At 32.7% G+C, this 71,416-nt stretch overlaps 6 protein-coding genes and 1 long non-coding RNA gene across 25 annotated transcripts; all 7 read left to right on the forward strand.

The window, feature by feature from the left end:
* Window positions 1-7,259: 7,259 nt before the first annotated feature.
* LOC112802419 (probable cyclic nucleotide-gated ion channel 20, chloroplastic) lies at window positions 7,260-14,929 on the forward strand. 6 transcript variants are annotated; one of them, XR_003818746.2, is made up of 13 exons: window positions 7,260-7,558; window positions 8,537-9,084; window positions 9,749-9,940; window positions 10,057-10,155; window positions 10,750-10,887; window positions 11,199-11,441; window positions 12,041-12,307; window positions 12,611-12,756; window positions 12,869-12,946; window positions 13,437-13,566; window positions 13,736-13,953; window positions 14,419-14,581; window positions 14,673-14,929. XR_003818746.2 is itself a non-coding variant. In XM_029298532.2 (13 exons), exons 2-13 carry the CDS (start codon window positions 9,108-9,110, stop codon window positions 14,770-14,772), a joined length of 1,806 nt encoding a protein of 601 aa, XP_029154365.1. In that variant the 5' UTR covers window positions 7,260-7,558; window positions 8,537-9,107; the 3' UTR covers window positions 14,773-14,929. The 6 variants fall into 6 exon arrangements, 4 of the variants coding, with proteins under 4 accessions (XP_029154365.1, XP_025701419.1, XP_029154363.1 ...); XM_029298532.2 differs by having other exon boundaries at window positions 8,537-9,110; window positions 13,736-13,982; XM_025845634.3 differs by having other exon boundaries at window positions 13,736-13,982.
* LOC140184754 (uncharacterized) lies at window positions 14,821-17,756 on the forward strand. Of its 4 annotated transcripts, XM_072237696.1 has the most exons (5): window positions 14,821-14,968; window positions 15,054-15,198; window positions 15,642-15,790; window positions 16,103-16,904; window positions 16,985-17,756. In XM_072237696.1, the coding sequence occupies exons 4-5, from the start codon at window positions 16,667-16,669 to the stop codon at window positions 17,272-17,274; spliced, it is 528 nt and encodes a 175-aa protein (XP_072093797.1). In that variant the 5' UTR covers window positions 14,821-14,968; window positions 15,054-15,198; window positions 15,642-15,790; window positions 16,103-16,666; the 3' UTR covers window positions 17,275-17,756. The 4 variants fall into 4 exon arrangements, with proteins under 4 accessions (XP_072093797.1, XP_072093794.1, XP_072093796.1 ...); XM_072237693.1 differs by lacking the exon at window positions 14,821-14,968 and having other exon boundaries at window positions 15,057-15,198; window positions 15,647-15,790; window positions 16,112-16,904; XM_072237692.1 differs by lacking the exon at window positions 14,821-14,968 and having other exon boundaries at window positions 15,058-15,198; window positions 16,112-16,904.
* A 3,663-nt stretch (window positions 17,757-21,419) lies between these two features.
* On the forward strand, window positions 21,420-27,034 carry LOC112802423 (uncharacterized). Its single transcript, XR_003202395.3, has 6 exons — window positions 21,420-21,779; window positions 22,533-22,578; window positions 22,741-22,837; window positions 23,912-24,162; window positions 26,509-26,658; window positions 26,750-27,034. It is a non-coding gene; the product is annotated as an uncharacterized lncRNA (long non-coding RNA).
* A 5,344-nt stretch (window positions 27,035-32,378) lies between these two features.
* LOC112803925 (uncharacterized) lies at window positions 32,379-34,405 on the forward strand. The gene is made up of 3 exons (XM_029298749.2): window positions 32,379-32,559; window positions 32,638-33,630; window positions 33,705-34,405. Exons 1-3 carry the CDS (start codon window positions 32,379-32,381, stop codon window positions 34,403-34,405), a joined length of 1,875 nt encoding a protein of 624 aa, XP_029154582.2.
* A 24-nt stretch (window positions 34,406-34,429) lies between these two features.
* LOC112802422 (uncharacterized) lies at window positions 34,430-37,625 on the forward strand. Of its 8 annotated transcripts, none has more exons than XM_072237687.1 (5): window positions 34,432-35,079; window positions 35,757-35,826; window positions 36,131-36,305; window positions 36,387-36,571; window positions 37,087-37,625. In XM_072237687.1, exons 3-5 carry the CDS (start codon window positions 36,192-36,194, stop codon window positions 37,088-37,090), a joined length of 303 nt encoding a protein of 100 aa, XP_072093788.1. In that variant the 5' UTR covers window positions 34,432-35,079; window positions 35,757-35,826; window positions 36,131-36,191; the 3' UTR covers window positions 37,091-37,625. The 8 variants fall into 8 exon arrangements, with proteins under 8 accessions (XP_025701425.1, XP_072093788.1, XP_072093790.1 ...); XM_072237689.1 differs by having other exon boundaries at window positions 34,640-35,079; window positions 35,174-35,826; XM_072237690.1 differs by having other exon boundaries at window positions 34,640-35,079; window positions 35,174-35,826; window positions 36,160-36,305.
* A 5,718-nt stretch (window positions 37,626-43,343) lies between these two features.
* LOC140184615 (uncharacterized) lies at window positions 43,344-45,103 on the forward strand. The gene is made up of 3 exons (XM_072236554.1): window positions 43,344-43,670; window positions 44,433-44,671; window positions 44,753-45,103. Exons 2-3 carry the CDS (start codon window positions 44,480-44,482, stop codon window positions 44,996-44,998), a joined length of 438 nt encoding a protein of 145 aa, XP_072092655.1. The 5' UTR covers window positions 43,344-43,670; window positions 44,433-44,479; the 3' UTR covers window positions 44,999-45,103.
* Window positions 45,104-51,937: 6,834 nt separating this feature from the next.
* On the forward strand, window positions 51,938-60,701 carry LOC112802421 (probable cyclic nucleotide-gated ion channel 20, chloroplastic). Of its 4 annotated transcripts, none has more exons than XM_025845638.3 (13): window positions 51,938-52,251; window positions 52,883-53,387; window positions 54,539-54,730; window positions 54,936-55,034; window positions 55,376-55,513; window positions 56,279-56,527; window positions 56,882-57,124; window positions 57,563-57,708; window positions 58,725-58,802; window positions 59,178-59,307; window positions 59,615-59,861; window positions 59,983-60,145; window positions 60,328-60,701. In XM_025845638.3, exons 2-13 carry the CDS (start codon window positions 52,896-52,898, stop codon window positions 60,428-60,430), a joined length of 2,280 nt encoding a protein of 759 aa, XP_025701423.1. In that variant the 5' UTR covers window positions 51,938-52,251; window positions 52,883-52,895; the 3' UTR covers window positions 60,431-60,701. The 4 variants fall into 4 exon arrangements, with proteins under 4 accessions (XP_025701423.1, XP_025701422.1, XP_072093798.1 ...); XM_025845637.3 differs by having other exon boundaries at window positions 51,940-52,251; window positions 52,876-53,387; XM_072237697.1 differs by having other exon boundaries at window positions 51,980-52,251; window positions 52,876-53,387; window positions 54,618-54,730.
* The last annotated feature ends 10,715 nt before the right edge of the window (window positions 60,702-71,416 follow it).

Consider the following 71,416-nt stretch of genomic DNA (forward strand, 5'->3'; position numbering starts at 1 on the left):
ATATCATCCATTTTTGGAACAGTAATATTATGTTTGTCACAAAATAATGAGACTTCGTCAAGTAAAAGAGACCAACCTTCATCTCTCATAGTTTGCAACCGTTACTTAGACACTTTAACCAATGTATAACATTTATAATGTCTTGATCATTCCTTTGTAACACTTGAGATAATTCATTAGTAACTCCCAAAATATTTTTTATTAAGTGCAAGTTAGAGTTAATACTCAAAATGGTCCCTGAAATTTGACTCGCGACTCAATTTAGTTATCAAGGTTTCAATTGACTCTAATTGTACCCTAAAATTTTGACACGTGCCTCAATTTAGCCCTTCTGTCGTTTTCCATCACCGGAAAGCTGACCTGATAATTTTAATTGACACTTAGGCACTGTAACGGTTAGATGACGTGGCCAAATTTTTGAAGGTATCAATTTAACCCCTAATAATTTGAAATAAAACCTAGCAGCCCCAATTTTTCTAAATCACAGTAGTCTCTCCAAGAATTGAGAAGGATTTGGGGTATTAGCAGCCAAGGCTCAGGTAGTTCTAGTAGAGCTCGTTCGCATGGTGACGGGATAAAGAATGCACACCGTGACAGAGATGGAAAGGTTTCGTACTGGTGCGGTTGTGGGTTGCGTCTTATTCTTCGATGGTCTAGGACAGATTCCAATCCATAGAGATCATTTTATGAATGCCCTAACTATAATGTGAGTTGGTCAAATTGTTACAACTTGATTGTGTGTCTCATTTCTCAAATTCTTCTTGGTTTTGTAGTTGCTCTTCCTCTCAAATTTTTTGGATTTTTTATATTGTAAATTGCCGGTAAGAGATGGTGAGACTTTTTTAAATAGGCAGATGTTGAAGAAGAAGAAGCCATAATTGGGAGAAATAAAACTCCAGTTAGTGAAGATCATGGAAATTTTTTTTGGGATGAAAAATTAGTGCAGTTGAAGCTGAAATTAGAATCTTAAAAATGTGGAATATTATGTTGTCTGTGTTTATCATTATTTTTTGATTTGTGATTGTAGCTTATGGATTAAATGGAATGAAATATATGTAAATGTGATATCAATTATGTGAATGAAATATTGTTATGTATTCACTATTTGATTGTTTTTTTTTCATGGACCTAGAAGTTGATGACAAACTAGAAATGAAAATATATGTTCTTTTGGGTAATGATGTATCCTGTGAAAGTTGTATAAAACTGAGATTATATGAAAGAGGTATAAAATTTTACAAAATAAGTTATAAAAAAACAAAAGATAGTGATTCATTTAATAATTCATAGCGATTAATCATTGTCCTCAGTGATAAGCAGCAATAGCAATAGCAGTATTTGTAACACACCACAATACCCTACATAACACAGTTTTAGAGTATCCTAAGCCAAAACAGATTACCCTACATAACAGAGTCTCAAAATATCAAAAGAGTATAGTTTGATCAAATTCTCTCTACAAAATATGTTCTACACAACTTCTAGTCAACATTGAAATCGCATTCTATTTTGTTGTTGGTTGTTTGTAGCGCGGGGTGGGGACGAATTTCATAAACTCTGCCAAGCGTGCAGCTATCCCAGAACTTGGTCCTTGCATTGAGTCCATCTTAAAAGTTATTTTTCTCTTAGATTGTAGCTTCTCAGGCCTTGTCACTTGTTGTGGAGGTAGAGGTGGAGGTGGGTCTGATGGAGAGACCTAGTATGATTTTTAACAGAATTAAAAACTAATACAATCCAATTAAAAGATATCAATATATAATCAAAGAATTCCGCTAGGAAAACAATGGAATATCTTTACAATGGCTACAATGGGCTTTAGAATTGGCCCAATAGAATAAAAACACCCCCTTCTCCCACCAAACCTTAATTTTAACTATTCATGTTTTAACCATCCTTCCCCCACCCACCCACACCCCCCCAAATTTGAAAATACAGTAGCACACATCCTAACCGTCGGTGCTGCAACAGAATCTCCCACGATAGTCCACTGCAAACTGCACATCCGACGCCACCCACACACTCCTCCCGCAAGAATCAAGGTCGGCCATTCACGGTGGTCGCGCACTGCTCCCCTCTTCCCGCGCGCCTTCCTCACACCACTGTCGAAAGTTGATGTCGCCGAGAAGCTCCTGGTAGCCATCGCCGCGCCGCCAACCGTACGCATCCGGGGTCGCACTCCATTGCACCTGACCCAGCGTTGACCCCGGAGCTTCTTTGCGCCCCCGTTATTTTTGCGTGAATGCCCCCGACGCCGGCGTTTCTCCCTCCTGCTCGCTGCTGTCAAAGGTTAGTTGCTTGTTGGTTGTTTATTTCATGAATGGTTGTTCATGCAAAGGATTTAGTTGATGGTTGATTGAAATGGATGTGTTGCATCTGCCTAAAGGTGTATATATTTGATTTATTGCACTAATTTGGAAGAAAACTTACTGTGGTTGGTGCTGATTTATTGGTTTTTAACCACTGTCATTTATATACTTTTTTATTTGGGTTATGTTTGTCCAGGCAGAGAAGCTCCTGGTTGCTATCGCCGTGTCGCCAAACTTTTGCACCCGGCGTCACACTCTCTTCCACCGGACCCGACGGTGACCGCCTCCCTCATCGCTGCTTCAATAGGTTAGTTGATGGCTATGGATTTATTTGATAAATAGATGTTTATTCAACGGCTTTTGTTAAGTTACTGAATTTTTCTTCTTCTGTACACCATTTTATTATTTGAATAATTTGTTAGATATTTATCATCAACTATAATGGATGTTCAATATACTATGTATGCGGACGTTTATTTTATTCTGTATTGGATTTGAGTTTCATTCTATTTTATTGATTAAAGTGAAAGCAATCATTTAGTTATGCTTTGATGAATTTAAGATTTTCTTCTCATCCCTATTGACTTTTCACTAGGTTGAAAAGTAAAAGGTTTTTGGTATTAAAACCTGAAAATTTTGATACTTGAATGGACCATTTTTATGGGTTTAATGTTTCCAAATAAGAAACCAAACATGTCTATTATTTTGTAGTTTCTAGGCTTAGTGGAGCATCATGGCTTGCGCATAACTGTTGCTGATGCACGGTTTTGCAAGCCATTGGATTGTTTCCTCATTCGCAGCTAGTTATATACATCTTTAAAGATATTATAAATCGCGGATAACTCATGCATTTTTTTGCATAAAAACTGCGCAGTGGAGGCCAATGATTCTTCCATATTGTTATATTGACCACGGATCGCCTACTGATCAGTTGTCTGAAGCTGGCCTTGTTCCAACTCAGATAGCAACAACTGTGTTGAATATACTTGGAAAGACAAGGGAGGCACTAGAGGTTATGTCATAAAAAGAGAAATATTAATAGGAGTTAAATTTTCACTCCTTACAATATACACATATTAACGATATAAATCACCTCGTGTAACACAAACAAGGTACTATTAGAATGTGAATTATGTAAATGTTAGTAACAATGTAGTTATATCAAATAGTAGTATCAGCTGGTTGCAACTTGCAAGGAAGAAATAATATCAATTTTTCGATGCTATTTGCTGAGGAAGTTGGTTCATGAAATGACCAAATTTAAAATAGTTTTTTTAGATCGTTTATTACAAACTCAATCCAAAATTGGCAGAATCTACAAAATGGCATTTTACATGGCATTTTTGCTTGATCTCTCTCTCATTCTTATCTTTCCTGTTTTGTAAATTTGAGACTTCTCTATCTATCACTTACCTGATCATGTTAAAAATTTTTACCTTGTATTTAACTATACTTTTCAAATTGCATACTTTTTAATCAAATAAACATCCACTTAAGAATAAAAATAACCATCTACATACCTAGTGAATTGAACATCCAACATATTTTAATTTTATGTACTTAAATTCAATCCAATCAACTAAACATCCACTTAAAAATGAAAATAGTCATCCGCATACCTAGTAAATGAATAATCGACATATTTTAATTTAAAAATATGATTTGAAATTGACCATTTCACTAGTGATCAATGATCATGTATTTCAGTTAGCCAGCAATAGCAAAGTAACTATTTTGTGACGAAACTAACTTATTCTTTTTGTTTAATGCATTTTATTATTTTTTTTGTTTAATTCATTTTATTATTCTATTAATTACTTAACCCTTCATTTTCTCATTGTTGTTACCTTTCATGCATTGATGACACAAATATATTATACTTTGAAAAGGATTAGAACCATCTGAATGATGCAAATACGTGAACTACATACATAGATGTAGGTTAATTTAGAAAAACATTAAAATCAAAGGTGAGTTCACTCTTATTTAATCTTTGTCACAATTTAATTTACACCACTATCTATAAAATTTATATATATTGAGAACGATAAAGTTTTCTAGTTACTCTTTCTAACGAGTAAAAGATTAATTTAATTTTAATACATTGTCAATATAAATTAGTTTTATGCATGTATCTGACTATTGTTATTACCATTTTACTTTAACTGCGTGAATAATTATCTAAAAAATAGATGTAATCGGTCGATTACGTAAAATATTTTATACAATCAGTGCATCAAAATTAAATTACTTAACGATATAAAAAAATTTTGCTTTTTATATATTCACATAAGGTACACAATAATTAATTAATACAAAAAATTATACATCCACCTGAAAATGAAAATAACCATTCGAATACCTATTAAACTAAATATCCAGTATAATTTAATTGTATCTAGTTGAATCTAATACTAACAACCAAACATCCACTCAACACTAAATATAACCATCCGTATACCTAGTAATATGAACATCCTTCATAATTTAATTATATTACTTGAATTCAATCCAACCAACTAAATACTTAATAATTATATTCCAAATTTCTGACATTCTTCATAATTTGCTGAGAAAGAATTACAGAAGAAGTTGATATATGAGATAGAAGAAAAAGATAGCATCTCTAATAATAGAGAAAAAATAATCCAATACAAATTAGCTTATGTGAAAAAGTTGATTTGGTTAGTGTAACTACCACCATGCCTATTGAGTATAGAAACTATTTTAACTCTGAAGGTGCATACAAATTATGAAATTAAGTCTTATGGCCATCATTAACAATAATGTAATTAATTTTAAAGAACATTGTGTTTGAGATTTTACATCTTTTATAGTTGAAGAACAGAAAAAATAATGACTAAGTCTAAACAAAATGCACAACACTAGCTAACACTTTATGTTATTATTATGTTAATATAATTAACACATGCACAAAAAATGGCTCTAATAAACTGACCAATTGGAACAAGACACTGAGAACATGACAGAATAAGACATCAAAGGAAAAAAACATAAATTTTTGTGATCTTATATTCTGTTTGGTGATAAACTAAAATAAATTATAAAAATTTAATTTATTCTCATTTTTTTTCATTTAAAAAATTTGAAATGAAAAATATAATAATAACAAATATAATTATGAAAAATTAATAAGAATAATAAAATAAAAAATAAAAAATAAGTTGTATCTCTTGTTAATATCTCCGTGTCCTTCCTGTCAGGATGGACACAAAACGTATTGTCTCTGTCCACGTCTTCTCTGCCAAATACGATCCTATAAACAAATATAGCCATTGTGTCGGAAGTATCACCACCATCATAGAAAGTGGCATGTCCACCCTGCCAACCACCACCATAGTCAGTAATGGCACCTTCAAGATTGATAACAATAAATAAAACAATGAAAACAACTAGAAGTGCAGTTTGTGTATAACCTTGTGGATGGTGGTCTGCATGGCGTTTGGTGTTAGAATTTTTGTTGTTTTTCTGAATTTGGGTGCTGAGAATTATGTTTTTTTCGAAAGCGTTAGGTGCCAAGTTTAGGCGCTGGGGCCAAGACTCTGAGAATTAGAAAATTTTTGGACATTAGACGCTAGTATTGGGCACTAGGTGCCCATTCTCTTCTTCATTGCAGGCGCCACAAAGAGGACGCTGGGCATTCCTTGGGTGCTTCCATGGGCGCCGAGGGCCATGTTATGGTTACTAAGCACTCAATCTTGTTGCTTTTTGGGTATTTTTTCTAATTGCTCATCTTTATCTAAATTCTTCAAAAATAACTCGAGCACATAATTTTTAAAAAGTGAATGAACTAAGGAGAAGAGAGTGGAATATAGTTTTTGTACAGATTTATAGAGAAGGAAATAAAAGTGCTGATTACCTAGCTAGATTGAGTATGAACTCAGAAACACTGACTATGTTTTTTGGAACTTACCTCCTCCTGAGGTTTTAAGTATTCTCAGAGATAATAAAAAAGGGGCTACTTTACCCCGTTTAGTTTGTATGTAGACTTCTCTTTTCTTGGGCGTCAGCCCCGTATAATACCAAAAAAAAAAACTCGAGCACATAATTTTTAAAAAACTCCAAATGACATAGATTAGTGGTGAAATTTTTAATAAAACATAAAAAAAACTTTTAAAAAGACGGAAAAAACTACTAAAAATACCAAGACTTTAAAGATCTAATTACCTTATAAATTATAATGAAATTTATTAAAAACTTATTTATTTTATACGTATGTTAAATACTTTATTGTTAATAGTAGAAAAAGCAGGCAGTGTGATAAAAATGATACTTAAATTTTTTAAAATAATAAAAATTTATTAGAATTAAAATATCTAATTTGAGATTCGTTCAGAATCAATTTAGATATATTCTAATTATTGTTATTTGTATTATAAAGTAAATGAAGAAAAAAATAAAAAATATTGAGGGTAAACCATCAAAATATAGTAAAAAATTTATTATGATTACAAAAATAATACAAAAAATATGAACGATAAATAAATCTGTAATAATTTAAAAATATGAAAAATATAAAAAATATCAATTTTTTTATAGATGACAAAAAAATTGTATTTGGTAAATCTTATGCATTTGATTCAACTTTTTTTTAAATATTTGCATAATTATTTAAAAAATACATGCCAAAAGTTAAAACATATTTAATTTTATATTATCTTAATACGAAATTATCAAATTTTAAAAATAAAAAATCAAAAACTTTAAATAATAATTACAAACATAATATTAAAATCTAATTTTTAAATTTTAAAATATATATTTAATATTTAGTTATTTTTATCATATTTTTATGATTATTTTTGTTCAACTATATAAATTTTAGGATACAATTTTCATAACATGACGTAACCAGTGGCAAACTGGCAATTCATACTCCGACAGTCTTCTGCTACTTTAATTATTTATTTATTTATCTTTTTTGTCTTAATCGATCATCACATATATTCACATGTCATAAACTTTCATAAGACTGACTTTTCAAATATTACTTGTTATATTTATATATTTCTCAATATTCTTTGAAGTCTTTTGTAAGCTTTACAGCTCTAATTTTTGATGGTATTCTTTGAAGTCATAAATGTGTTCAGTTCAGACTTCAATTCCTCTTTGTCTTCCAAGCAACTCTCTCAGAGGAGAACCTCTTCTACAGTTATCAACAAGCTCTTAAAAATGAACTTTTTCATCACTTAATTTCGTGCTGCCTGATTCAAAAATCCTCTTCCTAACAGGTCTTAGTACTACTCTTTCTAGGTTTACATTGTCTTTTTGGTTGGTATTATTATTATTATTATTATTATTATTATTATTATTTGGTTGCTGTTACCCATTTAGGATATAAGCCTCCTTCCATGTAGACGGGTTGTGTTTGTTTCAGAAACTAGAAATTGGATTATGTATGTATTCATTGCAATTAGATATATGATTAGGGTTTGTTTTTGCTTTGTTTCTTTCAAAGCTCATAGGATTTGTTATGAGGGAGTCCATTACTTCTTTCTTAATACGTGATCCATTTTAATGATGAAGAGGGGAATCCAAACCTACAAGGATGCATTCAAATATTCAAACCTTAGATTTACTCTTTTTAATTTCAAAACAAGCACTCCTTGGAATAACTTCTTATTCTCAATGTTTCTGTTTTATAGTTATAAAAATGTGATAGTTCTTCATCTTTGAAAAGAAAATTTGCAGCCAATTTGAGTTTTGGTAAAGATTAATAATGAGTATATGACTAATACATGCAACTATGGAGAAAATCGTATCTTTAGGTAGTAATTATAAGCTATGCGAAATTGGGGACAGACAGATTTTCTTGTAATATTTTATAGGATTCAGCTGCTATGGCCACATGTTAAGGTTATGTAGAATTTAAATTTTTAATGTATTTGTTATTTATTTATTAAAGCAAAATGTTAAGAAACTTCTATTAATAGTAATTTTGAACACATGTTAACTACATCCTATTTGGGTTTATATTATGTGTAAGGATTTAAAAAAAAAAAAACTAATTTTTAAACGGTCTCATCTCCAAATTTGAAATTACTACCAAACACACTTTTATCTCCGTTTTTGTCTCCGCTATTTTCTGTGTTTGGACTAATAAAGCCTTATGACACAGTCACTAGTTTCTTATAGTTTTATTATTCATATTCTCCTTCTTCAGGTTTCCAAAATTAAGATAACTTATATGATACAGGTTATGTATTCAGTGGCAGGTTAATTTGGGAAGAAATTACAGAACTGGAAAGGAACCATGGCTAGTCTTAAAAATGATGAGCTGCCAATGCTGTTGAGAAAGGAATCAAAGGATGAAGAACAATATGATGAGACCCTGAATTCCAAATTGCAGAGATTCTTATCCAGGACACAAAGTTCAATTGCAATTCCTATGAGCACCCTGGAGTCATATGATAGCGAAACTAGTCTTGTTGGACATACTGGTCCACTGAAGAGTGAGAGAAAAACCCCCTTTCCACAAATGAGCGGTCCACTATATGCTACCGGAACTGTCAGTCATTTACAGCAGAGGATGGTTGGTACAGGAAGAAAAGAAGATGAAAGAAAGACAGAAAAATTTGATGCTTTCCGTGGCACCGGTTCGAATAACTGGCATAATAACCATGATAAGGAAAATGAACACTTAATGAGGTCTGGACAACTTGGAATGTGTGATGATCCTTATTGCACTTCTTGCCCAACATACTTCAAGCCTTCTCAACATAAAGTTTCAAAATCTTCGACAATATTTGATCCCAAGGTAGCATCATAGTCGAAAATTTAATGGTACATAGCTTTTCATGGTATAGATCTTGATTCTAGATGCAAGTATAGCCTTCTAGATGTTTGATGAATTGACTTATGTGATTCTCAAGTAGCCTATATAATTTTCATAATTATTCATATCTTTTTTTACCTTTTACATTGTTTCTATTGTCAGTTGCTTCAATAGATATACTTTAGTATCTATCTTGTAATCTGTATCATCGTAATATAATTTAGTATTTATTTTGTGTTATACATCAAGATGATGACTGGTATTTCCGTGAAAAGCACTTTCGATTGGTATTTACCTAGATATGCATTCATAATAACAGGAAAACGGTATTAACCAAAAGGAACCAAATGTATCTTGACCAAAACCCTTTTAGTTACTCAAGCTGCACCAATGCATCTTGTTCTCTTGACTGCTGAAATTAGTTTTGTTGTTGCTATCACTGTTCACTTTGAGTTATTGTCACATGGGTACTTCAAGCTGTCTCATTGTTTATCAATAGTCAATAGAATTTTTTCTAAGACTGTTCGAAGCTGAACCGTATCATTATTCTTAACCTTCATTTTATTGTAGATATTTATCATGTATTATCGGTCTATAACTTTTGCATAATGTAAGCTACTTTTGTTCATATTCTGAATGCCTGCAGTTCCACAATGCTCTCTATGGGGACGCCAAGGGATTTGCAACAAAGTTTTATTCCCTTTGTTGTTCGTACATTCCTGGAGTTATAAATCCTCACACTAAAGTCATACAACAATGGAACAAGATTTTGGCCATTTTTTGCTTGGTTGCTATTTTTGTGGATCCATTATTTTTCTTTGTATTTTATGCACGAGAGGTATGATTGTTTCTGATAATACTTAATTGCAACATCTTGCAACATGCAGTCTCTTATTTTTCCTTGATACTATGCCTAAGGTTACTCTGCACCTTTTTTCTTTTCACTGGTTGTAGGATCATAATTGTATTGTTGTCGACTGGTCAATGACAACAACACTTGTTATTGTTCGAAGCTTGAATGATTTGGTATATTTCTTTAACATTCTTCTCCAGGTATGTTCTCTATAACTACCATTTTAAAAAGGTTCCTTTGCACTCCTTCTAATTTATACAAATCAATATATACTTGTGGAACATTACTGCATTGATAATACAAGTGGAGGATTTTCTGATATCTTGTTGAGTCACTCAACACAATCTTAGCCTCAATTCATCTGAAATTGTTCCATATATCTTTGAATCATAGATGTTTTTTCTGTTTCAATCCACAAACCTTAGACTTCAGAGTATTGATGTTTTTATCTTTTTTCCCCGTTGTTAAAGGATATTTGTTATTTACTGAAGTTAATATGACATACAGTGTCAACTACCTTTTATAGATTACACGGGAAGAAATTACAAATGAAATGGTTAACCAAAACAGATGATAATAATCTGGACTATAACCTTGTTACTTCTAAGTAGAGCTGCATTCTGTGCCAATTTCTTTGCTTTGCTATTTTTGAGGTTAAAGTCAAGGGGAATAGAGAAGAAAAATAACTATGCATTATGTTATGAATTCTAAGCATGGATGTTAAGTTTTCTCGTCTAGTGTCCAACTTTCTGTTATTAAAGGCTTACATATGCAACCAAATTGCCACTTTGCAGTTCAAATTGGCTTATGTTTCTCCTGAGTCAAGGGTGGTTGGTACTGGAGATTTAGAGGACCATCCGAAGAAAATCGCACTTCATTACCTTCGGGGTTATTTTTTTCTTGACTTATTTGTTGTATTTCCTCTTCCTCAGGTAGATGTCTTCTCATCTCCCTTTCACCATGAATACTTTCAGACTCTATTTTTTATTTTTTATGAAGGCAATGAGATCCAAAAATGTATATTTTTCTAATATATAATGTATGTTCTTGCACAGTTAGGATTTTAGTTGCCATACATCTTTGATAAAAAAAGGAAAACACAAAGTTCGTTGGTGCTTCCATTATATTGAGATTGTCATTGATTAGTTTGACTTTATTGGAATTTTGTATTTCAACTTATTTGAAATTTAGTCATTTTGTAACCATACTCCTTTCCATGACATATATAGTGAAATATGTGCAGATAATGATATTGTTTGTCCTGCCAAAATCCCTTGGGGGAGCAAATTATGCTAAGAATCTTCTGCGTGCAGCGATCCTTGTGCAGTACATCCCCAGATTGTTTAGATTTCTGCCTATGCTAATTGGCCAGTCTCCATCAGGATTTATATTTGAGTCAGCCTGGGCAAATTTTATAATAAACCTTCTAATTTTTATGCTATCTGGACATGTTGTTGGCTCTTGCTGGTACCTCTTTGGTCTACAGGTGAGTGAAAACAGCATTCGAAGCTTGTTTTTCTTTAAATATATAAAAAAATATGATACACTGTGATTTGTCGCCCTCTGTTCAAGAGGTGGCAAGCTCTTGTTATTATAGGTTTCAGTATTAGAAGCTACCAACTGAATGCCTAACCTCAAACTATGATAAGAGTGAAAGAGGAAAAAAAAAGGCATAAAAGTAATGTATGATCAACTTGAAGACACACTTTAGTGTCACAATGCCAGTTATATTATCATATGGAATGAGATTTAGGCTCAAGAACTAGAATTTTCACCTGAATTTGCTTATCCCAATAATGCTTTATACTTGTTGATTCTTGATGCCTTGATGGATAAGTCCTTCACATCATATCCTATTGAACAATTGTATTAAATAATTCTGATTATTTGTTTTGGGTTATGTAAGTATCATGTCCTCATAAATCTGATCCTTCTAATTAGCACTGCACTACTGGTAGTGAAATTCAGACTATCACAGTTATTATGTTTCCTTCAATAATTTAATAGATGGCTAAACTAGAATTGAAGTATAATTGATGTTTTATTTGCTAACTTTTTCCTTTTCTACCGTTTTCTTTCTTCAAGAGGGTTAACCAATGTTTGCGAGATGCCTGCCACAATTCTAAGATCCCCGGATGCATGACATTCATTGATTGTGGGCATGGTCATGATGGAGTCTTTCAGCCTGACCAAACATCAAATCAGTGGAACAACAATACTGATGCTGTTGCTTGCTTGAATCCCCCATCTGATGGTGGTTTTGCTTATGGGATATATCAAAATGTTGTACCTCTTACTACAGAAACTAATGTGATCAACAAATACATCTATTCTTTGTTTTGGGGATTCCAGGTGAGCTGTTACCTTTTTCTTTTTCCTCCCTCCCCCCCCCCCCCCCCTCTCTCTCTCTCACACGCACACATTCAGTAGCTAGTTGTGAAAATGATTTTAGTTAATTTCACAAAAGGAATGTATAATCCATTGACTGCCTGAACAATATAAATTGAAGTATAGATGTATAATATATCAAAACTAAACTCTAATTAATATTATGTTAATCTAACATAACTTTTAGACTACTTGCCAAGGGAAGATACATAAATGATTTTGATATATGTAAGAGTAACAATTATACCCTTGATGATATTTGTGCAGCAAATCAGTACTTTGGCTGGTAATCTAGTCCCTAGCACTTTTGTGTGGGAAGTCCTTTTCACTATGGCCATTATAGGATCTGGACTCTTGCTTTTTGCTATTCTCATTGGTAACATACAGAATTTTCTTCAAGCTCTTGGGCGGAGGTAGAACTTACTTAATGCTGAAAGTTGGTTGTAATTAAACTTTGACAGCCTTATTCTAATATATTATCTTTTGCAATATGGTTGAAATCTTTTTCTTCCATCAATTTTTTAGGAGGCTAGAAATGCAACTCAGGGGACGTGATGTGGAGCAATGGATGAGCCATCGACGCTTACCAGAAAATCTAAGAAGGTATAAATTCCTCATTTTCTGTAGTTTACATGCACATTTAATGACAAGTGACATGATGACTTATTTAAGATTTTAAAGGGATGCAAATTATAACTTGAAGTTTCTCCTTGCATCTACTTCTAGCTGCCTGCAAATATGTTTATGTTCCTGTATGTGCAACTAGTAAATCTGATTTATAGTCACCAAAAGAAATAAGTATGAATATGTTTTATCACTATGTACCTTAAAAGTGCACATAATCCTGCAATGGATGTGAAATAATTTTTGAGATCGTGTTATTTGGCATCGTTTTGAATTAAGTTATTAGCGCTAAAAATGGTTGATATAGAAATATACACATAAGAGAAGTTAGTGATAGACCTGAACTTACTCAATAAGTCAATATTAAGAAAATAGAATGTCCTCTATTTGTCATTTTTGTTTAGGTTTGGTGTTGCATGAAACTTTTTACTCACATAATGTATAACTCAGATAATACATTACATTGTAGGAGAGTACGACAGGCTGAACGTTATTCTTGGGCTGCAACAAGGGGAGTGAACGAAGAAATGCTTATGGAAAATTTACCAGAAGATCTACAGAGAGACATAAGGCGTCATCTCTTCAAATTTATTAAGAAAGTATGCACTGGTATCATGCTTATAACAAGTTATCATGATAGAATTGAATACAAGTTTAAACACGAGTTGTATGTATAAACAGCCAAATTATTGTCAAAGCATACTAAAAGTGGCCTTTGATGAAGACTTTGCTTTCATTCTTAATGGAATTTGTGCCCAACATTTGCAGGTTCGAATTTTTGCTTTGATGGATGAACCTATCCTAGATGCCATTTGTGAGAGATTAAGACAAAGGACATACATAAAAGGAAGTATTATATTGAGTATGGGTTGTCTGGTAGATAAGATGGTATTCGTGGTGCGAGGAAAGCTCGAGAGTGTCGGAGAAGATGGAATAAGACTTCCGTTATCCGAAGGGGATGCCTGTGGCGAAGAACTTCTAACATGGTATTTAGAACATTCTTCTGTCAGTACAGGTATATTAAAGAGTAGATTTCATTAGGAATTGCAATAATCAACAACTTTTCTAGTAAATTCATGGATTAATGTATATGAATACAAAGGGTTTGTTTCTAAGATAAGAATTTTTTTTAATTGATAATTTAAAATTATCTTTTGAAAAAGTAAGAGTAAATATATCATGAAAAAATATTTTTTTTTTAATCTATGAATTATGTTTGAATACAATAATATAAAAATATTATTTTTTTAGTAAAAGAATCTTTTTAAATTTGATGTAAATTGTAGTTTTCAAATTTTTTATTTTTTAAATATTTTTATTTTTAGTAGTAAAAATTGATCAAATCTACTAAAAATTCATTAACATTCTTTTTAACAGCCATCCAAAGAAGCTCAAATTTCATCTAGGCACTTTGACTTATGAATGTCGTATCAATATGATTTTCCATGCAGATGGTAGAAAAGTAAGGCTTCCTGGACAAAGGTTGCTTAGCAACAGAACAGTGAGGTGCTTAACAAATGTAGAGTCATTTTCGCTCCGCGCCGCAGATCTTGAAGAAGTCACAATCCTTTTCACAAGATTCTTGCGGAGTCCGCGTGTTCAAGGAGCCTTAAGGTCACATCTCTTTTCTCCATTAAATTTGTATCAAGCTTCAATCTACGAATTCAAATCCATGATTCATTCGGTAACTGTGTTGCTATTGTAGGTATGAATCACCTTATTGGAGATCCTTAGCTGCAATTCGTATTCAAGTTGCATGGAGATACAGGAAGAAACGTCTAAGTCGTGCTGATTCTGCTGTTTAAAATTTAAAATTGAAATATAGTGCGAGTATCGTTATTCGTTACCATATACAAACGCGTAATTGTGTAAATAATAAAGGACAAGATTGTAGTCTGAAAATTTTCAATAAGACAATTATTGTAACTAGTAAATGCCCAAAAAATGAATCAGATTGGTGAATGGCTGACGCGGACGTTATCATTTTCGCAACAGTTGCAGGTACGGTCGCTTTAGGTTTCTCGCAGTTTGTGTTTTGCAGGTGCGGGGGCTTTTAGGGTTTTGATAGAAATTTTATATATTATAGAATGCACTAGCTGGGAGGAGAACTTCTTCATAGTTCATAGATCTAGATCTGTAATTGTGAGAGAGAGAGAGAGCGAAGAGAGAAAGAAGCAGCGGCGAATACGATGAGGAATTTCTTCGGTGACGGCTGAGTATATATCATCACGGTTGGTTCAAACAGCACTGTCTTCTTTATTTATTTATTTTGCCATATTTATTTTGTTTCTTTTCGGTCTTTATTTATTTAAATATTTTTGGTCAGGCTTATTTTGTTTGAATCTTCTGTATTCTTTCTTTTTTGGTGAACAATGTATTATTTATTTTTGAGTTGAGTTATCCATAAAAGCATGAAAAAAAAATAAAAACAATGGATGCTCGAACGAAAAATAGAAAGTAGGGTTAGATCACGAAGAGTACTACAATTGTGAGATTGTACAAAATACATAGTCTGAGATTTGATTGTGAGATTTTGTCAAGGTATAGTATCTCATTCTTAGGAGGGCCACTGGTAGAAAATTTTTTTGAAATAAAATAAAAAACTATTTATTCTGAAACAAATTAATCCAACTTTGTTTAATATATAACTTTGTTTAATACCCACCGATTTTAGAGCAGAATCGGGATAACTGGCACGGATCTGTATGCAAATCGGGAAAAATCACTTGATCCGGGAGAAAACACAGATAGAAGAGTGGAACTGGGTGGCAGAGGCATTGCACCAATGGTCAATATGTTGGCATCATGGAAGCCACATTCCAGGTTCGAATTCCAACTATGGCTGGGTAGTAACGAAACCTTTAGTGTGTGTGAGTGTATGACCAAAAGAAAAAAAAAGTGGAATTGGATTTTCTTTATTTTAAATTTGCCTGTCACTTGTTCTATCTTCTTCTTGGGTTGAGTTGAGATGACAACTCTGTGGCCATTTTTTTTAAATTTTTATTTTAAATTGATATAATTTTTAATTTCTTTTAATACAAAACAATTTTTTAGGGGTTAATTTTTTTCTATATGAAAAAAATGTTGGTATTTTTGCTAGAAATAGAATTATTTAACATAATTTCAAGTGGATAGATGTTGCAGGTAGAGCAGGATGAACACATAGGGGACGTGTTTGGTTAGCACGCGAGACACGTGTTAGTCACGTGGCAACATCTACGGCAACACGCGGGGGCATGTTGGGTGCTCTGTCTATATAAGGCGACGCTCATTTCCATTTTACTTAATTGCGAAGAAGAAAGTTGTTTGTGTGTTGGTGGTGTGATGGAGGGTACTGCAAAAATGGTAGTGTATCACAACGGTAAAATTATACGAAATACTCAAGAGGGGGTGAGTTTTGAGTGTGAAAATTCGTTTTCGCTTGTGGTTCCATGCAACATGACGTTTGTAGAGTTACAGTACAGCCTCTGTCAAAACATAGAGAGTGATATCTTAAAAAGAGTGAGCAATATTCTATATCGGAATCCCGTTATCATATTTGGTAGCCTAATACAGTTTGATATCATGCCGATCATTGATGATGCAAATATGCAGCGTATGTTCCATATTCATCGACAGACTCAGGTGCAACAGACAAAGATTGAGTTGTATATTGAGTTTGAAAATATAGATGCAGATGAGATTTAAAATGATTCAGATATGAAAGATGATAGAGGCGAAGTATATGAAGGAATGAAGAGTGATAGCGAAGAGGATTTTGAAGCTACCTACGAAGCTGATGAGAAGGATGAGAATGGTGATGTGGGAAGTGAGGCAATAATAAAAAATGTAGTGGTTTCACCTGCAGTTAGTCAACCGATGGACGTTTCACCTTTTATGCGTAATTTGGATCTTGACACCATATATGTACCGAAATTTCCTGAATATACAAACATAGGTATGTGATGAATGAGTAATACATTTTCCTTAATTTATATTTTGGATAGATCAATGAGTGACAATTTATTTTTTCTATAGGTGTTGTTGATCTCGAGGAAGGAGAATTTAGGATCGGAATGGAGTACAGTTCTAGAAAGTCGATCGTCGAGGCAATTAGAAGCTACACTATTTCTAGAGGAGTCGATTACACTGTTTATAAGTCTGAGCCACAAACATTTTATGCAAAATGCAAGATGTATAGCCATGGGTGCGATTGGCTTATCCGAACCAGCTTGATACGGAAGAAAGGTTGTTGGGAGATACGGAGATATAACGGGAGGCACACGTGCACCATAGGAACGGTTTCACAAGATTATTCCAAGTATTAGTTGTTGATCTTGCGGGACGGATGTGTGACTGTGGGCATTTTCAGGTGGAACGACTACCTTGTTGCCACGTTATTGCTTGTTGTGTTAACCAGCGACTCAATTGGCAGATGTATGTTAATGATGTATACAAGATGTCAGAGATTCGCAAGGTCTACGGAGTAGAGTTTGTCCCAGTAGGCGATCCTGAGACATGGCCTGCTTACTCGGGACCGACATTGGTCGCTAATCCTACCTTGAGGCGAACGTCGAAAGGTCATCCCAAAGGTCCTCGAATATGCCATCTCTGTGGTAGACAGGGTCATAGCCGTAGTCGATGTCTTCAGCATGTTGGACCGAGTGGGGGTTGGTAGCAATGGTGGTTCATAGGTCTTTGTTGGTCATTGTATTTGTATTTTAAAGTTAATTTTATAAATTAATGTATTTGAATTTATCTATTAACTTTTTGAATTAGTATAATTAGTATAGTTGAAAGTTTCTGTTTATTTTACAACTGAATACAACTAAATATGACAAAACACAACTTTTAATGAGCAAAGTACTTTTATTATTAATAAAAAAATCTAATACAATAAACTTATACAAAAAAAATTAAAATATGATACAATAAACTTACAAAAGTTAACTTAAAAATACAAATAAACTTACACAAAAATCTGATATAATAAACTTACACAACTTTTTTATGAACACCCGCTTACTTTTTTTCCGAGGATCCACTTCATCCCCTTGCTCATTAACCCCTTATCAAACCCCAATGGAGTAAACTTATGGATTTCTCTCCATCCGTAGGTTATACAGATGACCCCGACCTGAAACACTAACATTAGTCATACTCAAACCACCTGCCCCTCTCTTGGGCATACCCGACCTAACTGCCTCTCCCAAAGTAAATGCACCAGGGTTGTACTCATGACAACCTCTTGTTGTACCACATTCAAGTCAAGATTGTTCGGCCTAGTTAGTAGTAGATCAACACAAGCTGTATTGAATAAAATATGAGAAGCGATGCTACCACTCCTTCGGGAATCAACCGACATATAACTTGAAGTGTGGTCAGAAGTAGTCTCCCTCGACGAGAGGCCACATCGACAGACACCTGATGTAGTTGAGACAACCCCTATTGTGGCTCAAATATAGTCCAATCCGAAAAACTACCCACACTGGTGTTAACCCATTGCTGGATATGATCATCCCCAACAAAAGGCATTTGCGATGGGATTAGGGAGAACTCTAAGTATAGAGGACTGTAGTTTGTGCTCTTGTTTAATGTTGGTGGTGGTGGCTGTGGTAGCTGTGATAGTTGTGGTGGGTGTACTGTAGTTGTTGTGGTGGCTGTGGACGGTAATAAGGAAATGGTTGAGATACTACATACTAAGGAAATTGTTGTTGCTAAGGCGGTGGCTGAGGTGGTTGTTGAGAAACTCCCTTTGACAATCTCAGTCATACTTCGAATAAACCCAAGTATCAATCATGGTAATTAGCAGTTGGTCTAAAATCTCAAATTGGAAGGGGATGCTGTTCTCGCAATCGAGTGTTGCAACGGTTGCCCCAATCCTCTATCCATCCCGCATGTATCACCCTTCACTCGTGAAGTTGTGCTTCGCAAAAAGTAATGCAATGGTCTTCCACTCTAATGATTTTTGAAGGCTCAAGGGCAGGTTGTGCATACCTAAACTGGCGCATCACTCAATTCGTAGGGTGTTATTCGACACACTCGAATGACAACAATGATGCCACTATGTCACACACTTTAAGGTGTCCATATAATTCGTCGAGTATGATTGATCCTTCGTATGGCTGCCATACAAACTGTAACATATTAGAAAATAAAAAAATTATGATCGTGTTAAATATTAACATACACCAAGCACAAACACTAATCTCTGCCATGTTATTATAGGTTTTAGTATCAGAAGCTACCAACTGAATGCCTAACCTCAAACTATGATAAGAGTGAAAGAAGGAAAAAAAAAAGCATGAAAGTAATGTATGATCAACTCGAAGACAACTGTAATGTCATAGTGCCAGTTATGTTGTCATATGTAATGAGATTTAGGCTCGAACTAGAATTTTCACCTGAATATGCTTCTCCCAATAATGCTTTATATTTTTTTATTCTCGATGGATAAGTCCTTCATATCATATCTTATTGAACAATTGTATTAAATAATTCTGATTATTGTTTTAGACTATGTAAATATCATGTCCTCATAAATCTAATCCTTCAAATTAGGACTACAATATTAGTAGTGAAATTCAAACCGTTACAGTTATTACGTTTTCCTTCAATAATTTAATAAGTGGCTAAACTAGAATTGGAGTATAATTAATGTTCGATTCGTTAACTTTCTCTTTCTCTACTTTTTTTTCTTTCTTTGAGGGAGCTTTCTTTGTGCATGGTGCTTTAAGGACCATATTATACTTTCCCCATCAAAGACATTCCCTTCTTTGAGAGGGTTATTCAATGTTTGCGAAATGCTTGCCACAAATCGAAGATCCCTGAATACATGTTATTCATTTATTGTGGACATAGTCATGATGGAATCTTTCAACCTGACCAGACATCAAATCAATGGAACAATAATACTGATGCTGTTGCGTGCTTAAATCCCCCATCTCAGGATAGTTTTGCTTATGGGATATATCAAAATTAAAGTATAGATGTATAGTATACCAAAATTAAACTCTAATATTATGTTAATCTAACATAGCTTTTAGAGATTCTATGAAAAAAATTTATATATGCTTGAAATATCAGTTGGTTGAGTTTTCTGTATTTATTTAAAAACTATTCTATATGTATCCAAAATCTTGGATGCAATTGATTTGATATCTATAAGAGTAACAATTATATCCTATGATATTTGTGCAGCAAATTAGTACTTTAGCTGGTAATCTGGTCCCTAGCACTTATGTGGGAAGTCCTTTTCAGCATGGCCATTATAGGATTTGGACTCTTGCTTTTTGCTATTCTCATTGGTCACATACAGAATTTTCTTCAAGCTCTTGGACGGAGGTAGAACTTATCAATTGCTGAAAGTTGGTTGTAATTAAACTTTGACAGCCTTATTCCAATATGTTATTTTTGCAACATAGTTGAAATCCTTTTCTTCCATCCACTTTTAAGGAGGCTAGAAATACAAACTCAGTGGCTGTGACATGGAGCAATGGATGAGCCATTGAGGCTTACCAGAAAATATAAGGAGGTATAAATTTTCTCTTTTTCTGTGGTTTACATGCACATTTAATGACAAGTGAGATGAAGACTTATTTCAGATTTTAAAGAGATGCAAATTATAATTTTAAAGTTTCTTTTTGCATCTATTTTCTCTCTACAAATGTGTTTAGATTTCTGTATGTGTAATTATTGATTAGTAAATATGATTCATAATAACTAAAAAATCGGTCATTGGCCTACCAAGATGGTGTGAGAAATTAAAAAAAAAAAATTGTTGCTTCAATGGATGAACCTATCCTAGATGCCGTTTGTGAGAGATTAAGACAAAATAAATACATAAAAAGAAGTAGAATATTGAGTATGGGTGGTTCTAGTAGATAAGATGATATTTGCAGTGCGAAAAAAGCTCGAGAGCATAGGAAAAGATGGAACAAAACTTTCGTTATCTGAAGGGATGTTTGTGGTAAAGAAATTTTTACATGGTATCTAGAACATGGTATAATAACAAACCTGAAAAGAACATTTTTATTGAAGAGTAGATTTCATTAGAAATTGCAATAATTAACAACATTTCTAGTAAACCCATAGATTGATGTACATGAATACAAAGATTTTGTTTCTAAGATAAGATTTTTTTTAGTTGATATCTTTAGTTGATATTTTTTTTCATTTATTAATTGTATTTGGATAGTATTGTAACCGGACCGATTTGGACGGTCAGAGGCATGGTTCTGAAAATCGGACCGGACCGGCCGGTTCAACCGGAATAACCGGAAACCGGTGGCCTAGCCGGTCCGGGTGACGTAGAAAACCGTCTGGCAAAAAATCGGTAAAAAACCGGTCAAACCGGCGGTTAACCGGCGAACCGGAAGAACCATCCGGTTTTTTGGCGGTTTAGTGGTTTGCAGCTTCAATGTCAAAACGACGTCGTTTTGGCTTAAAAAAAAAAAGAAAAGGCAAACGCGTAGCGCCGAAACAAACCTAACCCACTACCACTAACCCTAATCTCAATCTGAGCTCAGCTCCCCTTTCCCCTAACCTAATCTGCGCCAGCCTCCATTCACCCAGCAAGGCCACCATTCGCCACTGACAACCATCGACAGCAGCTGCGCGACCACCACCGGCCGAGCCCGCCTCCTCGTCGCCGAACGTCACTTAGGCCGCCCCTCATTCGCCACCCACAACCATCGACAGCAGCCGCGACCACCACCGGCCGAGCCCGCCTCCTCGTCGCCGAACGTCACCTAGCCCGACCCTCATTCGCCATCCACAACCATCCACAGCAGCCGCGATCACCACCGGCCGAGCCCGCGTCCTTCTGAATTCGGTAAGACTCTGTTCTTTGCTCTTTCTTGATTTTGGATTTTGATTTTCTGAGGTTCTGTGAGCTCGCCTGTTCTATGCTGCCTTCTTGATTTATGATTTTGATTTTCATCATTGCTGTTGTTGATTTTGAATAATGAATATGTTTGTTGCCTTCTCGATGCATGGCACTTGTTTTAGATTTCTGGGTTCTCAAACCTGCTTTACCTTCATTTGGTATTTGGCCTTGTTGCCCAGCTTGCCTCTTAAAAGCTACAAGAGATAAGAATAGGGGCTTTCCTTACAGTCCTCTATTCACATCACATTGCTTTTGTCATTGCAATTTGCAAAGGATGCTATAGTATGTCATATCACTTCCCTGTAATCGAAGGGATTCATTTTCTCTAAATTTTTTTTGGTGGGTGGGGGAAGGGGGGTGGGATTTAAGTTTGATCAAATTCGATATGATTGTTGCAGAACATTTTGGCAGTGATTTTCATTGTATAACTTCTATTGGTCTTTATCCATAGCACTGTCTCAATTTATTGACTTCCCAATTTATCGTGCATAAACTGAGATTTGAAAAACATGTGTTGGATTTTGCCTTTTGACCCACTTTTGTGTTTACTTATTCCACTCACTATATGAAATGTGTGATTTTTTTTTGTGGCTATTCCTGATGAATGAAGAAATCCACCATTAATGAGCTGCCGATTACTTCCATTATTTTCCCTGTCTATTGTTTTTGAAATATATTGCAATTTGTTTAATTTTGCAGATCTATTATATGCTTATGAATGGCGTGGCTGGAGCTTGGAAAGAAGGTAAGTTATCTTTTAATTTTATAGTATATTATTTTCATTAAAAAAAGAAAAGGTTACACAGCTTGCAGGAGATCAGGCTGTTCCCATAAATAATGCTATGCCATATAATTTAAAGACATAATTTTATTTACTGACAATGTACTGTTTAATACCTGAGTGCAGAGAATTTATATGAATATTTCTAGAGCTTTGAATACATCTTCATTTAGGCGTGTGGCAGGGTCAAGCAGTGGACCTATTTGGAAATTTTTTCGTTTAGGTTGGTTTATGTTTCTAACATTCTTTGGTATGTTTCCACATGTAATTCATGGTTAAACCTAATGCTTAGTTGCAAAACCTCATTATTTATGCTAAATTGTGGTATGAGGGATGAGGTGGAATGTTGAATGTGTTCCATTATTAACAATCTATTATAACGAGTCACCTTCATTGTACTCTTAGTTGGAACACTTAATGATAATTATGATTTTTGATGAGTTGCACCTTTGATTAGTTGAAAACTTGCTAGTAATTGTTTCTTTTGAATGTAGAACATTATGGATTTGTCATTATGTGCGTTTTTTTTTGTTTAGTTATAAATTTTGATGTTTGAAGTTGTTTGTGTACCTCTAATATTAAGTAATGGATAATTTATTATGTGAAATTTTAAATTTTATTAAGTTAGAAATTATTGAATTTATATATTTAAAATTATTTTTAGATTTTTTAATAATTTTATTTAATATTTACTTAAACCGGTTGAAACCCGGTTGAATCCCGGTCGAACCAATGAACTATTGAACCAGTAACTTCACCGGTTTTTTGACCGGTCCGATTCTCGCAACCTTGGTCAGAGGTCACCGGTCCCAGGACCAGATAACGTGCATAATCGGTGCGAACTGGTTTGAGCTGGGAGGTTTTCACCAAAACCGGGGAACTGACAGTTTTCAAAAACCCGAACCGGTTCGCTTCTTCAAATTGGTCCCAGGACCAGATAACGTGCATAATCGGTGCGAACTGGTTTGAGCGGGGAGGTTTTCACCAAAACCGGGAAACCGGGGAACTGACAGTTTTCAAAAATCCGGACCGGTTCGCTTCTTCAAATCGGTCCCAGGACCAGATAACGTGCATAATCGGTGCGAACTGGTTTGAGCTCGGAGGTTTTCACCAAAACCGGGAAACTGACAGTTTTCAAAAACCTGGACCGGTTCGCTTTTATCTTTTAAACCCCCCCCCCTCCCCGGGCCCCGGGGGTACGACATCGTTTCATATTAAGAAAAAGTAAAACCCTAATTTCTAATTTGGACGGCACCCCTTCTCTTCCCCAACCTCATGCTCTCACACTTTCGGCCAGTCACAGAGCTCTCAACCTCTCACTCTGACCGGTCTATGCTCGCCTCTCTCTCGCCGGTGCTCGCCTCTCACTCTCGACGGTCTGTACTCGCCTCTAGCCGGCTCATCTTCTCGTCTCCGTGTGTGCTGCTCTGCTCACCTCCGTCTGTCGCCTTCATTGCCCCGCCTCGTGACTCGTCTGTCCCTGCAGTGTTCTTTGACGTGCCTCCACCTTCTCTGCTGTGACTTGGGTTCTGCTTCTGCAGTGTAGAGGTGAGCTTTTGATTTTTTTTTTAGTTATTTTATATTAATTTTTAATAGTTGATTGTTTTTGTTTTAATGTAGGTTTAGAATAGAAAATTTGAAAATGTTTATAATGTTTTAATGCTTCTGTTTTAATTTCTGTTCATTTATTGAAAATGCTGCTCTTTGATGCTGTGAAAATGCTGGAATGCTGTTTTAATTTCCTCATAGTTGCATATGAGAAATGCTGTGATGTTGCAGTGCTGTTTAAATTTTCTCATAGCTGAATATGGCCAGGGAAAATTCCAACTTCTAGATTTTTAATGCATCTGTTTTAATTTTCTAGATGTTTTAATGCTTCTGCTGCTGCTGTTTTTACACTTTTTTTTTATACACATTTATAGGAGGGAGAATTAGAACATGATATGATGATGATGAATAAGCAATTACTAAATCTCTGGGTAGCTAGCTACGATATCCATGACTGACCATGAGTATCCATATAGTAAACCTAACAATTCTTATAAAACACATTATACAACAATAATTTTTCTGTAAAATTCATGACAAGATACTGCTATAAAATTTTTGCTATTGTTATATCTCAAATTCTCAAATGAATTCTATTTTGTGATATATCATTATCAAATTTCAGCTCCTTCAAATTCTCAAATGAACTGATTCATTCAACTAATATATACTAAATGAGTGAAATATAGATAATCAGTGATCAGTTCAATTTTGTTCAAAAGACAGTGACATTTCTTTAGATAAAACAAAAGTGTTACTACCAATAAGTATATTATATAATCATCCATCAAGTTCAAATTCACAAACATAAAGGCTAACCATTGCCACACGCTGAATGAACATTCAAAGTAGCAGTAATAGGCAATCATCAAATTACATAAGTGCCAGAGCACATGATAACTCCAAAACCTGTGGCATCATTAAATCAAAATTAATTTTTGGCTGCCTCTAATACAAACATCCAAACATGAATAATTATCTTCCAAATATAACCCTACTTTTAGCTCAATCTGACACATTCTGTTCTATTCCATAGCATCACAAAATACTCACACCAAGTTAAATACATCACAATCAAACAAAATAGAGAACCTAACAAGCTACCTTCAAATTATATTGGGTATACATAAAAAAATTGTCTCTGGTACAAGAAAATTAAGGCTCTAGAATGTTAAGTAGTTCATTCTTTCATAAAGTAACAAGGTTTAATCATACACAAGCAAATTAGTCAAATTAAGGCTCTGTTTGGGCAGAACATATCAAAGAGATTAAAAGGAAGAAGACAAAGATGACGAACGCCGGCTGACCTCGAGGAAGAAGCTGTGATCAGTGAGAGTGAACAGGGGTTGGAGCTTTGGAGCATGCCGACAGGACGAAGAGGAAAGCTCCTGAGTGCGATGGATGGCTGCAGTGTCCCACTCCTTGCGGTGGCAGTGGTGGAGCCTAGATGGCTAGGTTTTTTTTTGGTTGAGGGTAGTGCAAGGTTCTAAATTGTGAAGGAAAGAAAAGGAGAGAGGGGCTGGGTCACTGGAACAAGGAAGGAATCAGATTGCTTTTCTTTTTTTTTTTTAAACCAAGCATAAAACGACATTTCATGTAAACCGGCTGGTTCAACGATTTTTATATGGTTTTTGAAATGGTAGTTTCTCCTGATGGACTGAACCGCAAAGGCTTCCGGTTCTAATTGGTTTGGTTCGACAGGCCAGTCCGGTTTTTAGAACCATGGTTGGAATGCTTCTGTTTTAATTCCAATTCTACTAATAGGTTATGCGATAGTGTGATTAGATAATAGACTTTGTGAATTGATTGAATTTTTTTGTTTTCTTACAGGATTTTAAGGTGGTGTCATGACTTTCATCATGTACACCATTTTAAGATTTTTTTTATTGTGTGATTATATTTTCATTTAAGTGGGATTGAGTCAATTAGTTCAACTTGTGATCCCCTAGTTGAACTAGTAACCTAGTGATCTAATAACTTAACCAATTGAATTACTGTTTTGATTTTGATAACTATATATTTGGGTATAAAAATATAAAAATATTATTTATTTATTATTTTAAAATAATTTTTAATAAAAAGATCTATGTAAAAATAATGTAAATTGTAATTTAAAAAATATTAATATTTTTATTTTTACAATTAAAAAATTTATTAAGCACATTAAAAAAGAGAAATTTTTTTATTTAAAATTTTTAAACAACTCAATTGCAGCATCCAAAGAAGCTCAAATTTCATCTAGGTACTTTGATTTATGAGTGTATGAAGAAAATTAAGACGACTTAACAAATAACAATATATTAATGGGAATAATTAGCAGCATGTTTTATCAATATGATTTTCCAGTAAGGCTTCCAGGACAAAGGCTGCTTAGCAACAGAACAGTGAGGTGCTTAACAAATGTCGAGTCATTTTAGCCATGGCCTCCGGCCTTGAAGAAGTCACAGTCCTTTTCACAAGATTCTTGCGGAGTCCGCGTGTTCAAGGAGCCTTAAGGTCACATCTCTTTTCTCCATTAAATTTGTATCTAGCTTCAATTTATGAATTCAAATCCATGATTCATTCGGTAACTGTGTTGCTATTGTAGGTATGAATCACCTCATTGGAGATCCTTAGCTGCAATTCGTATTCAAGTTGCATGGAGATACAGGAAGAAACGTCTAAGTCGTGCTGATTCTGCAGTTTAAAATTTAAAATTAAAATAGAATGCGAGTATATTACCACATACAAACGTGTAATTGTGTAAATAATAAAGGGACAAAATTGTAGTCTGAAAATTTTCAATATGGAAGACAACTGTTGTAACTTGTAAATGAATAGCTGACGTGGACGTTATGCATTTTCGTAAAACGCAGGTTGCGTTTTGCAGGTACGGTCGCTTTTTGGGTTTCTCGCAGGTTGCGTTTTGGAGGTGCGGTGGCTTTTAGGGTTTTGATAGAAATTTTATATTATATAATGCACTAGCTGGGAGGAGAAGTACTTCATAGATCTAGATCTGTAATTGAGAGAGATAGACAGAAAGAACGAAAGAAGCAGCGGCGAAGACGATGAGGAATTTCTTCGGTGACCACTGAGTATATATCATCACGGTTGGTTCAAACACCACTATCTTCTTAATTTATTTACTATTATTTATTTTGTTGTTTTTGTTTTGGGTCTGTTTTTTTTTTATCGGTCTTTATTTATTTAATTTTTTGGTCAGACTTATTTTGTTCGAATCTTCTATGTTCTTTATTTTTGAGTTGAGTTATCCATAAAAGCATTAAAAAAAAACAGTGGGTGCTCCGAAGGAAAAATGGAAAGTAGGGTTAGATTACAAAGTGTACTATAATTGTGAGATTGTCAATCTGAGATTTGATTGCGAGACTTTGTCAAGGTATAGTAGTAGCTCATTCTGACGAGGGTTAGTGGTAGAAATTTTTTTTGAAATAAAATAAATAATTTTATTTATTCCTGAAATAAATTAATACAACTTTGTCTATAAATATACAATTTTTTATTATTGTGTCATCGTAGATCTGGGTATTACCCACCGATTTTAGAGCAAAATCGCGATAATCGACACCGATTTGTATGCAAATCGGAAAAATATCACTGGATCCGGTAGAAAACACAGATCCGAAGAGTGGAACTGAATTTTCCCCTCAGCGAGCTCATTGCTGACCCCATCTTTTGCCGAGTTTAGATGACAACTCCATGGTCATTTTTTTTTTCTAATTTGTATCTTTATTTAAAATTAATACAAATTTTAGTTTTTTTTAATTTTTAAATACAGAAAGATTTTTTTTATGACTCCATTATTGTGATTACTCACTAACATATAAGTTTAAATTTTAATGACGTCAATAACATTTAATATTAAATTTTAGTGAAGTCACAACATTTTGAATTTTATTATTTCAATTTGTTAATTTATTTTTTGAATGAATAGAAATTGATCTTTTTATTTTTAACTACAAAAGATTATTTGTTGACTCATATTACTCATTAACATATCATTTTAAATTTTAATAAAATCAATAACAATTAATTTTTAGTTTAATTCTAACATATAATTTTATTTTTTATTTAATTTTTTTCCGAATCAAGTAAATACTTTCTTGATTTGCATGCAGATCGGTGTCAGCTATCCCCATTTTGCTCTAAACTTGGTGGGAGGCCCCGATCTATTGCATAATTCCAAAAAAAAAAAATTATATTTGTAAATAAAATTTGTTTAATTTGACTTGGGAATAAACAAATTATTTATTTTATTTCAAAAAATTTTGTCGCTGATATTTTATATAAGTGTTTAATCGGTGGATTAATACAATTTCAAATAATTCGATATCTGATGAACTCAATATGTATAAAGTATCTTTGTGAATGTAATTTAGTTCAAATATTAATTTAGAGCTGTATGTTTATTTTGAACAGTTGACTAGTAACAAAAAAAAAAGAGTAATACCCCAAATAGGTTCTTAAGAAATTTACCATCCGACAGTTTTGTCCCCCACAAAATTTAACTAAGATTTTGACCCTGAGGTTCTCAGATACCCCCCAAATACGTTCCCAAAACCGTTTGATCCGGTTAAAGTGGTGACGTGTCAGGTCAATTGTGACATGTCACCTTTAGGACATTTTGGTCCCCATCCACGGTGGACAAAACGACGTCGTATTGGAACCAGTGGCAAAACGACGTCGTTTCGGGGAGGACAAATTCGTCCCCACTTAGACAGAGAATGCAAACGGCGTCGTTTTCATGTTGGGGACCTATTTGTCATATAATAGTATCTTAGGAGACCTATTTGACCTATAATTTGTGATGTTAAAAGAAGCTATATTTACTTCAACGCAAACTTTAAAAACACATTGACATTGGTCTGTTCATTTATCAAAATGGTAACATAAACCTGAGAACTCAAACATGTTAACCACACAAATATTTGGCTTCAATAGCAACACAAACCAAATCAAGTCAAAGAAGGTTTATTTTCTTTAACACAAACTAAACGAAACCATTTTAAATAACATAACGTCTTCTTCCTCCAACATAACAAAAGGTGGTAACATAACTAAGACAACAACTTTCACACTAATTCTTAGAAGTATCATTTCTTGAAAGACTGGTTCAACCCTCGTGTGCAACAGGTGGCACAGTATCTAAGTTGTTCAAATTCATTCCAATACGAGGGTTGAACCAATCTTTCAAGAAATGATGCTTGTAACAGCCCAGACCACCCGCTAGCACGATATTGTCTGCTTTGGCACACAAGGTCTCACGATTTTACCTTTGACGATAGGGATGCTAGTCGAAACCCCCCATACTCACTCGTCAAAACGCGTCATGCTAGGGAGAGGTATCCGCATCCTTATAAGGCATGCTTCATTCCCCTCCCCAACCGATGTGGGACCTTACAATCCACCCCCCTAAGGGAGCCCAGTGCCCTCGCTGGCACATCGATTCGGGCTCTGGCTCTGATACCATCTGTAACAGCCCAAACCACTCGCTAGCACGATATTGTCCGCTTTGGCACACAAGGCCTCACGGTTTTGCCTTTGACGATAGGGATGCTAACCGAAGGCCCCCACACTCACTCGTCAAAACGCGTCATGCTAGGGAGAGGTATCCACACCCTTATAAGGCATGCTTCGTTCCCCTCCCCAACCGATATGGGACCTTACAATGCTTCTAAGAATTAGTGTGAAAGTTGTTGTCTTAGTTATGTTACTACCTTTTGTTATGTTGGAGGAAAAAGACGTTATGTTATTTAAAATGGTTTCGTTTAGTTTGTGTTGAAGAAAATAAACCTTCTTTTAACTTGATTTGGTTTGTGTTGCTATTGAAGCCAAATATTTGTGTGGTTAACATGTTTGAGTTCTCAGGTTTATGTTACTATTTTGATAAATGAACAGACCAATGTCAATGTGTTTTTAAGGGGTTTGCGTTGAAGTAAATATAACTTTTTTTAACATCACGAATTATAGGTCAAATAGGTCCCCTAAGATACTATTATAAGACAAATAGGTCCCCAACATGAAAACGACGCCGTTTGCATTCTCTGTCTAAGTGGGGACGAATTTGTCCTCCCCGAAACGACGTCGTTTTGCCACTGGTTCCAATACGACGTCGTTTTGTCCAGCGTGGATGGGGACCAAAATGTCCTAAAGGTGACATGTCACAATTAACCTGACACGTCACCACTTTAACCGGATCAAACGGTTTTGGGGACGTATTTGGGAGATATCTGAGAACCTCAGGGTCAAAATCTTAGTTAAATTTCGTGGGGGACAAAACTGTCGGATGGTAAATTTCTTGAGGACCTATTTGGGGTATTACTAAAAAAAAAAGGATGATCCATATATAAATGAGGAAAGAGACATGGAATGAGAAGAAAACAATAGTAAAAATGGAGACTTATTTGAAGCAAATTATAAAATTGTTGATGCAAATGAGGATGAAAATGAGGAAGAAGATGAAGTTGACAACATTGACGACATTGGTGTGCCTACTACAGGTATGACTACTACAACATATAATCAATTTGAGATACTTAACTACTAGGTTGTTTAGGTATTAATATATTTTTTCTTGACCGTTTAGTTATTTTTATTTTATCATCATGTACCTTATTTTTTCCATCCAACATTTAAGTTAGTATCTACTTTTTATCAAAGAAAAGACATCCAAACAAAAAGTTTTGAAATATTTAGGGATAACATTAATAATTATGTTATATAATATTATAATTAAGTTGTAAATAAAAATAACAGCCTACAAACTTATAAATATCTAATTATCTGCTGTTGTGTATGTCGTTATACGGCCACTAAAATCTTCCTTCAATATAAATTTAAGAAACTAATGGCCATTCACCACAACCAATTTATAGCTTGGATATTTATGGGGTAATATATATATATATATATATATATATATATATATATATATATATATATATATATATTTTAAATTTGTTAAAAATTTTAAAAATATTTTCAATATTTAATTCGATTTAATTTTATTTTTAATATTAAAAATAAATTTTAAATTTATCTTTTTGTTAAAATTTCTATAGTAAAAATTTAATTAAAATATTATTCTTTTTCAAAAATCCTCTACACTCTTTATTATCATCCTCTCACTTTATCTCTAATTACCTACATTTCCTGAATCAAAATTAACATCATAATCCAACCCTCACCCATACCCATTTTACCATCGCCTTCACTTCCTCATCTTCAACCTCTATGGTGATCCTTTTCAGCCTCTACAGACGAGTCAATAGTTAGTGAAAGTTATTTGACCACAATATTTGTTTGCATGCGAGACATAAGTGGATCTCCAACATATATTATAAGTACTTTTTTTTTCTGTCAGATTATATAATTAATTTTATGGTATCTTATTTTAACTTGGTAACTTATTTCCTATATATTAACAATTTTTCCTGTTTATTATAACTATAATACTTTAAACCAAATAATAGGGCTTAATTTTCTTTCATATAGTATTTGTTGATACATGTCCAAATGAGTCTGCATGGGATAATTGCTTGCATATGGTGTTAGGGAAATTACATGTTGCGTTTTCCATGTTTTTTAATTTTTTTTTTCCTGTAATTCACAAGTTACGTTTTCATATTCTATTTTTATTACAAAATGCAGGTTGTTTTTTTAGCAACTTTTTATTTTTTTTTAACTTTTTTGACAAAATGCAGGTGTCATTTTGATCAACTTTTTCTTCTAATCGGTTGGTTTATGCAAAACGTAAGGTGCGTTTTGATTATTATACATGTTTAAATTGGGAGGTTTGACGATAAGAACTGTTCTCCATTCTTTCTCGAGCATGAGTTTTTGGTAAGTATTGGTGGTGTAAAATTTAGGAGAGTGAGTTTAAAGAAAAGAAAAAGTTGAGACTTTCGGAAGCAATGGAAGGTACTGCAAATTTGCGAGTGTATTATAATAGTGAAATTATACCACATACACACGAGAGTGAGATTATACCACATCCGTTTTCCCTTATTATTCCATGCACCATGACGTTTGCAGAGTTACAAAACAATCTTTGTAGAAGCATACAAAGTCATATTTCAAAGAGAGTGAACAATATTTTATACAGGAATCCGGTCATCTTATTTGGCAAGCTAATGCAATTTCATATAATGTCCATCACTGATGACAAAAATATGCAGCATATGTTTCATATTTATCAACAGAGTCGATTTCAAGTGCCAATGATAGAATTGTATGTTGAGTTTGAACATCTTGGTATAAATGCGATTGACCACGAGTCAGACATGGATGAAGTTAGGGATAAAGTTTGGGAAGAAGATAACAGTGATAGTGAAGATGAATTCGAAGCCAACTATGAAGTCAATGACGAAGACGAAGATGAGAATGAGTATGCAAATATAGGTATGTTTATTCAATATAGTTACCATTGGTTTATTTACCCATGATTGACTAATGATAGTTCACATTTGTTTTGTGAAGGCATTGTGGCGGCCAATGATAGTGAGTTTAGTATTAGAATGGAATTTAATTCTAAAGAGTCAGTGATCTCCGCAATCAAGAATTATACTATCTCTAGAGGAGTCGCTTACACGATGTACGCGTTTGAGCCTATGACGTTATATGCAAAATGTAAGAGGTATGACAAAGGTTGTGATTGGCTTATCCGAGCTAGTTTGAATAGAAAGAAAGGCTATAGGGAAATTCGGAGTTACAATGGCAAACACACGTGTACCATTGGAACGATTTTACAAAATCATTCCAAGTTAGACTCAAATATGATTGCAGATGCTATCAGGCCATTAGTTGAAGTTAACCCATCGCTAAAGGTGAAATCTATAATTGCAGAAGTTCAATCTAAATTCAACTATACTATAAGTTACCGTAAGGCTTGGTTGGCAAAGCAGAAGTGTGTTGCAAAAATCTTTGGTGATTGGAAAATTTCTTACCGGACTCTACCATGGTGGTGCATGGCAATGTGTGCCAAGATGCCAGGCTCACGAGTTCGAATAGAGACTCTACCTATTTATCGAGGGAGTGAAGAGGTAAACGGCATAAGGATACTTCGGCGGGTATTTTGGAGTTTCTATCCATGTATTAGAGCGTTCAGACATTGCAAGCCATTAGTCCAGGTTGACAGCACACGACTTTATGGAAAATTTAAAGGTACACTTTTGGTTGCGATTGCACAAGATGGGAACCAAAACATTGTGCCGATTGCTTTTGCCATTGTAGAGAGTGAGACCGCCGAGGAGTGGGATTTTTTTCTTCATCAATTGCGAAAAAATGTTGTTACTCAAGATGGTGTGGGTATTATCTCTAATTGCCATGAGTCCATCCAGGCAGCAATAGCTCGTAGTGACGGTGCTTGGGCACCGCCAAGAGCACGACACATGTTTTGCATTAGACACATTGGAGCTAATTTCTTAAAGAGATTCAAGGCCCCACACTTGCATAAGCTTGTTATTAACATAGGTATTTGAAACTACTTTTAGTCCAATTGATAATGAATTTATAGTGCCTACTTATGATAATATGGTGTTTTGTAGGCTATTCTAGAACAGAGCAGGAGTACAATATAAACTATGAGAGGCTTCAGGAGCGAGGTGAGGCATACACTAATTGGTGTGATGAGATCGGTCTTCAGCGTTGGGTATTGACATTTGACGAGGGTTATCGTTGGGGTCATATGACGACAAATATGGTAGAGTGCATAAATTCGGTCCTGAAGGGTGCATGCAATCTTCCTGTAAATGCGATACTTAGAGCTACTTGTTATTGGCTGAATAAGTTGTTTACTCGGAAGAGTGATGAGGCTCATGAGCGTATTCGTAATGGATTTACTTATTCAGAGTTTGCCACTCAACGGGTTAAAGAAAATCTTCATCGTGCGGGAAACATAGTGGTAAACCGATTCGACAGGCACAATAAAGTGTTTGAGGTCCATGAAATGGACAACGGTTCAATATTCACCGTTAATCTTGCGCAACGAGTTTGTGATTGTGGTCATTTTCAAGTGGAGCGACTTCCATGTCGCCACGTGCTTGCTTGTTGTGCTAACCAACGTCTTGACTGGCAAGTATATGTAAATGACGTGTACAAGATGTCTGAAATTCGTAAAGTTTATAGTGTAAAATTTTTACCGTTAGACAACCCAGTTACATGGCCTAAATATAAAGGTCCAAAAGTAATTGGTAATCCATTACTGATGAAAGTGGCAAAAGGACAACCCAAATCAATCCCTACTTGAGCAAAATGAACTTGCAAAAAATGCATGGTACTTGGCAGTGTACTCTATGCGAAAGAGAGGGTCATAGCTCTAGTCGATGTCCTCGGCATGTTGGTCGAATTCAGGTGGTATTGGTGGAGGTCTGTAGGAGTAGTGGAGTACTGGTGTTTTTTTTTCACCTTTTTGTATATCAACTTATGTATTAATTGAAATGTTTTGTTACTTTTAACACACCACATATTTGTATATCAGCTTAGTGTCCAATATATCTGCATTTGTGTACCAGCTTTTCCATATAAGCTTTTCTTCAAACACTTTAATTTTGTTTTCAGAAGGTAACCCTACTGAGAAGTGAAAACCCTTTCACTCATGATGTATGTGAGAACCCCCGAACACCCTTCATCACTGAGAACCCTCTCTCCCAGCCTTCTATCGCACCCTCTATCACAAGCTTCCTCCTCAGATTCGCAACCCTCGCACCCGCTCTCGCAACCCTCCATCAAAGCTGCCTCTGTCGGCGCGCCCTCCGTCAGCATGCCCTCTGTCAGCGCGCCCTCCATTGGTGCGTCCTCCCTCGGCAATCACTCTATCTCGCAAACCCTCTCACTATCTTTGTTGCCTCTCTCTCGCTCTTCCCTCAATCGTCGCTGACTCTCCCTTAATCGGTGCTCAACCCTCACCATAAACACTACAAGGTACGTATTTATTCCCTCATTGTTTCTTTGTTCCTATGTGATAAGGTTCATTATTTTGGTTCCCTCACTGTTTTGCTGTTTCTCGATGTTGTAGTGATGTGGAATGGAAGTGAAGCGAATGTTCATTACATGAGAGTTTTACTCCTGTTTGAATTTTAGCATACTGATTTTGATGCTCCTGATGAATTTATTGTCATGGAAAATAAACAGTGGATGCGTTTTAATTTTTTTCTTTAAATTATTTTTCTACTTGGTGTTTCAATGAAAAAGTGTGTGTGTGGTAGTATGATGCATTGGGCTAGTTAATCTATCCAGTGGACATTATTTGATCTTAATTTCATTTACCAATATTGATTCATAGAAAAATTGGCTCTGTACCATTAGATGCTATTTAGAGATCTTTGAAAGGCCAACATTCGAAGGAAGATGAAATATGATTTTAAACTGATGTCAATGGCTCAATTCTAGTAATGTTTTTAATATCATCAACTTCTGAAAGGGATAAGTCTTTTATGACGTCTAATAATATTTATATATCTCCCTCCTATTGACCTAAGAAAATTAAGCAGTAAAACAAATAGAATTATGTGACTTAACTTCACCTGTAAACACTACTTTTACATTTTATATGAACTTAAATTCGTCTTGTAACACTTATTTTACATTTTATTTGTCAGCCTTAAGTATGGGTTGAACATTCTGCATGGCATTAAAGGTGAAAACAAGAATTCAAAAAAATCGCTGAAGGTAATATAATCACTGATTTTCAACTCTTTTGTTGTCCTTGTTACTGTTTGAATCAAATCTTCAGCACCCATGGCCAACTGTAATTGAATTTTGCATTGTAGCCTCATAAACATATTTTTTAGATGGAACTTCAAGTACTTGTTTCGATGGTGGTTCTTTACTAAAATATATGGGGACTATTCTTTAATCTCAGTATATATTGTTGTTTTACTTTTTCCCCTCCCCATTTTGCTCAAGATGTGGTTATTGAGAATGAATTTGAGAAAGAGCTACTTGCTAACGTGATTCCTCCAAGTGATATTAGGGTCACTTTTGATGATATTGGGGTTTTAGAAAATGTGAAGGACACCTTGAAGGAGTTGGTCATGCTTTCTCTACGGAGACCTGAACGTTTTAGCAAAGGACAGTTGGCTAAGGTGGGGACTTCTATCTTTTCTCTAGCCAGCAAGATTGCCCCAAGTGTTATTTTTGTCGATGAGGTTAGTATCATATTTATGTGTTTTCCTTTTCTGTTATCTTTTTCTGTATTTTTTCCTGGTTTAATATTATGTGTGTGTCAGGTCGACAGTATGTTAGGAAGACGTGAAACTCCTGGCAAACATGAGACTATGTGTAAAATGAAGAATGAGTTCATGATGAATTGGGATGGTCTTCAAACAAAAGATAAAGAGCGTGTATTTGTTCTCCCTGCTACAAATAGGCCCTTTAATCTTGATGAGGCTGTTATTAGGGGGCTTCTAAGAAGGTAAACATACTATTTCAATATCCTATTCTAAGTGCTAACATCAGCCATTGGTTCAAAATTTTCAATGGCTATGATTCATAGGGAACCTTGGATCATCAAGAACCAAAGTATAGTTTGCCCCATTAAAGAAAAGCTCTTGTTATTCTACATAATATTGTACAGGTTGTGTACTAATTGGTAGTCTTTTATCTTTAAACATGCATATTTATGGTTTCCCCTTTCTTTCAGGCATTCTATTAATCGAGTTACTAAGTTTTGTGAATACTTGTATTAAGCTTTAAAATGGTTTTATCACTGCTATTGTACACATTTTCTGTATGAGAAAGGCCTTTCATTTTTAGAGGGTTAAATAGCAATCCTTGAAAGTTCATGGTTTATCGCTGGTATGCATTTATATTGATGTTGCTGATTGTCAAAAACCGTGGGTTTCTTTGTGTTTGAAGATATCATTCCTATGCTAATATGTAATAAACTTAGTATGCAAGTTGGTATCAATTTGATTTGCTCTTTTGCAGGTAAAATATGGCAAGAAAACCAACACTTGCATTGAGAGTTATACTTGTGGAAGGGTCGCAGCATTCGCTAAAATAGCCGACGCAATGAAGGCTGCAGGTGGTGTAAAAATGGGTGCAGCTACGGCTGCAATGATAGTAGTAGCAACTGCAGCTGTGATAGTAGTAGCTACGACTGCAATGATCAAAACAATGAACAAAAGATGCTCCTCAACAGTCTCCAAAATAATGTATCTTTATCTGTTTTTGGATTTCTTTATGTAGATTAGTTGAATGTTTTCCGAGTTTTATGGTAACAAAGAGAGCCATTTGCGGATTGTGATATTGAGAGATGGTGAATATAATGACCACTTCAAATGTTCCGTTAGATATAGAATCATGAAGTCTTAGATGAAGCTGTACACTCAACTGAGTAGTGTGTTTTAGATATTGTAAATTTTATTTTGCAAATGACTTTGTGTAGTAAATTTATTTTCTTTTTTTTTTTCAATTTTCCTGTTCCAGTTTATGATTGTATTTTTATATAAAGTTTATTTTGATAACATGATTTAGTTTTTGCATAATGATTAATTATTTAATGTTGATTATGCTAGCTTCCGCAATGTTGAAAGTAGTGTGGAGTGGCCTAGTGAAAGGTTTATGTAGCTATGGCTGGCTTTTTAAAGGTAGTCATATCTTGTAGTCATCAACTACCACGTTTATTAAGTGTAGCTATATCTTTTCCTATTGACATAAAAAGGGTAGTCATATCTTCTCTATCAGCACGCTTTCAAACTGTAGTCAAAATCAACCCTATGGGCACGCTTCTAAAAGCATGGTTGTATGCCCACTTTTTGATACGCTTTTAAAGCGTGGTTATAGGATTATCCATACCACCATGTTTTTAAACATGGCAATAGATGAAAGCGTGACAAAAAATAAAGTGTACCAAGAGATCGACAAAAGTGTGGCAATAGAACTACTGGCATTCTGGCGGATGTGACCCTTTTAAAAGCGTGCCGATAGCTCAAAAAGTGTGGTGAAAAACTATCGCCACGCTTTTTTGTATTTTTGGCACATTTTAAAAGTGTGGCAAATAACTGATTTTCTTGTAGTGCATCATTGAAGAAGAGAAGATTTGGTGATGATGAGGATTATTTTGAGCAAATAGAGAAAGAGAAGGAAAAGGAAAAAGACAATTCTCAACAAAAAAAGGTAAACGTGACTTTCTTAAAATTTGATTATTAATGTATCATGTTATGTTGTTTTCTTATTTAGTTATTTATTTGATTTTCTTATTCTTATTCATTTGCATTTGCTATTTTTAATTATGACCATATATGGGAAATTATTGATGAGAGGTGAGAAAGCTAACTACGTAGGCCATTGCATGCTGCTGTGTATTATCTTAATCCTCATCACCACTATGAACCTAATTTCATGGTATAGTTGTATGATAAAATTGGTTCCTAACCAAGAAGAAAGGAGTAAGATTGGTCTTCAACTTCCTGAATTCAACATGCTAGAGGCCTCTTTGGCAATAAAACTACAAAGAGTAGTAGAAAGACCATGCTATCTACTGAGTGGTGGGACTTTTATGGAGATAATTGTCCATAACTAAAAAAGTTTGCTATCCGTGGCTTAACTTGCAGCTTTTTTGGATGTGAGCGTAATTGGAGTGCATTTGAAATGGTAATTTCCAAAATTATTCTTCATTTATTTTATTTTTTATTTTTGTATACATATTAACTACAGATATTATATGTTTTGAGGTTCATACAAAGAGAAAAAGTCGATTGTATCAAAAGAAAATGAATGACTTAGTGTATGTGATGTACAATTTGAAGTTAAAGAGCAAGCATATTAGAAAAATTTCGAAACTTGAATTTGAGACAGTACATTCTGATGATGAGTGGATAACTTAAGAGATTGATGAAAATTTTGCTGAACGTGTTGAGCATTCTCACCCACCAACACTTGACAATACTAATGATGATCCTATTATTGAATTCGCTATTCCAAGTATGAATACTAATAAGCTTAACATAGGTGAGGGAGGTGAGTGTGAGTTCATTGGAGATCCAAATAAAAATTAATGGAAGAAGAACATGAACATGTGAATGTTGATGATTTTGTTGATCATGTCAAACTTGAACCTGAAAGAAATGACGTTTCTAAAGAAGATGGTGAAGATGAAGATGTTGATGGAAGATGAAAATATCGGAAGATTTTAATTTTAGACTTTTAATTTATTAGAACATTTAAATTTTTTTTCGATTGTGTTATATTAAGCTTCAATTGTGTATGTTCTATGTTAAACCAGATACATACTTGTAAAGGATTTAAATGTGTGTTCTAAAATATTTGTTATAATTGTAGTATTATTTTAATTTATTATGTGTTTTGAGATTAAACTTGTTAATTTTAAATGCCTATATATATATATATATATATATATATATATATAATGTGATTTTAATTTTAACAACACTTGCATAGCCACTATAACCACCATAAGCATAGACATATTAGAATCCATCATTTATATAAACACATACACACCCCTTAAGTTAAAAATCCTTCCCTAGCCTTCAGTGCCTCACCTTAATGACCTCACCTCCTTCTTTCTCTCAAAGTCACAAAGTTTCCTTCAGTAGCATCGTTGGCAAGCCTCCAACCGCTCCCACCCAGTTCCCTCCCAGGCTCTCACACACCTTCCTTCATCTCACTCATCTCCTTCGGTATTCATGTAGTTTTATATTCACGGTATTATACAGATACCCACGGGGTAGATATTACTCCCCTTGTCCTACCCCATTTATTAATCGAGTACTTGTACTCACCACCCACAGAAAAAATACTCCCTAAATCTGCTCCCCAATGGGTAAATCTCCGCAAATACTCGCCTGCCGAGAGAATTTGTCATCTCTATAAATGACAACTCTATATATGTGAATCCAAAGGGGGAAAAGGAATAGTAGGTGTAGCAAAGATAAATTGGACCCACTCAACCATAAAAGCATTCATGTTCCCAACAAGTTTGAATTTCAAATAATTTGTAGATTTTTTTTATTTTTTGTCAAGCTTTTCATTTTCATTTTAATACTTCAAGCAAAATCATTTCGCTTCGTGGTATCCGCTGTGAATTAGTGATGCACACTTTGGGATCTATTTTTTTATCCGTGCGTATTTTGGGACATAATATTTTCTTTTTATTTATTTCAATAAAAAATCCTCATATATACATCTGCTATAATGCATTAAGTATTTTGTATTTTCTTTCCTTGTATTAGAGCACTGCAAACCAATTTGTTCAGGTTGATAGCAACTCAGCCTTTATGGAAAATTCAAGGGAACTTTGTTAGTTCCAGTTACATAAGATGGCAATCAAAATATTGTGCTAGTTGGATTTGCTATAGTTGAGGATGAAATCGTTGATGCATAGTGCTTTTTTTTTTTATAATTTGCAGAAGAATGTTGTTACTCAAGATAGCATTGGTTATTTCTAATAATCAAGCATCTATCAAGTCCGCGATAACTTGTAGTAATAGTAAGTGGAATCTTCCGATATCATTCTATCTATTTTATGTAAGGCACATTGTATTGAACTTCATAAAGAGATTCAAGGAACTACACTTGAGCAAACTTGTAATCAACATAGGTAAGTCACACATTTATATTTATTATTTACCACTTTTTAATTTTGTTTTGATTGTTGAATATGCCATGTGTAATATAATCCCCTGTGTTGTTTCATGCAAGTTGTTCAAGGACAAAACATGAATATAACATATAGAGAAAGTATAGGGAGCTAATGACCTAAGCGTACAATGTGTATAATGAAGGTTTAGAAAGTATTAGAGATATGATTATTAGTGTTACATTGTCCTATCAGGTTACGTTTTTTGAATGAGTGGTTTCAGGACATAGTATTAGAATTCCAGATCCGGAGGGTCAAGAGTTCGAACTTAGGTGAACCCAAAATTAGCTTTTTATAACATGAGATATTTATTATCCCTGGTATCCGGATGGTTATTCTGGATAGTATAGGTGATATTCATTTTATTCGTAAACCAAAGATTTAGCCCATTGTACACATTGTACGTTTAGGCCATTGGCTCCCTAGCACTACTCTAACATATATTACTAGCGGTTGTGTTAGCGTGACAAGGCATACAATAGGATTGCACGCATGAAAATTGGGTTTTGGCATTTATCGATTTATCTTTGGTGTCAATTGACCAAGAACCTAATTTAGTGCATCAATTATGTGTTGAAGGTAGTATGCAATCTTCTAGTTACAGAAATAGTCCAAGCAAGTTTTTTTTTTTATCAATTGAATGTGTTATTTATCCAGAGGAGTGTCAAAGTTCGTATGCAACTAAATGCTGAATTTGCTTTCTTAGAATTTGCCGCTAGGCCGCTTTATGCAAATCAACAAGCATCTGTAAACATGCAAGTTAGTCGATTTGAAGAGTGCAATGAGGTATTCGAGGTGCATGAAATTCCTAGTGACACATAATACATGGTTAATCTCATGAAGTGAGTTTGTGACTTACTTAATTTTCAAATAGATTGAGTTTCATGCCGTCATGTCTTTGCTTGTTGTTCCAACTATCATTTTGATTGGAAGGTATATGTTAATGATTTTACAAGATGGATGAAATTCAAACAATGCATCAAGTGGAGATTGTACCATTCATTAGGTAATCCAAGAGTATGGCTTGTATATATAGGATCGTACCAGAGTTAATTCCTAATCCCACCTTGAATTATTTGGTGAAGGGCAAACCTCGATCAACTCGTTACTTAAACTAAGTGGACACAAATGAGACGAATGGTTCTCGTTGTTGCAAGCTTTGTGAAACGAGGGTCATAGTGTGTTGGTTCAAGTTCGAGAGGTCCTATTCCAACTTCTTAGTGTGTTGCTGGTGTTATCCTGAATTTAGTCTTTTGTATTGTTTATTCCGTATTATTGTATTATACTTTTGCATTTAATTTTTGGAAAAGTCTAGGGGCCAGCAATTTTATTGCATTTTGGCCAGCATGTAACTAGCAGAGAAATGTGAGCCATTAGATGAAATCTCACACCAATCTCATACTATCAAATCATCATTGATGGCTAGTTGATGGTTATCAATCACAAATATTGCTGGCCCTAGCATTGCTGCCTATGTACTTTCTTTGAACATGGAATTTTATATTGTTTGTTTTACAACAAACTTGCTGGAAAATTTAAAGTGATAAAATATACAAAGTTCATAATCTAAGTCTACCATGCAATGTTTAAACGAACTTGCATTAAATTGTGTAACGAAACTATTTCCAAAGTAAAATATTACAACAATCTTCCTTTAAATTCAAAGTAAAGAAACATGGAATCTAAGAAACTAACATTTATCACGATACAACAAATATGATGTTACTCCAAAATAATAACCTTATATTACCAATAATCTTCCATTAAATTCAAAGTAAGCTATATTTGTCGTTGCCAAAATATGATGTTAGTCCAAAATAATTATAACTCGGGAAAAATCTAGGTTATTGATGATGGAGTCAATATTGAAATTTAGTAGTTTGATATATTTTTCAAACTTTTGATTTTAGCAAAATGTGCAGGATACCAATTTCCTTATGCTTTTGGAATTTTTTTGATTTGATTTAAATGTGATTTCATGCTTTGTTTTTATATGATTCGCACTTGGTTTAGATTTATATATTAATTTCAAATTGCAAATATATTTACTATCACCTCAAACTTATTTGATCCTTTTTATGACTATCCAGTAATTCAATTTCTGTTAAGAACTACAAAAACTAATAACTACTCATTAAGATGTTTATGTTGTGAGAAACTAAGAATGAAAAGTCTGGAAGTATTTTGCTAGTTATAAGTTTTTTTTTTCTGGTTTATATTGGCTAATTTACTTGGATTATAATTATATATTTCTTTTTTTAGGTTGATGATATCACTCAACTCTCAGCAATTATTATTTCAAACGTTGTTATGAATATTGCGTATGTATTCCTATATTTTTTAACTACATTAAACTAATATTTTTAAATAATAATTTGACACCATTTTTTCATGAATTAAGAGATAACACAATCTTATTTGAATAATATTGCACATACTTTAATGAGGATGTTAAAGATCTAATATAACAATGCATCTTGATATTTGATTTTGTTATAGTTTCATCTGACTTTTTTTTTTCATTAAAGGATATTTGTTTTTCAACACGGTATATTTAATACTTTTATTACTAAGGATACTAGAATTAATGATCAAATTAGTTCCAAAAGATAGACTATTCATCAATTCATTTTCGAATAATTTTTTCAATTAAATTAGTTATTGAAAGATTTAAATTTAATCATGTTTGTCCTTTATCAATGGATTAACAGTTTCTGTTAATAGTTTCCAGCTTCCGTAACAACAATATCACCAAAACTTTCTCTTCCAAGGTCGCCGCTTCTCTTGCTCCAATAACAACTTCTCATGACCAAGGGCCTCTCAGGTGATGATTCCGCCATCCGCCACCAGATCTCTCCAAGGCACTACTCTAGCCTCCAATCAGACTCACTATTTTCAGCATCCACAGGTTCAATATTATTAAAAATATGCTACTACTACTATTAATATTAATTGTAAAATTAATTATGATGTGAAATTATTTTCTGTGGCCCTTGCTAAATTCGAAAACAACAAATGAACAAAAAGACAGAATTTTGGGAATAAAGAAAGTCAAAACAAAATTTGCAACCTTTTCATTAGAAGGAATTATGAAGAACTGGTGGTGCTCACTTTACTAGCAACTATAAATAATTAAAATAATACAAGTAAGATAAAAATATTTTGTAACGGTTACTTACCGTGTTTGTTGGAGAGAAATCCCAATAAAATATGTAACTAACTTTATCTTGATGTTCTTTTTCGTTCTGATCAATAGAGTGAAGAGGGAGTGAAACAAGATGAAATTAATAATATAAATGGAGGAGTGGAAGAATTTAGTCTTAATAGTTACATAAAATGGCATCATTTTATATCAATTTAACCCGAGTAAATAGTTAAATTGGTCTCCGAAAAATAGCCCGATCTCCAAATCAGTTCTCATAAAAAAAAATAATAAAAGTTGTCCCCGAAAAATTTAAAATTGGTAACGTTAGTCCTTCCGTCAATATTCCGTGAATTCCGTCATTGACGCCGTTAACTGTTGTTTATGTGGCTGTCAATGTGGCATATCAGCATGCCAGCTTGGCACAGAGTGGCTGGTGACAAGATATGTTTCCATATGTATGTCAAATTAGTCCTAGGTCTGTAAACCCTAATCCATTCTTCGTCTTAAATGCCATTGTTGCTACAGCTTGAGATTGATTCTGCAGAGGCCAAAAATTCTTGACCAATTGCACGATGGGTAGCGTAGGTGGGGGTCGCATTCGACAAGTGTCGCAATCACACGGAAGCCATGCTTCGAGCTCTTCGCTGCGGTGGCGGAGGAAGAATTCCGACCAAGTTTGCTTTTGTGGGCTGAAGACAGTGATCAAGAAGTCTGGGACAAGAGAAAATCCTGATAGATTGTTCCATGCTTGTCCAAGATATCGGGTGAGTTATGAATGTAGTCTTCTTGAAAATTCAAATTATTTGAGTTGGATTTTGATGTTTTGGTACCCTGATGTTATGCAGAAGGGAAGCCACTGCAATTACTTTAAGTGGGCTGAGGACGACGAGTATGAAGGATTAGAGCACTTAGAAGAAGTTAAAACTGATGCAAAAATGGAGAGTGATGCTACTTTCTTGAACCATAACATATCATGGAGAATGATGACCTTAGAAGCTGAAGTAAAAGCACTTAGGATGCAACTGTATTTTGGATTAATAGTTGTGATTGTGGTTTTTATGATTATGTGTATGTTCTTTACTGGGAAGTAAAGTAGTTACTGTGAAAAGGATGATATTGTGAACCTCGATAGTTTTCTGTTGTTGTGAAAACCTTGTATGTTCATGTTTCTTTACTAGTAAAACCTTTACATGCAACATTGTTGTTGATGATAACATAATGTAAGCAAATTAGAATAAGCAGAATTAAAATTAAGTGAAGTAGGAATAGCATAACATCACCAATGGTGTACTAGTTTCCATTATCTCAGATTCAAATAACAACATTGTTTTAACATGATAATAACACAAGGTAGTAGCTGACAGTTGAAAGCAGTATACCATAAAAGACTATACAAAATACAGGGCTATTGAAGATACCACAACTACCACATTGTTTATAAATGGTAAAATTTGGCCCTGACAAAATAACAGATACTAATTGCCCTATATTTTATGTCTTCAAGTCTTGAAGTCATTCCATGTCTTTTTTTCTGGGAGGTTTGAAACCCGGAGTTGGAACAAATGTCATGAAGCTGGCAAGTTTCTTAGCTGTTGCAGAGCTGCTACCCTTGATGGTTTCAGCAGATACAGGAACTGCTCCTGGAGAGGCATTTTCCTTTATCCTGGCCCTGGTGACATGGAGTTTTGGAGGCCTTCCTCTACCTCTAGTCTGCATCAAACAGTTATCATCATTGTCTGAAATAAAAATAGCTACAAGTAACTAATGCTCAATTTAAAACTCTTTAGAAGATAACCTGAGTGACATTGGTTGAGGTTTGGGATTGTTGTGTCAGTGGAAGCTGAGCATGTTGAGTAACAGGAATTTTAGTCTGTTCATCTGGAGCAGCAGCTGCTACTGCAGGTAGTGTCTGTATGGGCTGAGTGTGATCTTCCTTTTTTGCTTCTGGACCAGGTACATGTTGTGGTGGTTGAACAGCTGCAAGCTGCAACTGCATTATCCTTGCTTTCTCCTGAGCATCATTTTGCTTTTTCTTGCTGCAAGTTCTCTTGTTGTGGCCCACCTCTCCACAGTACATGCACCGAATTGGAGCATACTTCCTTTTCATTTTTGTCTTCGTGCCACTGGGTCCTTCATCCTTGTCCTTCCTTCTATTTGTTGTTGGTTTTCCTGGTTTAGGTTTGATAGGAGGTGAAACAGGTGCAGGAGAACCAGTTTGCTCCCATAGATCTTGTCCCTTGACAGGGTTAACATTGAATTGGTATGTTCTTCTGTACGCCTACATGGTCAACCATTTGTGGCAATACTTCTCAGGCCTCTTATCATTTTTTTCTTGAATGGCTGATATTGCGTGCATACAAGGCATTCCTATGTATTTCACACAAAAAAATTTCATTCAGTTAAGTATGTATCATGGTATGCATAGGAAAGAAGAAATTAGTTATGAATTCGACCTGTCAACTGCCAAAACCTGCAGGAGCAAGTATGGTTCCCCAAATCTACAACCATATTAGTAGGCCATCCTTGAACTTCGTATACTTCCTCTTTCGCATCACCCGACCAGTAGGGAGCCCAGTTTCTTGATAACTTAATAAGAGATTCTAGCCAACTTTGCTGAACTGGAGCAAGTATTCCTTGATAACTCAGAAGCTTCAGTCTATTGTCAGACATGCTTTTCATAACCATTCTTCGTACCTCCTCTGCCAAACTCAGAATAGGCTTACCTCTGTCATGCTTCGTCTTTGTATTGAAGGATTCACAAGCGTTGTTGCAAATGTTGTCGACCTTTGGGCCTTCACTGAAATGGGCTTTGGTCCAAGCTTCCTTTGGCCACTTGTCTAAGAATTCCCAAGCTTTTTCATTAATCCTCTTGATTCTATTCATATTCCTTTCGAACTCAACCAGGGCCCTCGATCTTGCACACTCCTAGGCCAAGTCCTTAACCTCGATGCTGCCCCACTGTTCGGAGAAGTTCCTCCACAAATGCCAGACACAAAATCTGTGTGGAACTGCTGGGACGAGTTCTTTGACAGCTGGTATTAACCCCTGCACAAACAGTCAAACCCAACAAGATTTATAGTCATTACAATCCTCAAAAAAGCATCATTAAATAAAAAAAGTCCTTAAAAATCAAATCGTGATTCAAATTGGTCCTCACCTTTTGCATGTCTGATATGAAACACAGGTTCTTTGCTTCATATTCTCCCAGGTCTGATAGGAGCAGCTCAAAGAACCATTTCCAGTTCTCTTTGTTCTCAACATCAACAATTGTATATGTAATCACAAAAATGTGATTGTTTGCATCCTGTCTGCATGCAGTGAGAAGCTGTCCTCCGTGTAATGTTTTCAGGAATGCCCCATCTAGACCTATCAATGGCCTACAGCCTGCCTTGAAACCCTTCTTACAAGTATCTAGACAGACATAAAATCTCTCTAACTGAGGCGAATTATCAGCAATGGGAATCACACCCACCTGAACTATGGAACCTGGGTTAGAAGTTAGCAATTTATGTGCATAATCTCATATCAACCCGTATTGAGCAATCTCATCCCCTTCAACTATCTTCCTAGATGCCTTAAGAGCTCTGATAATGCATGAACTATTCAGCTTCACGTTGCACTTCCTAACAAACCACTCATACACCTCCCTATGCTTCATCTTAGGGTACTTCCTAAGTTTTGGGTATAACTTATTCACAATCCATTCCAATGTAGCAGCTTTGTTTTTTCACTTTCTTGCGCAAGTGTGATTGTCAACTAGTGTTTTTATCTGCCAGGAACCATCACTTGGGTTGTGTCTACAATATATTACCCATGAACAGTCTTCACACTTACAATCTAATCTTGTCATTCTTACAGAACCTTATATTCCTACCCCATTGTATAGTGTAATCTCTAGTGGCAGCCATAAAATGTTGCTTGGATTTAAAAACCATACTTACCTCAAACTTCATATCACCAAATTTGGCCTTGTCATTATAATGTGGATACACAGCTGGCCCTTCATCTTCAGAGTCTAACTCATGGGCAGAATCTTCTGACTTCCATTCATCTCCATCTGATGATTCTTCCCAAAAAAATTCGTCATCTGACTCTGAAATTACATGAAAATGCCACAAGATTTTAATAGAAAAAATTAGTTGAAGCAGATCTATTAAACAAGTAAATTCAATAATTGATACATAATTAATTATACAATACCTCCATCAAAGCATTCATCAGATTCTATATCCTCATAGCTGGAGTCATCAGTTTCAATAGCCTTGTCCCTTGTTCTGTCAGCAGCAGGCCTATGCTTCTATCTGTGATCTACTTTCTTGGCCCTAGAAGACTCAACTCCATCAACTCCACTATCACTGTCACTACTGTATATAGAATCTCCTGCAATTTTTGGAGGCTTGTACAAACTGTCTTCAGCACTATCATATGAATCATGATAGTCACTATCATTATCAATTGAAGTTGCCTTAACTTGCCTTCCAGATCTTGTACTGGTTGTAGCTTTCACCTTCTTGCTGATCTTATCGGCTGCTATAGCCTTGCCACTCCCTTTAGCAGCCTGAGGTTTAGTCCAAGGTTTGGGCTGCTGGACGGGCTTTTCCATGGGCTTTGGAGTGGGCTTAGGTGTGGGCGTATGTGTGGGTTGGGGTTGGGCTGAGGAGTAGGCTTCGGTGTGGGCTCAGGAGTGGGCTGAGGTGTGGGCTGAGAAGTTGGCTTAGGTGTGGACTGAGGAATGGGCTTAGGTGTGGGCTGAGGAGTAGGCTTAGGTGTGGGATAAGGAGTGGCCTTAGGAGTGGGCTGAGTTTTGGCTCTTTTTGGCTGAGGTGATTTTTTTGTTGTCTTACAGTAATCTTGGGACATTGCATCATTGTGGTCCTTGTTCAGTTTCTCTGCTTCTTCAGAGATGGTTGGCAAACATAGTACTTCATCATCATCCTCGTTCATGCAGTCAACCACATATGGCTTAGACACTACATGCTCAAAATAGATGTTGATGAGGTGATTGACCAATGCCAACAGATCAGTGTCATTTTCTAGCCTCATCAAGCCATTATCCAGCAGCATTCCAGGAACTTTTCACAAGCAATTGTTCATCTCAGCATATCCCAACTCCTTGTAGTATCCCTTCACAAAGAAATTGTTTAGAGTGTCTGAATCTACACCCATTAATACTTCAGTATTATCTGGTTCATAACACATATAGCCTGATTCATCTGTTTGAAACTTCCCACCATGGTGAAATACAAAGGTCATAGGGGGACCTTCCATCTGAAACCAAAACAGCAACACACACATCTCATGGAGAGGCAAAGCATATTCAACATCAACTACCAAAATGAATCTAACACACACACATGCAGCTACACAGAGCACAAACAATGTTCTCAAGAATCCAAAAACAGAGTTATATCATGGATAATCACCAAAGCCCCAAGCCTGAACACATTCTCCTAAACCCTAACATTACAAACAGTAACAATGGATTTCCAACGATAATACTACCACATTGATCAGGAGATAAAACCACAATCACTCTCATAAAATAAGAAAAGAAAGCTAACCTACCTCTCACGCAAGGCGATGGAGTGCCCTTTTCGGTTGACCAACGTCGTCACAAATCGGTCACCAACAAGTCCAGCAAACTGTCGTCGTCGGTCAAGCGTGGTCGTCGCCGTTCAATGCTTCGTCTTCCTGGAGGAAACAACTAAGAGGAAGGGCTTGCAGAGGTTCTTTCTTTTCAGAAGAAGGATGTAACTAGAGAGAGAATAGGAAACAGGGATGAAAATCCAAGCGTTGTAACGGGGAGCAACCAAAACGACGCCGTGTAAGGCTTCACTGACGTGTCATACTAATGGCCAGGTCAGCATATGTTCACGCCGTTACTCAAACATTTGACGGAAGGACTAACGTTACCAATTTTAAATTTTTCGGGGACAATTTTTATTATCTTTTTCTTACAGGGATTGGTTTGGAGATCGGGCTATCTTTCGGGGACCAATTTGACTATTTACTCAATTTAACCCTTACAAATCAAAATTGCGCCATTTTAAGGGTGGTTAACATTCTATATGATTTTTGTTAACGAAAAACTATTAAGTCATTAATGGAAGGACAAATGCATTTTAAGTTTAAATCTTTCGGGGCTAATTTGATTCGAAAAATTTTTCTGAGACAAATTTGACAAATAGTCCATCTTTTAGGGATTAATTTGACCATGAATCTATAAATATTACTTATAAAAATATAGCTACTTTTTTAATTTTTTAGAGTAATTACCCAAATCAATCTCCAATAAATTTAAAAGCGGATATTTTAGTCTCAAGAAAGATTAATACACAGATACCTAAGATTTTATTCCGACAGAAAAATCAGTCTCTAATTTATTTTTTGGTTGAGTAATTACCAAAATCAGTCCCAAGGATTTTAAAAGCGAATATTTTAGTCTCCAAGAAAAATTAATACACAGATTAATCCCTAACATTTTTCTCTGTCATACATAATATAGTCCCCCGTCCATGTCACTTTTATATGTCAACTTTTATTATTATTAACTTAGTTTTGTGCATGTGGACAATGACATTAGCATATTAATACACTCTTTTTGTTAAAAACAAGTAAGGTGAATAATGATGCTTTGAAATTCAAATTAAAATATTTTCTTTTAATACAAACATATTTTTTAAAATAGGACATCTTTTAATTATATTAAATACAAAAATATCAAATAGTTTCTTGAATTTCTTGTAGAATAATCTAATAATTGTATTGAACATTATTATTATTATTATTGAGTGATATATATATATATATATATATATATATATATATATATATATATATATATATATATACTTTTTATATATTAAATACATATATAAGAATTTAATGAATAAATTTATCATTACTTTTGTCCAAAAAATTATGGTACAATATTATTGTGCAATTAATAATATAATAATTTTATTTTACTTTTTTTACAAAGGACTGTTATGTACTTATGTCTGATAGAAAAAATGTTGGAAATTGATCTGTGTATTAATTTTTTTTAGAAACTAAAATGTCTACTTTTAAAATTCTTGGGGACTGATTTAGGTAATTATTCTGCCGGAAAATGAATTGGAGACTTATGTGTCTGCCAGAATAAAATCTTGGAATGTTTTTGTGTATTAATTTTTCTTAAAAACTAAAATGTCTGCTTTTAAAATTCTTGAGAACTGATTTAGGTAATTACTCAACTTTTTATAATGTAATTATGTACTAAATAGCATCTTTATTATCACATTTTATTTTATTTTAATTTTATTTTATTTTAATTTATCTTTCATTATTTGCATGCCATGAAAATTGTTTTTAAGCGAAAAAATTTCTCCCACATAACTATTTTGATTGAATAACTCTTGCCACTCAATTATTTTTTGAATAAGTATCAATATAATAACCCAACTAAATTTGGGACTCACCATATTATTATTCAATTATCTTTTAACAGAGTTATAACAAATTTTATCATATGATTGACTGACAAAGTTTGAAGGCTGTGATCCGTCACCTTATAATTCAGTTTTTATTGTGCATTATAAGTCATAACTCGACTTTATTTGCCTTCATTCTAAATTTATAACGGACGATCTTAATAACCATTATTCTGATTTAATAACCAATGGTCATAATATGAACTTTATTCATCAACTCTATATCTATAAATTTTTACTAATTTTTTTTACCAAACATGCTAAAAAGATCTAAAAGATATGTTTCACTTAAAAAAATATTTTTTAATCGAAATAAGAAAGCAAAAACGTTAAATCTTAATATTTCTTTAGAAAAAGTTTTTTTTTATGTTTTGATAGACAGTTTTAAAAAATATTTTTAATTTCTTTGTAGCACCTGATAATCAGTATTCACTAGTTTTGTTTATTTATTTATTTAAAAAACCTCTTTATTGAAACAAAAGAAAAACAGAAAAGAAAAGAAAAGGGGCTTTATTCTGCAAAAGCCAATCTAAAGAGTAAAGACCGTCCTTGGTAAGTATGACAGCGTCAATTAAATAGACAACAATGTACCAAGTCACCACACCAACAGTATCACATTCGCACACTGACAAACAACTTGTTTTTCATTCAAGTCTTCCCGTTGACTTTGTCAAAGTCTTTCTCCCTCACACTCCTAACGCACCGCACACGAAGACAAGACTGTGTCACTGTCTCCCTCTCTCACACATGTTCATGTTTTAACTCTCTATGTTGAAGGCTTCCTCTTCTTCTTCTCCCATTATCAGCTACCTCCCAATTCCCAATAATGCACGCTTTTAGCTTTACTTGAAAATCTCTCCCCACACCCACAGGTATGGTCAAATTCTTTTCGGGCTTCTCTTTCTTTTCATTGCATTTCTTTCTGGTCATTTGTGAACGAATTATGCTTGAATTTTCCTAATGATTCGTAATTCAGTTGTAATTGATCGCTTTGCTACTCGTAACACTACACAAACACCTATGTATAATTGTAGAGATAGAAAAGATGGTGGGAATTGGGATGGACATTGATGCGTTTGCTTACTCTTTATTTGAAATTAGTGCCTGGACGCTACAAGCACTCGAGTTATTGTGTTGTTAATTTAGGTCAATTGTGTCTAGTTCTATTCTTCTAAGCTTCATCGAGAAATTTTCCAATATATACACAATTCTACACAGGGTCTCCCTTATGATGCATTGTGTTTGGATTTTGTGTTTGAGACAGAAACTTAAACATAAGACATGACTGAAAAATTTGTAGTCTTTGATTTGGTTTGGTTAGTGAGTTGTAATCTTTGGCTTTCCCTGCTGCATTGGTTATTTCTGTATTTCCGGTTATATATAATTGGCAAGGCCCCGTTCTTTTCAAATATAAGTTGAATTGAACTGTTACATTTTGAAATAGTTGAGATGATTCATAAATATATATATTGAGTGTGTTGTTTGCTTGATAAAAGATTACAGTTGTCAAGGAAACATGGCTAGCTTTGAGAAAGATGAGGAGCCAATGCTGTTAGAAACACGTGGGCTGCGATCTGATGAACATGTGGATTCTAATTTCCGGAGGCTTGTGACAAGGACACGAAGTGCATCAATGTCAATTCCCATGGTCTCCATGGAATCGTCTGACAGAGAAGCTACTTTTGTGGGGCATACTGGTCCACTACGTACTGTGAGAAAAATCCCTTTTCCACAAATGAGTGGTCCACTCTATCCCACCCAAGGAACCGGAAATTCTTTGCAGCGTAGTAGAGTTGTGGCAGGAAACAATGTAGGGGAGAGCAGGATAGAAAGGTTCCGCAACACAGGTGAAAGTCATTGGAATAACAACAATGATAGGAAGAATGAACACTTACTGAGGTCTGGGCAATTGGGAATGTGTAATGATCCTTATTGTACTACTTGCCCTGCTAACTTTAAGGCTGCCCAACAAGGGAATTCAAGAACTTCGTATAGACGTGATCCCGTGGTATCTTTCGTTCTTAAATATATTATTTTCTTGCCACAAAATTGTTGTCATGTATTGATATTTTAATCTCAATATGTTTTGTTTTGCTCTATATCTTTATTTTGGTACATGTCTGTGTTCTGAGTTCATTTCAATGATTTTTTGTTACTCTTAATAAATTTATAGGTACTTAGCTAAATTACAGTGCCTTATGTGCTTATCAAGTATAAATAGTTTATAATTGCATAACTTTGATGCATTTTTTTTTCTTTTATATTTTTTCCATCTCAGTCACATTGATCTGCATTATTTTCCAATTATGTAGTTGTGGGTTTCTGAACTTGTATATCATCATATGTAATCATATTCAAATATTTTCATTCTATCAAATCAAGTGATTCATCTATGAAAAACACTTTGTTTAAATTGTGTCCTAAGGCATGAGTTCAAGCCTAGCTTCTAAGGTTCATTTGATATGTGATTTTGGTTTATCATGATACATGAGTAACTAGTGTCAACAGAATTGATTGGATATTTTGGCAAAATATTGATAAGAGTATCTACCAGTATATTAGCAGAATATTTGCTCATTCAAATCTTCTAATTCCGTGATTGTGCATCTGTAATTATGTAATCAAACTCTGGGATTGTGCAGCTGTAATTATGTAATTATATCCCAGATTAGGTTAGCCTAGCTATAGGTAAGCATATGAAATTAGCATGTGTTTACTCTATTTAATGCTGTAGAAAATTCAGAATACATAAAAAATAATAGTTTGCAAAATCTCTTGAACCTTAAGAGTAAGACTAATTCTCATCAGTATGGAATTGATTTAATAAAGCTGCTGTGTTCAAGATGCATAATTACATTTTTTTTACTATTAAGGTTTAGGATTTAGGGTTCAAGGTACACAATTATTGCTGTTGTTATTATCATTGCTCAATTTGAGGGGCAACAAAGTGTTGTCGATTAACAATTTCTGGTGTTCTTGTTTATTCAATACTTACTTTTCAAAGGCCATTTTGACAAGGGCCTGTGTGTAGTTTGATCATCTTGTAATCTTTTCCATTTCCATTTCCCTTTTATGAACATCTATTAGCAATTTAGCATCACCTTTAATAACCAAGAAATTTACTTTCTGTTGTTTTTCTATCATATTTTGTGTTCATAGTTCCATAATGTTCTCTATGGAGATGCCAAGGGTTTCGCTAGAAAAGTTTACTCATTTTTCTCTTCTCATGTTCCTGGAGTTATGAATCCTCACAATAAAGTTGTGCAACAATGGAACAAGGCTTTGGCTATTTCTTGTTTGGTGGCAATTTTTCTAGATCCATTATTTTTCTTCCTACTGAATGCGCGGGAGGTATGATTGTTTACCTTTTATTTAACTACAAAATTCCACTAGTTGCCACTGTTATTCTTCTCTTGATACTATTTGTAAAATGTTTACACCCTTTGGGTGTGGCTGTTCTCCGGGACCTGTGTTACGGGATGCTTGTCCATCGGGCTATCCCTTTTTATTTTTAAACTATTCTCTACATTTTTTTTCTGTTTTTTTTTTCCTGCAGGATTTGAAATGTATTGTTATCAACTGGCCAATGACAGCTACACTTGTTTTGTTTAGAAGCTTGAATGATGCCATATATTTCTTGAACATTCTTCTTCAGGTAATTTCTCATTGATGATCTGTTTTGAAATATTCTGATAAGTATATTTCAGAAGAGTTTTCTAGCAATAAATAATCGGGTTTAGAAAATCTTTCATCAATCAGAATTTTCTAACCAACGATGTTTGTGTTGTATATACTTACAACGATGTCTCTTATGATATGAGTATTTAATCTCTCCTTTACCTCTAAAAGAAGGCTTACATAAAATTTTAATTGATGGCTTGTATGTATTTTGTAGCAATATGATGTATATAGAAAAGTTCCTCTGAAATTTTATATGATAAATATTAAAATGCATTCATCTTGCTTAAATAACTATACCAAGTTGCATGTTCGCAGTTTAGGTTGGCTTATGTTTCTCCCGAGTCAACAGTGGTTGGTGCCGGAGATTTAGTTGACCATCCAAAGAAAATTGCTTTACATTACCTATGGGGCTATTTTTTGCTTGATTTATTTATTGTGATTCCCCTTCCTCAGGTAAGTTTCTTGTCATCACTTATTTTCTCATGGAAGCATAGCTTTTGGTACTTCTCTTCTGCATCCTTTTTGTGGGTTTCTTCTTGTCATTTTAGCTTCATATTTCGGGTCTTCGTTTGAACTTAATACTCATTCGTGTTTTCTCTCCACATCTTATATGTATTCTTGTTATGGTATATTTTTTTATTGTCTTATATAATATGTATATGAATGTATATGTAAACAGTTTCACTGTAAACATGATATATGACAGGACACAATGACGTTGCTTGATCTATCTAGCCGATCCCACATAGTGGAACAAGGCTTTGTTTTTGTTGTATAATCGATATCAAAAGAAAATGTCAAGGTCCTTAGTTTGACATTTTGTTGGGATTATCATTTGAATCTATAGTATGTCAAAATATATGAAAGGCTAGAGATTCATATATCAAAACAACTTTGATGCTACTGTAGAATAATTCTCTCAGGAACATCTATATATTGTTTGTTCTCTTGATACTATATCCTCATTTTTACTATTACTTGTACCCTGTTATCATTTTCAAGTTTAAAAGTGAACTACAACTTTTACTCTGCTTTGTGTGGCACTCCAAAGAATAAATCGTCTATGAAGTATGAACATGAACATTTGCATGAGAACATGTGATTGGAAGATAAAGGAAAAGCGGTTGGTTTTTTTCTTTTGAAAATGGTAGAAGCAACTATCGTTTATGATGAAATAATTGATCAAAAACCTCTCCTGACATGTAGTGAATTGTGCAGATAATGCTTTATTTCATTATACCAACCTACTTGGGTTTCTCAGGGGCAAATTATGCTAAGAATCTTCTGCGTGCAGCTATCCTTGCGCAATACATGCCTAGACTATTCAGGTTTCTGCCTTTGCTGATTGGCCAGTCTCCAACAGGATTCATATTTGAGTCCGCATGGGGGAATTTTATTATAAATCTTCTTATTTTTATGCTATCGGGACACGTTGTTGGCTCTTGCTGGTACCTCTTTGGCCTACAAGTGAGTAAAAACATTGTTAGGCTTCCCCTTCTCTTCTTTTATTAAATGCTTATATTGATTCAAGACATCGATCATGAATATAACATAAAAGAAAAAATAATAGAAATATTACCTATTAATTGGAAAAAATGAAGTGCTTTTTCATTATGATAATTGTGTGTGATGTGCTCAGATATTTAATTCTTCTATTTTATTACAGTTGATATGAAATTCAACTATTAAAGTTTTTTTCATACCTTGGGACACTCAATCATAAATCATGAATGTATTTAGAATCAAGAATTTGATTCTGTAAATGAAAATTATTGTTCTATTACTAACTTTATACACTTTTTTCCCTCTTACTTGTTCCAGAGGGTTAATCAATGTTTTCGAAACGCCTGCTCTAATTCTACTCTTCCTGGATGCAAGAATTACATTGATTGTGGCCTGTCTACCGACACACCAATTGAGTGGCATAATAATGAAAATGCCACTAATTGTTTGAACTCCAGTTCTGGTGTTTTTGAATATGGGATTTATGCCAATGCTGTAAGACTTACCACAGAAACTAATGTGGTCAAGAAATATGTGTATGCTCTGTTTTGGGGTTTCCAGGTATGCAAATTATGTCCTATACTAGTAAGTTTCATGTGCAAATTTCCATTTTGATTATTTTTTTGGTTTGTCTCAACCTTTATTGGCTTTTCTTTGGTAACCTATTTTAGTAATTACATGATGTACATTCCTACGGTGAAAAAAATTGAATAATCCTATTTTATATACATCAAACCCCATCTTTCATATTATTACTTTTTTTTTTCATCTTTGATCTCTTTCTCTAAAACTCATGACCAGTTCCCTTAGGTTTGAAGGAATACTCGGCACATAGTCTATGTTGTGCTGGAATTTTAATTTAAGAATTTTGGGGTGACAATTCATGAACGTGTGCTCTGATATCATGCCAAGCAACTTAGATCAGTAGTAACTTAAAAAAAGCTCCATGTGATGACACATTTGATATTTCCTTAACTTGCTTTGTTATCTTTAATACAGCAAATAAGTACTCTTGCTGGTAATCAAACCCCAAGCTATTTTGTGTGGGAAGTCCTGTTCACAATGGCCATCATAGGGCTAGGACTCTTGCTTTTCGCACTTCTTATTGGAAACATACAAAATTTTCTTCAAGGCCTCGGGCGAAGGTAGATTTTTTTTTTCTTTCATGCCTAGTCCCCTTAGTTGTTTTATGACAATATTGCTCATATTCATCTGTTTACCTTAAATTTATCTTCTGTTTACAGTACTCTCCATGTGAAAATTTACGAATGATGTTGGGATTGTGGCTTTTAGATAGTGAAGGGGGAGATGAGAGATAAGATAACGAAATAATATGTATGAAAATCACTAATATTATTATATTGCAGTGTAATACAAAAGACAAATTCCCATTTTTGTTTATAATTCATACCCTAATACTACTGAATAATGAAATAGTCATACATGACGGTAAATATCACAACCAATCCTCAATATCATCTCTAGTAGTCTTTGATATTCTAAGATATATATTATATGCTGTCTTCTTTGTGTCTAAGAAATGATACTGGTGAATAATAGCTGTACTCGTGTTAACATATCTAACTAGGGTTTTTTACACCCTGCCATGATTTATAAACAAACCCAACATGTCTAATTACTCATAAATAGCTGACTTCTCGGTTTTCCAATTTCTTCATAAAATCTTCTAGAGTGTAAATCGCGAGAGGATTAAAGGTTTGTCTTTTTATTCATAATAAGTAAGATCGCTATATGTACTATCTCTATATAGTTGTTCCCCTAGTGGGTTGAAGAACCCACTAGTCTATGTCAATTTATGAGTATTAGAGGTGTTTGGTTTGTTCATAAATTGTGCCAGGATGTAACAATTTATGAAGATATTGTAAAACCTAAATGGTTGCAATGATTTACATAGAAAGTAAACCGGACATATATTAACTAAATCTTGTTTTGGACAATTCCCCCCCCCCCCCCCTCCCCAACCAAAATTTTATTATGAATTTGACATAGGCTAAAAACCCTATCTGAAGTTATTTGTTAACTCTTTATAAGGCATTTTCTGTTTTCTTGGTCAGATTTTTCATCTGCAACATCAGTGATGAAGTGCACTATGTTTAGGCGTATATTGTAGTTGATATATTCTCTTCTATCTTGCTTACAGGAGATTAGAAATGCAACTTAGAGGCCGTGATGTTGAGCAATGGATGAGCCATCGTCGCTTACCAGAAGGTCTAAGAAGGTACAAAATGTAGTTCTTTTGACAATCACTCTCGCAATGGTTGTACTGTACATTGTCAATTGGTTTTTCTATTCATTCCTCATGAATCCCTACCTCTCTTGCCATAATTCTTTTCTTCACAATGTGCATGAGAAATTCACTATTACAATGACCATAGTTATCATGCATACCAAAATTTTTTAAATTATACTTCTGAGAACTTATTTTGGTTCTTGAAAGAGGTAAAATTGTGGGGCTCTACTAATTATTATATAGTAAAGGATGTATGCTTGGATGCTACGAAAATATTATTCCTCCAATGTTTCATTTATATTGCATGCAACTTGAAGTCATTGATAAAAATGCGTTAAGTGACAGAATATTCTTGTATTGCAGGAGAGTAAGACAAGCTGAACGATATAATTGGGCTGCAACAAGAGGGGTAAATGAAGAAATTCTTCTAGAGAACATGCCAGAAGATCTCCAAAGAGACGTAAGACGCCATCTGTTCAAATTTATCACGAAAGTAAGTATTAAATATTCGTGGCATACGACTAGTTATATTCTCACCAGTGTAACATTCTTACATTTTGAGTGGAACGTAATATGTCATTTAGATGCTTGTTATACTTAACAATCTCAGCTAATATGTATAATATAAAATTCTTTTTTACCTTAGGTTTCTCTACTTACATCTGGCTGGGATTAGACAAACATTGATTGTGAAAACCATTTCAAAGGCTAATGATTTGCATATTCATCATGAAATATAACCATGTATTAAACAACCCTGAAAATTTTGTTTAACGATGAGCTTGAGGGTCTATTTGCAGGTTCGAATTTTTGCCTTGATGGATGAGCCCATCTTGGATGCCATTTGCGAGAGGCTTAGACAAAAGATATACATAAAAGGAAGTAATATCTTGTATCAAGGTGGTCTAGTGGAGAAGATGGTCTTTGTTGTGCGCGGGAAATTGGAGAGCATTGGAGAAGATGGAACTAAAATTAACCTAGCCGAAGGGGATGCTTGTGGCGAAGAACTCTTGAGATGGTATCTAGAGAATTCATCAGTTAGCACAGGTATAGTAGATTTTGATGCTGTGATAAGTCATGTCTCTTAAATATTTTAAATCACTAATCAGCATCTTGGTCTCTATAAATTAAGAAACAATACGGTTTATACATATAGTTTCTCTTGCAGATGGTAGAAAAGTAAGGCTACCTGGACAAAGGTTGCCGAGCAGCAGGACAGTAACGTGCATAACAAACGTGGAGGCATTTTCACTCCGAGCTGCTGACCTTGAAGAAGTAACAATCATTTTCACTAGATTCTTGCGGAGTCCACGTGTTCAAGGAGCTCTAAGGTAATTCATTCCTGTTTTTTTATCTCATTTTTTGCCTTCATATAATCTTTGATTCTATAACTTAAAATTATGAAAATTAACCAAAACTAAAACTTGAAGTTGAACATATATAACTCACAGATGCCTCACTTATATTTCCTTAAATTCATGACTGAAATTGTTTGATAATTTTGAAATTCTAGATACGAGTCGCCTTATTGGAGATCCCTTGCAGCAAGCCGAATTCAGGTTGCATGGAGATACAGGAAGAAACGACTAAACCGTGCCGCGTCACAACTAGATTAGGGTGTAGATTGTGTTCTATTTTATCTTTTTTTTTTTTGTATAACCAAGCTGTATCATAGGTTAATAACTTAATATAGTATGTGTTGCTAGCTACCATGTACAAAATATTTCTTGTTCACTCAAACGATGAATGAATGCTTCAACATAACATGAGGTAACCACGTGCAAGGGAACAGCGGATTTATATTATTCCAATTCGTTCCTAATATATTTTAACTGGGTGAAGAAAACCTGTGAGTTGTGACAAAGGAATAAAGATGTTCTTGCAGAATACATTTGCCTCGGCCATGAATCTTTGTAATGAAACATCGCACCAACTGAAAAACCCATATTATCGTTTGCTTCCAATACTGCTCTCGTTCGCCGAAATCGCCGGCACACTTTAACAATGGCGACAAGGACATAATTGCCTCACCAGGATGCAAAAACATGTTGACAGCAGCAAGAGACTTCAACTTGATTCATCACATTCACAAAAATATACCAAGTACACCGTCTAATTTGTTTGGGAAAACAGATTTTTTATTTTCGTTGAGTGTTTTTTGTTATACGTTCTTTGTTAAGTAAAAGGAAAAAAAAATCATGAGAATAGTGAAAATGAAAAACCAATGAGACATTGCAAATTACAATTTTATGTAACTCTAGTCTCTGCCACTAATATGACAATTTTCTCTAACCCCATACATCTAAATTACTCCTTCATCAAAACTAACTTTGCTATTCTCTAACCCCATACAACATTCTAAATCATAATATATTAAACTAACTTGAAACTATTTCACAAAACTAACAAACCTCCCTTAATAGGATATTTAATATTTTTTACATTAGATCGTTACCTTCTTAATAACAGAGAAAAACCGGTGCCTTGTTAGGTCTCTCTGGATATCCTCTGGCATATTCTTCATCAGCTCTTCTTCCTTCATTCCTCTTGTTGTAATCCGATTCTGAAATTCAGCCTCTAGTATTCTCCTGCATGACGAAATGAAAAAACAGAATAAAATCCTATCATATAAATTAATGATCAATTCATCAAATGGAATAATTAATACAGAAGTGTTCTGCCACACATTGTTTCTCTCCTCTTAGACTTCCATCCACCCGTTCTATTTTCTATAAATTCAATTCATACCTTCTTAATTTTTTTGGTAGGCGACGATGCCTTGACCATTGTTCAACTTCGTTGTATCTAGTTAGCATGTTTGTGTTCCTGCAAACAATATTGAAGCATCAAGGACACTGTAATAAAGCTAAAAGTAGTGGAACTTTACTATCAAATAAGATACAACAGTTAGAATGAACTTCTAATCTTCATTGTACATATTAAATGCTCCATTGAGAAATATTTGCAATATAAGTACATACTAGTTACAAATTTACAATCAAACTTTAAATCGTTATATAGAGGAATTGTATACGTAAGTTGAATTAAGATAAAATAGACGAGTTTTATCAAATAACTAAAATAGTGGAGACACAATATTAAAGAAGAAATATTTTACCTCCGATTAAGGCCTTGAAGAATGCTTTGTATGTTTCCAATAAAAGATACAAAAAGTGAGAGTCCCATTACTCTGACGACCAATATGAAAATGGCTTCTTGCACTTCAAAAATGCTTGAGGTTTGAATAGAAATACTGCTAATTTGCTGCATTAAAATAATACAGTTAGTTATATGAAAATTAAGCAATATATCAAACTATTCATGTATCCTCATTTAATTAATAGTTAAAATTATTCATAAGTGATAAGCTTTGTGTGTGAAGGAATTCATAAGTGCTGATAACTAATTTAACAATAGCATAACTACGTCCTAACAGTACAGTAACAGCTATCATAATCTCTAACTAACTTTCTCTAACTTGGTTAATATCCCTAACAGTGTAAGCAGAGTAGAATGCAGAGGAATCAGAAACTGAAGATTTAAGGAGGAGATAGTGGTTGACAGAGAAGTGAGCTTGCAACTTAGAGAGAGAGAGAGAGAGAAGTAATTGAATTGGTGCAGCAAGAAAGCAAATTGATCGTATTAGGTCTTATTTTATGTATAGAATGGATAAATTAACCGTATTAGGTCTTAGTCTAACTACTTAACCAATTGGTAAAACTACTACTCTCATTGTCTCCCAAATTCGAACTCTTATGATTAAGTTACAACTGTAGAGAAAAAATGATCACAAGAGAAAACACTTTGATTTATATTATAAAATTCTTGGCTGCTACTATTCATGTCATATATATATATATATATATATATATATATATATATATATATATATATATATCCAACCTAAACTGCAACATGAAATGCAACTTGGTAGAATTATCAGGTAGATTCTAAGATTTAATTAGTAATTTTTTATTGGCTAATTACGTTGGATACAGGATGCTCTAAAACCTGCTATTTAGTATCAAAAGTCTCTTCCAGAAACACATGTTCAAACTAATTTTAGAAAGGTCATTAGTAGAAACTACTTAGAGAAAAATGCTGAATAAATAGTCAGTCACCATTCTGCCGAAAAAAACATATGTTTCTACGGTGATCGAATTGACTCCAATACATTTCGAGTCCTACAGATAAGCATAAAAAATAGTGAGAAGGAGAATGTTGTTGAACCATTGGCATTTCCATTAAGAGCATTGGAGTGTTGCTATTCAAAATATGCGAAGACAAATAAATAAATAAATAAACAAAATTGTTGATGATAGTCATATATTTCTAATATTTTCGGAATTTCCCAAATCTATTACTACTAACATAGTCACATGTCACAATAAATCTGACTTACATAGCAAATAAACTTTATAAACTTCAAATCTTACTGAAGTAGGACATAGGATGCGCAATATTTTTGAGGGGTATCCGAACCGAACCAACTAAATTGGTTCTGGAACTAACGGATAATCGGTTTTAACTCGAGCCAAATCGATGGTTTTTGTTAGTGATTAATTCGGATATCGATTTTGAGGATACGGAACCTGGACTAATCCGCAAACTCGATCATATATTAATTAAATAAATAAAAAAAAATATATATATATATATATAGCTTTTCCATTAGACAATGATTATTCATTATCAATATGTTTGGATTTTAATGAGTTTAGTTTTTAATGTATTTAGTGTTTAATATGTTTAGATTATTTCTATTGATGTTACATATTTATTATACTTGTTAAATTTTTAAGATAAAAATTTGGTTTTTTTATAAATTTCAAACTTATCGGATATCCAATTATTAGAACCGAACTAATTCGTTTTTAATCGGTTTAGTTTGGTTCGAATATATGTATAAAAAAACATAAATTCGAATCAAACCAACCTAATTACATTTTATTCTAATTTTACCATAAATCCGAACTAAACTGACCTGTACTCATCCGGTCACCCCTAATATTTTTCCGTTATCATAAGAGTATAGATATAAATGAATAACATTTGAACCAAAGTGCTTTCAATAGATGTATCATAGAAACTTGATAGCTAAATAAATGAAATGCATATTGACACTTCTCATTAAACTATATAATTTATTATCGTTTTTATTTTTACCTATACTTAATTACTTTTGAACATGACGATATAATAATATATAACTTTGAAAAATAAAATAAAATAACTATATAACCAAACCGTACATCACTAATAGTAAGTGACACAAAAATAATAATAAAAACAAACCTACTCATATTTCACAGATATGAAAATTATAAGATACTTATGTAAAAGTACACTCTCTAATCTAACTAATTCATTCAAATCTTCTTTATGTTTTACTTTTTTTTTAAGCTCAAATATTAGATTAATAATAAAAGTTTTTATTTTTTATAAAAAATATCAAATATTATATTTAAGGTGAATTCTATTTCTCTCTCAAATAAAAGGTAAGTTATCTCCTATAATATAACATGACTAATTACTATTGAATGAAATGAATTATATTATCATGGTTAACATTAACTCTTAATTTAACTTGAATTTTGACAATTAAACTAATTAAATATAATAAAAAAATTTGTAAATTATAAAAGTTACAAAAAAAACTTTATTTTATAATTTTTTTTATTTTTTTTAAAACCATACATATATTAATTAGATCTAACAATACAAAAAAAAAAAAGAAAATTAAAAAGAACAAATGAAAAGAAAAACCAAAAGGCCTAATCACAAATTTAAAATAAAAAAATAAGATGTTAATTGAGTAAGGGTAAATTCCATAGTTATTAATGGAATTGACATATGAATGGTGTGATTTTGTAGGCATAAAATTCAACTGTTAATAATTAGTTTGGTTGTCAAAACTCAAATTAAATTAAGAGCTAATATTAATCATCTTGATGACATAATTCATTTCATTCAATAGCTGTTAGATTGATCATAAAGGATAACTTATCCTTTGTTTGCGAAAGGGTTGGTGGGTAGAATTTACTTATATTTAAATGGAAAAGTATATCGAACCAACTAATAATCAGTCAAGAATGGAACAACATAATTAATTATAATTAGTTATTAATTTATAATTTAATTTGTTTGTTAAATACCTCTAAAATTTTTTGTTTCTCTTTTATCTTACTCCCTTCGTGTGATATTATGCAATTTAAAAAAAAATCACATTTTATACATGTATCATGTTATCAATTTCAATATTTCATAACAAAATAATTTAATAGTAGATCAAATAATATACTTGTCATTATATAAATTAAAAATTACTAATATCACAATAAGATTCTAAAAATAAAATTTGAACTGAAAAATAAATCTTAAATATTCTAAAGTATAAAAGAACATCATACATAATTTATTGATCCACGTTAAAAATATACAATTATGATTTAATTACTGTAGTCCTAATAATATTTGGTAAAATTATAAAGATTTAAAGAAATATTAGATTGTAAAATAAAATAATATTTTTAAAAATAGATGAAATGATAATTATTTGTGAAACTGCTTAATGTCATTTATTTCATTTGATCACTTTATATGCATGGAGAGAAAAACTCAAAATAAAATAAAGAATGGCAAGGAAGATGATGGAAGGTTGACTTAGAAAATAATGGAGAAAAAAAATATTAGATAAAAATATGCCATTATATTAATAGAACAAAAAATAATGTATATTGTGTTTCTGAGCACATCAAATCATCAATAAGAAAAAAATATGCCATTACGTTAATAGAACAAAAATTAATGTGTTAAAACTTAAAACTATAGATATAATTGGGGCAATAATATCTATTAAAAGAAGTACAAAACAGCAGAGTTAAAATCATGATTATCATTATGTCCAACTACTTGATTATGTAGGAAATGATGATTAATTAGTTTATGAAAATATTTTCTAGCTTTGTTTTCTATTTTTATATTTTCATGCTGTCCTCTTTAGTCCCAAAAACTACTCTAACTAACAATTTTCTGCAATTATTTTCATTAAAATGGTGGAAATAAACTATGCACCATACAAAGCATAGAATAAAAGATATCAAACTGATGTTTTCATTAAAAGATATTTTTAACAATTAAAACAAAAAATCATTAATGAAAAAATTTTATGTGTTAAGTTATTTAAATTATGATGTTAATAGTTTGATGAACCAAGAAAGAGAAAGAAAAAAAATTAAAAGAAGAAAAAAAAAGAGTTCTTGTTTATAAAATTTTTAAATGAATGAAAATAAAAAATTAAAAAAATATATTTTTTGGTAGTTAATCTTATGTACTCTTTATGTACTCTTACTATAATTAATTATTATCAACATTACATTAATAAAAAATAATTTAAATAACAATTTAAAAATCCTGAAAATGTGTCATTTTTATTTTTTTCAACTTGTGTATCTTTCTAAAAATAATAGTATAAAAATACTATTATAATAAAAAAAAGTTGAAGTAAAAAATCATAAAAATAAAAAAAATTACCTCAATTGAAGCATGTTTCTGAGCCTTTAAATAATATTTAAAAAGAATAATTTAAAAATTTTTATGTATTAAATTAAAAAGCCTATAAAAAAATTATCATAGAATTTGTTGTAATCAATTAAGAAATACACTCAAATTTTATTAGTATTTGTACTTTTTTTTAAACTATCAATAATATAATTATCAATTTTTTTCAATCATTTATCTAAACTACTCCTTCATCAAATTTATCTTTATTATTCTTATTACAATATTTAAATTCATAATACATCAAACGAACATCAACTCATTTCATAAAATTCACATATTTCTACCATATGTAAAAATTCAAAGAAACTGTACAATTTTAATTTAAGAAAGAAAAACCTTAAAAAGTATTGTTTCCACTTACCTCTACACCAGCAAGATATCCGAAACAATCAATAAGATGTCCAATAAGTACATGGACGGCGACATTCTTCGCATAATCAATCCAAATAGTCCCATCCGTGTCAAATAATTTTTTAGAGAAATATCTCACTATTTTGATGACATACTGAGCATTATAAACATCTAAGAATTAAGACAGCCAAAGAATGTAGGCACTACCTCATTTCTTAAGACACCATGTAGCATCACCTAGAGACATTTCACCACGGTTATTTATAACTATGATTTATTATGAACTTCAATCCCCTAATTTAAAATTTAAAAAAAAAATTAAAATGTTGAACGGCAAATTCATTAAAGACAAGAATATGATAACAAAGTAAGAGAAATGAAGCGGTTTATATATATACAATAGAAAAAAGTTTAGGAACTAAAATTTGGCCAATATTCAACTAGTATTATCTAGATAATTATTTTATTAGTTTAATATTAATGGTAATTAATTATAGTAGGAATACATGAGGAGTACATAAGGTTAATTATAAAACATTTTTTCAATCTATTTTCATTCATTTAAAATTTTTAAAATGAAAAAAAAAATCAATTTTTCTCTCAATAACTTAGTAAAATTATCTAAGTAGATTCTAAAATTTAATAATTTTTAAGTGACTACTTATGTTTAATATATAATTTTTTAAAACCGTCTACTTTAGTATCAAAACTCAGAAATATTTTGAAAATGATCAAATTAATGTTGACATCTTAAAAAATGGTGACAACATTTACAAATAATACTAAAAATTATTAAAAATGATGATTATTTATGAAATTTTTTAATTAAATATAAGGAGAAAAGGATCATACTACATCCCATATATAATGAAAACAAATAACGCCTCACTCTAAATAAGCCAGGCAAATAAGCGTGCGTGATCCACAAGATACTCATTTACATACCGTGAGGATTCAAAATAGGTGGAAGGCAGAAGGAGAATGCTGTAAAACCATTAGCATTCTGATTAAAAGCATTAGAGAGCATTAGAGCATGAGAAGATAAATAAATAAAAAAAATATCATAAAGAATAGGTGAATAGTCTTATATTTTTATATATTTTCTTAGTTTTCTAAATTTATAACTATTAACATGGTACAATAAACCTAAGTTGTATATCAAATGAGTTTTATTAACTTAAATTCTTCCTTCCGTAAGAAACAGGCTAGTTATTATAGAATATAATAAAATAATAATAAGAAAGAATATATTACCATTTTTCATTAAACTATACCTATACTTAATTAATGTTGTTGCTTTGATTTTTAAAAATAATATGAACCTATATTTTTAATAATTCTTTTTATCTATGTTTAGTTCAAAATTTACTTATCACCTTTTTTACAATAATTTATTTCATTTCATATTTATTTAGTGTTAACATTAAATAAAAATAGTATAAGAATATTATTACAATCAAAGAAAGTTGTGAGTAAAAAATTTTGGAAATAAAAAAATTACCTCAGTTAAAGCATGTGCTTCAAATAGATGAGACATGTAATACAAAAGTGTTCATCACATCATCCCAGGTATGAAGTTTAAGTGATTTTAGTATAATTAATTAATTTAATGGTCAAAATTTAAATTAAATTAAAAGTTAATATTAATTATTTTGATAATATAATTTATTTTATCCAATAACTATTAAATTTATTATAGAGAATAACTTATCTTTTATTTGTGAGAGGTTACTAGTGAATAAAATTTACCTATATTTAAATATCTCTAAATTTTTCGCTTCTCTTTCAACTTGCTCCTCCACTCCACTGATATTGACTAACTATTTCTTCGATAACCTCCATTTCTGCCATCCTTTCTAATTATGCAATTATAAAAAAAAAACACATTTTATACATGTATCATAATACCAATTTCATAACAAAATAATTTAATAGTTCAAATAACATATTTGTCATTATATAAATTAAAAATTACTAATGTTACAATAAGATTCTAAAAATAAAATTTAAACTGAAAAATAAATCTTAAATATTCTAAAGTATAAAAGAACATTTAATTATTGATCCATATTAAAAATATACAATTATGATTTAATTACTTTAGTCCTAATAATATTTGGTAAAATTATAAAAATTTAAAGAAATATTAGATTATAAAATAAAATAATATTTTTTAAAAATAGAAGAAATGATAATTATTTGTGAAACTATTTAATGAAAAGATAGAAGGTTGACTTAGAAAATAAAATTAAAGAGAAGGAAAAAAAAAGACAGAAAATATGTATATTGTGTTTCTGAGCGCATCAAATCACTATGAAAAAAATACGCCATTACATTAATAGAAAATACGCCATTACATTAATAGAACAAAAAATAATATATGTTAGAACTTAAGATGTAATTGGGACAATAATATCTATTAAAAGAAGCACAAAACAGTACGGAAAAAATTAAAATCATGATTATTATTATTATTATGTCCAACCACGAACGGACTCGGGAAAAAGTGGTGGTTTTGGCCCTAACAAATTTTAAATTCATATATTATTATTATAATAAATATATTATATATAATAAAATTTAATAGTATAATAATAATAAAAATAATTAATATTTTTATGTATTAGAATTTAAATTTTTTTATATATATTTATATTATTTATAATTTTTTATTTAATTTAAAATCCTTTTTATATTTATTTTTTAAAATTAATTTTAACTTTTATAATTATATAAAAAATACTTTAATATTATTTATAATAATATTTTTTTTATTTGGTAATTTAGTTGTTTTTTTTCTATTATTTTTTACTCCTATTATTATATAAAAATACTTTAGTATATTTTAAATTCACATAACAAAATTGTTAATGATATTAATTTATATTATTTTATGTTATATTTTATAATAATATAAAACATAAAAATTTAATTTGCGGTACATAAATACTTATTAAAATAAATTAATTAACAAAATATTTAAAAATAAACAATTTTATATTTTATTAGATATAAAATCATAAAAAATTGTGAAAAAATTATAAAGACTGAAATAATTTTTTTATTTGATAAGTATTTATTAATTTTTTAATTAAAAAACTAATTATAATTATACCTGTTATTAAATATATGACATTATATTTGATTATATAAAATTTTAATTTTCGATCCCTCCATAATTTGATTTCTGGATCGTCCCTATGTCCAACTACTTGATTATTTAGCAAATAATGATTAATTAGTGTATGAAAATATCTTTTAATTTTATTTTCTATTTTTATTTTTGTATGCTTTTTTCTTTGGTCTCAAAAATTACTCTAATCAACTGTAACAATTTCTTGTAATTATTTTCATTAAAATGGTGAAAATAAACTATGCACCATGCAAGCATAGAAAAAAAGATATCAAACCAATGGTTTGAATGGACAGATATAGTGTTTTCATTAAAAAAATATTTTTAACAATTAAAATTAAAAATGATTGATAAAAAAAATTTTATACCCTAAACTATTCAAGCGGTAATATTAATAGTTGGATGAATTATAAGAAAGAGAAGATTGAAAGTTGGAAGAGAGAAAAATGAATTTTTTTATTTTAAAAATTTTTAAATAAATAAAAAAACTAAAAACATAATTTTTTGTAATTAATTTTATGTATTCTTTATATATTCTTACTATAATTAATTATTATTAATATTAAATTAATAAAAAATTAATCTAAGTAACAATTAAAAATCTTAATAACACGTTTTTTTTTCAACTTGTGAATCTTTTTAAAAACATCTTCGATGAAATTTTTTTTAATAATTCCAGAGAAAATTATAATAAAGGACCATTGGCACATATTAATTATTCAAAAGGATCAATTATACTTTTTTTTAGTTAGATCAGTTACAAGTTAGTTGTCTTTAGACTCTCTCTATATATAGATAGCTGTTAATTACAAAGCATGTGGTAATACTTCAATTCACCTTTGTTACAAAGTATGTGGTAATATTTTAATTCACTTTTATTAAATTAGTGAATCCTTTTCTCTTCTTCTTCAATTCTTTATTCTTATTTTCTGTTCTACTACTACTCTTATTCTTCCTTCTTACAGCGACTGTGAGAAAACAATAATATATCTAATCAAATAATATTTTTAGTGGTTGGATCTTGAAAAAACGTCATTGATAGTTTTTCTTTATTTTTCTTGTTTTTTAACTCTTTAGACTCGAGAAGCTAGACAGAGAGAATGCTACTAGCTATACATACATGCCAGATGAGCTGAGAATGAATTAAATAATAATTTTTATTTAATAGAGATCATGTTAAAATTTTCCGTCATTAATATAGGTTTAATGTTGATGAATATAGATAAGATTGTGAATAAATTATAGATTACTCTAGATAAAAAAAAGTGATAATTACTTACAAAACTCATGCATTACAAACATTTTTGCACGGGATTTGTTTTGATTTTTTTTTAAAGAATTTGTTTCGGTTGAAAGCTACATTATAGATTTATAGGACTTATATGATTTAATTTTTTCATAAAAAAATATATGTCATCTTATTTTAAGAGAATAAAAATATATATAAAAATTTATACATTTTTGCATATTTGTTTCAACTCCAAAACAAATAAAAATATATGTTGTAAAATAAATAAAAAAATAAATATAAAATAAAAAAATATAAATAAAATAC

The sequence above is a fragment of the Arachis hypogaea genome, chromosome 5 (genome assembly GCF_003086295.3).
Source record: "Arachis hypogaea cultivar Tifrunner chromosome 5, arahy.Tifrunner.gnm2.J5K5, whole genome shotgun sequence".
Lineage (NCBI taxonomy): Eukaryota > Viridiplantae > Streptophyta > Magnoliopsida > Fabales > Fabaceae > Arachis > Arachis hypogaea.

Coding starts and splice junctions, on each gene's coding strand:
- LOC112802419 (XM_025845634.3), top strand. CDS start 8,581: ATGGCTAGTCTTAAAAATGATGAGCTGCCAATGCTGTTGAGAAAGGAA. Junction 9,085..9,748: donor CGACAATATTTGATCCCAAG/GTAGCATCATAG, acceptor GAATGCCTGCAG/TTCCACAATGCTCTCTATGG. Junction 10,156..10,749: donor TCTTTAACATTCTTCTCCAG/GTATGTTCTCTA, acceptor GCCACTTTGCAG/TTCAAATTGGCTTATGTTTC.
- LOC140184754 (XM_072237696.1), top strand. CDS start 16,667: ATGAAAGATGATAGAGGCGAAGTATATGAAGGAATGAAGAGTGATAGC. Junction 16,905..16,984: donor TCCTGAATATACAAACATAG/GTATGTGATGAA, acceptor TTTTTTCTATAG/GTGTTGTTGATCTCGAGGAA.
- LOC112803925 (XM_029298749.2), top strand. CDS start 32,379: ATGATAGAATTGTATGTTGAGTTTGAACATCTTGGTATAAATGCGATT. Junction 32,560..32,637: donor GAATGAGTATGCAAATATAG/GTATGTTTATTC, acceptor TGTTTTGTGAAG/GCATTGTGGCGGCCAATGAT. Junction 33,631..33,704: donor TAAGCTTGTTATTAACATAG/GTATTTGAAACT, acceptor GGTGTTTTGTAG/GCTATTCTAGAACAGAGCAG.
- LOC112802422 (XM_025845640.3), top strand. CDS start 36,192: ATGCTTTCTCTACGGAGACCTGAACGTTTTAGCAAAGGACAGTTGGCT. Junction 36,306..36,386: donor GTGTTATTTTTGTCGATGAG/GTTAGTATCATA, acceptor TGTGTGTGTCAG/GTCGACAGTATGTTAGGAAG.
- LOC140184615 (XM_072236554.1), top strand. CDS start 44,480: ATGGGTAGCGTAGGTGGGGGTCGCATTCGACAAGTGTCGCAATCACAC. Junction 44,672..44,752: donor ATGCTTGTCCAAGATATCGG/GTGAGTTATGAA, acceptor GATGTTATGCAG/AAGGGAAGCCACTGCAATTA.
- LOC112802421 (XM_025845638.3), top strand. CDS start 52,896: ATGGCTAGCTTTGAGAAAGATGAGGAGCCAATGCTGTTAGAAACACGT. Junction 53,388..54,538: donor CGTATAGACGTGATCCCGTG/GTATCTTTCGTT, acceptor TTGTGTTCATAG/TTCCATAATGTTCTCTATGG. Junction 55,514..56,278: donor TTGTGATTCCCCTTCCTCAG/GTAAGTTTCTTG, acceptor TGAATTGTGCAG/ATAATGCTTTATTTCATTAT.